The sequence below is a fragment of the Rhipicephalus sanguineus genome, chromosome 7, assembly GCF_013339695.2.
Source record: "Rhipicephalus sanguineus isolate Rsan-2018 chromosome 7, BIME_Rsan_1.4, whole genome shotgun sequence".
In the NCBI taxonomy this organism is placed as follows: domain Eukaryota; kingdom Metazoa; phylum Arthropoda; class Arachnida; order Ixodida; family Ixodidae; genus Rhipicephalus; species Rhipicephalus sanguineus.
The window spans coordinates 154,846,737-154,904,635 of record NC_051182.1 but is presented as its reverse complement, the minus strand read 5'-3'; the positions used below and the strand labels follow the sequence as shown (position 1 = coordinate 154,904,635).

The following is a 57,899-nucleotide window of genomic DNA, read 5'->3' as shown; positions in this document are numbered from 1 at the left end:
TTTGCCTTCTTTAGAAGTAATCGATTACTTAGCTGGAATAGATGGAAAGTTATTCCATCCTAGTGTGGCGAATTACTTGTTTTGCATGCGTACTTACGTAAGATCCATGCTTACAGCAGTGCTCAACGTGTTAATTATTCTGTGATTTATGTGTTACATGCCGCTAGTGTGCTTAGTCATTGCGGACTTTTTATTTATAACTCTGTAAATGTTATGTTTAAAATATGTATTATACATGCTTAGCTCAAGATGAGGCGGTAGCACGTTTGTTCCTTAGTTTTATCTCTATAAAGTGCCAGATATTGTGTTACGTACATAAGCTACTTATAATGTAAAAAACTAAAATCAATAATGCGCACGATTGAGGATGTTCGCTACAAGGGAAATTCACTTATAGTGGTGTAAAGTCACCGTTGAGGCTGAGTTGGTAGTGGGGCTTTCACGCGGCTTACATCTAATTTATTTAACGTTGGAAGCAAGTAAAACATTCCGGAGCCCTTGCCCGAGCAAGGCCGTGCGTTTTTGATGGATGCATAACATTTCTTGTGACATAAATAATTCAAATCTTTTAAAACTAACTAAGCCGCACTGCTTCACCATAGCACCAAGATGGAAGAAGTATTGCTCAGTACATTTCAGCATATAGAACTCTGATCCTAGCGTGATCTGACGAAGGCGGCTGTCGAAACTAAAATGCGACACGTTAAGATCGATGAATGCATAAAAAATCTTTTTATGAGTTACAGATTTCGGTGGCAGCACCGGCGTCGTACGCGAATGGCTTGGCGACAGCGAGTGTACATAAGTGCGGTCCTCAAAGATGCACCGGCCTCGCGCACATATGTATGCGCTGTTTTACAATAACTTATGCTCTCTCGATCGTGAGCTTGTAGGCGATCAGCCGTTTCTGATATGTAAATCCGAGTTGTTATCGAGGAGACTTGTCATTTAACGTTGCCACATTATAGTGTTGCCTGGATATGAAAGGGAAGGCACAGCGCAACTGAGACAATGGACAAGAACACGCAACATACACGAGTGCTGCATGTTGTTGTCCATCGTGTGAGTTGCGCTGTGCCTTCCCATTGCTATGCACCAACTCGCCCAGATCAGTCTTACTAGATATGAACGCATGCCCGCCGTTGTCGCCTGTAGCAGCTGAACCTTTGCTCTGATAAGCATTTGGATAAATGTCCGATTCCCGCATGTAGGAATGCAAACGTGAGGAGATATTACGAAGGTGAAAGCATTAGATGCCTTATCGAACGCGAAAATGGACTGTCGGCGTGGGCGTCTCTCGGCGCCGGCGTAAACACGAGTTACGCAGGCGCTCATCCTAACGTGATGACATCTCCCAATGACGTTATCATGACTTCACTGGCTAAACCAAAACCGAAGCGTAGATGAACGCAACTGCAGACGACCCAAATGACGTCACTGTTTACGACAACAATTGCAATGATGTCATTTCTTAGGCATTCGTTAACGCATATTTGGCATGCACTCTATAGTCTCAAGAACAGCCCAAACAGCTTCGAAGCGAAGTAAATTGATCGTTGCTAGAACGATGGACATGAAAGTTGCTTGAATTTCATTATTCCGTCATAATTACCAGAGACCGCTTTTCGGAAATCTCAAACGGGCAGTGTGCAAATCGCAAGACGGAGTACAATGCTCCTGTATGACCAGACCGCCTGTCTGGAATAAGAAAAGAGTTAATTAATTTAACTTCGTTAATTGCTACCGTAATAAATATCTCTAGTCATCTGAACGTGTTTGGTGCTACAGAAAGAGTAATTCTGAAGGTAGCGAGCAAGTATTGCATTACTCTTATTTTTGGGGATTGATGGACACATTTCTGGAAACTCCTTGTATAGGCGCCTTGAGAACTTATCGCCGTCACTTGCTCTTTCCCTTCCCGAGTGGACAGTACATGCCAGAACAAGCTATAGCTCAGGCCGACTTCTCAGCCTTTCAAGAAATAAATATCTCTCGCTGTGCGTTTTTTACAGCGAAAGCTGTTATGAAATCATTTCACCGGCCGTTTTTGGCGCCGTAGTTGTCCGCCGCCGCCGCCACCGCCGCCGGTGTCCGTAACCAGTATCGCTCGAAATAAGAAAAAAAACGAAATAAGAAAAAAATTCCAGGATGGAACGAGGTTCGAACCTGGGCCCTCTGCGTGGGAGCCCAGTATTCAACCTCTGAGCCATGCCGGTGCTTGAAACTGCTTTGCAAAAAGGTCCTATACAGGCTTCATGTCGGGAAGGAACCGCATTATCATATGCAATATAGCGTGGTAGAAGAGTAAAATAAGCACCAAGCGTCGCACAACGCGAATTCTGTAACCAGGCATCACACAATGCGAATTTCGCAACGAGTATGTTGTTGAATGCTTCCAACCAAGGAGGTTTAAACCTCCTTGCTTCCAACCCATTACAGGGCTCTGCCATAATTCTTCGTCGTCATCAGGCACAGCATCAACAAAGCCTTACATCAACATATCAACATAATGCCTTACATGCGTTTAGCAGGTACCGCGGCTCTCCGTAGAATGACGAAAAATGGCACAGTGCCTCCTGCCTACTTCTCAAAAATTACAATAATTTATAGCGTAGTGGGTTCCTCGCAAGTGCACTTGTATTGGTTGCCAAGGAAGCCCATAAGCGCATGATCCATTTCCTCGGGGTCTCAGTAAAATTACAATGATTTAGAGCGTAGTGGGTTCCTCGCAAATGCACTTGTATTGGTTGCCAAGGAAGCCCATAAGCGCATGATCCATTTCTCGGTGTCTCAGTAAAATTACAATGATTTATAGCGTAGTGGGTTCCTCGCAAGTGCACTTGTATAGGTTGCCAAGGAAGCCCATAAGCGCATGATCCATTTCCTCGGGGTCTCAGTAAAGTTCTTCGCCCCCCCCCCCGTCTCTCTCCCACGTCAACGTATGTTATACAGCATGACGGGAGAGGGAAACAGCGACCGGGCGTCACCCAATGCAAATTACATAACTGGTGGGCTGTTTAATGCTTCCAACCCATTACAAAGGGCTGAGCCATAATTCTTCATCGTCATCAGTCGTCGCGTCAACAAAGTGCACATAATGCCTAACAGATGTGTAGCTGGTGCCTCGCTTCTCCGCAGAATGACAAATAATGGCTTAGTAGGTGCTTCCCAACTTCACAAAAATTGTGATTTATGGCGTAGTGGGTACCTTTCTAGTGTACTTGTATTGTAGCCCCAAGAGAGCTTACAATGGGCTCTAGAAACGCCGCTCTTCCAGCTTTCGCTGTGTCTGTGCTGCGGTTTCAGCGCAGGCCTGGCGTCTTTTTTCGCATACGCCCATATTTTATTAAAGCGTGAGTCAATTCGAGATGGTAGAACTCTACTTCATATGCTGAAGGCTGTCTCGTAGCACCCGTCAATACCACCAAAAATCCCCATAAAGAGCGGCTGGAAGTCATTGCCATATTTCGATTTTTGGATCACTTACTCAAAAATTGATCGCATCTCTGCAATTGCTGCACCAGAGCAAGGCTAAATATACCATGATTACAAATACAAAATTCGGCGAAAATGTCAATTACCAAGACAACATAGCAGATCAAATACGGTGAAACAAAACAGCATAATGGAAGCGTATAAGGGACACCAAGTCAGATAGTAATACCCTGTTTTAGCTCTCGCTAATTGATCTGACAAATCCTCCCCTTCTCCAATTCCCCAAAGCTCCGCCTTTTTCAACAATGATCGTGATGTATCTGCTGAGTAATCGCAATGACGCACACCGTATGGTATTTTTTAGCAATATTTCTGGGAACGTGTTGCTCGGTTAAATTAGCAACGCATATTCAAGTGACGTACCAGTTAAGATCAAAATCAACTTCCCCATATTTTCTTTATTGGAATACCGCCGTGACTCATACAGCGAATATTGTTGTCCTCATCTGCTACATCTTTTCGCTGCTCCGTTTTAACTTTAGCTGCCATATCTGAGCAATTCCATGATTTATTTAAGCATTGCCCTTGAAATAAACCGTAGCCGAACAAAATCATGCATACTTTGACTTTATATTGCTATCGCTGTTATTATTCTTATTGCACGACATTTTCTCATCAATCATGGACGTACGAGGTCGTCAGAGACATTTATCGCTGATGTTGTAACTCAGCTTTAACCTCAATGACAATGCCGCTTTTGTTGTTTTTGTCGCTTTCTAATGCAGAAATTTCCTTTTATGGCGTCTGTAGTAATGCTTATGCGTCGTAAAGTGAAGTTGGTGCTGTCCAGTTGACCATTTTGTAAAAATACAAATCTGCTGCCACCTCCTTTTTATTATTAGTGATCATAATATATATAGTTATTACATTATGTAGTTCTATGGGTATACGAAAATAAAGATAAGGGGCTCATTATTGTATCCTTAATATTTTACTTTAGTGATGCAAGTTATAGGAACCAGTAAAAGTCCAGGATATACTAGAAAGTAACAGTAACACGGCACATTATTAACGTTCTTTGCAGGTTGGTATAACACACAAAATTACTTTTAATTTTTTCTTTATAGGCATTTTAATTGTTTAGTTGCGACCCTATATATGCTTTTCGGGTTACCGTGACGCTGAAACTAAATGGCACATAACAGGCTGGACAATATGTGGCATGGCATCACATAAATGAATACAGAAATACACTCAGAAAAATGAAACACAAAGGTGAATTTTGAGAATGATTGCACCATCATGGTGATTACTACATGCGTAACACAAGGACTCATGTGCGAGGACTTCTAAATTAGTGTTTTTTGAACGTCAGGAATGACTAGTCTAGAAAATAAAGAATTTACAGAAGATAGACATGTACAACATTACAAAAATCATGCACGATGACAAATTATAAGCCTGTTTGTTTATTTCCCCTTCCCGATTGCGTATAGCGTATCAGACAAGGAAAACTTTCTCAGTGTCAAGAACGTCTGTAAACAAGAAAAAAACAAGATGCTTTTTGTCCATGTTTTTCTTCAAATGTGGTACGCACTGAAAGATGTTCTCCTTGTCATTTATATATTAACAACCAGCCCAAGCACCCACCATATTCCAGTAACGGTTTCGATATGTCTGCTTAACAAAGGGCATCACGTGTGCACTGAGGAATTTTTGTGCACCGCATTATCGTGGTGCTATATCTGAGCTTCGTTTGACAAAGAGTTAAAGCAGCAGCACATATTCAATCAAACTGATAATTACACTAAAATTCAACTGTGTCTTCACAGCTATATTAGAATACGGCAAGGACTCATATTGTCAATATTCCTGTCTTCTATTCCGGCAGTCACGACTACGTTCCTTCAGTCGCGGCCATTGTGAGCAACTGTATGATTTATTGAAGCAGCGTACTTGAAATACCCAGAATCAAAATACAGTATTGCATATGTGCTTTTCACCATCCGTTGTCTAATCGCGTTTTTCTCCCTTCATATCTCAACGTATTTTCTAATCAATTATGTTGTTCATGAAGTCAAGTGAGATTGGAAATGATGGTATTTGATATTGGCTGTTGCGGTGCATTAATACCCCTTTTTTGAGCTGATATAGATCGACTTTAGTAGCAATTAATATAGTGGATGGCGCTGCTTTTTGGACAAGTTCCCTGCATTAGAGATTAGGTTTATTGTTTCGAGCACATACACTTGACGTTGAAAAGTGAACTAGGTGCAATTGCGTTCTGGAAGATAGGGTGACCATAATCCTCTTGCAAACTCTTGTCTACTGAATTCGAAATATTAACTTGCTGGATCACTAATAAGATCAAACAGTTCTCTGTCGTTGAACTGTGTTGTTCATAAAATGTCACATGGTCATTTTGGCATTCGCTTACGATTCAGAAGCGAAAGTTATCCTGTATAGTTGTTTTACTGTGCTGTTTATATCACGCGAGCGCCGCTATGCATTCGCCTAAAACGACTCGAAGGTGGAAGACATCCGGAGTGGGTTACATTACCGTGCAAGTTAGACCTACGCGAACGCCGCTTTTTAATAATTTTGTATGCACGTGAACGCCGTAATGCCGAAGTTCTCGCGCCTCAATGCACGCATGCTCAATGTCACGTTCAGACGAGACATACCAGGCTTTCACCTTAATAATTGATTGTATACTCAAATTCATCTACTTTGCATTTTGAGTTTCCCAGAATACATTTTCCGTTCCCATTCGATGCGTATGTAAAGGGGCATCTGAAGGAAAAAATTGTAGCGCACAGCAACACACGGACAGGAATTTTTTGCTTCGGAAGTCATGAACCAACTAGCCTAACAAAACGTATTGCTAAGTAAAGGGGCAACATATTGTCTAAATTTATGAATTTAAAGAAAAGTGTAACCAAGTGGACGCCCTAAATTGCAAGCATACAAGAGCGCAGCAGTGCCCCATTCATCACGCCTTCTCTCTTGAGCTGTTAGAAGGCATCACATTCTTAGTGCTCTGTTCTCAATTGTATTCCTGTAATTTTAACCTTGCGACGCTTCCGTCGTACGAAGGGCATTTACTAGCCCGACACAATACCCTGTTACAATATTCTCGGCCGTGGAACATAAGCCATGTAATCGTGAGCAACAGCATGATTTATCGAGATTGTGCGCGTGAAATAACCCGGAACAATAATGCTGTTCTGCGTAGGCAGCTTTTATTTTAACGCATTTGGCTAGCTGCAGTTGTCATTTATGCCACAAGAGCTTTTCTTATCAGATATAGTATGCGTGAAGTGAAGATTGAAAATGTAACATTCCACATTGGTTGGTGTGGCACGTTTCTTCGTTGGTGACATTCGTGTCTCCTGCATTAGAGCCGCATTTGTCGCACCTAATATTGACGATAGTGATTGTTCTTTCGGTAAATTTCCTGTATTCGGGCCTTCTGTTGCAGGTCAAGTGCAAGTATTTGTTGTAAAGTGATCTAGCTGTCGGTGAATTATGTAGAAGTAAAACTTTTTAACTCTCTGATCTATCTTGAATGACTCCCTCCCTTGGGCCTGCTACAAGCTCACTTACGCGATGCAGACATAAGCATCATTCATAGCCTCAAACCCCTATGCAATCGGAGGACCTCGATGCTCGGGCATGTGGATTCGCCAACCAAAATATGTATTGCCGTGCTTAATAGCCTTAGGGATTTTCTCGTTTGTTTTCTTTCTCTATACCCGGCACTACGGTACACACGTGTGCGGCGTCGGGACGTGGCGGAACTCGCTGGACAGCTGCGGTACCTATAGACCCTTTGACTGTAGAGGAAAAACTAGTCCTTTCTGGACTGTGCCACTGGTTTAAAAAGGCTGACGTCACTGCCTCGGCAGTGCGTTTCTGGTGGATCGCGCCTATTTACCACAGCCCCAGAGAGGAATATGGCGGCGCCAAGGGCGCCTTCTATGAAAAAACAGCAGTTGTTCCGTGTACGAATACAACCGATGAACGAAGCTCCTTAGAAATGGGACGCAAACGACTATGCGCCTGATCTCGCTACTGGCTTTCATGAAGGCGGTAGGGTGGGAAGCGGGTGGGGAGAGTGTCTGCTGTGCTCGGTAGCGGGAACAACTGAGCGAGTGAGTGCGGCGCACGCAGCGCAGGAGAGAGAGAGACAGGTGGGAGAGGGGTGCAAGCGCCGATGCGGCGGGGACCTTCGACGGCGGCGTCGGAACGCCGCGAGCGGCGTTTGGCGCGCGCTGCGTTTTATTGACTTTTTGCGCCGGCGCCGGGTGGGGAGACCGTCTGCTACTACCTTCGACAAAGCGCCCGTAGTGCGCTGGAATGAAGGTTGTCATTTCACAATGCGCGTTAAAGGCGGTGAAAGTGAAGACGACCATTATAACCAGTTGTGCAGAGAGCTTATTTCTTTTAACCTCAAATTTCTGGTGCGCTAGAACCAAACCGCTCAAGGCCTAAGCATTTCCTCTTAGATCACCGGCCTCTGACACCTGAAGCGATGCTTAAAAAGACGGGAGCACTCCTCCGCACCATGACGGCGCGGAGGAGTGCGGGCCTAAGGAGCTTCGCTCCTAAAAAGTGTATAGCACGTAGCACACAGCCTGAAGAATTTTCTGCTGGTGCGCGTCTGCTTGCTGCGCAATTAGGCCGACAAGGCCAAGGCCAACGCAAACTTTGGGTGGTACTTTGGAAAAACTTCGGGATTACATGTTGCAATAATTTGTGACCCACATATCGACAGCCACATTTACTACTCATCGGTAAACTTTGAAGAATATGTCCAAGGATTCTTGCTGGGGTCTCTCAAAATTGCAAAGATGAAAAAGATTATATCAGGTTAAACTTCTGTAAAAAAGACAAGTGCCTGCTGAAACAATGCTTCCTCAGCAAGAGAAAACAAGCAACCCATATGCGATTTCAGCTTTTATACCCTAGGGTTGTTTTACGAGAGCAAATCTTTGCAACTTTGGTAACGACATAAACTAGGCGTTAACGTATTTGAGCAACGACGAAGTATATGTATGATAAAGAATGCGGCGACTTTTTATTCCGCATTTTTTTATCTTCGGAGGCTGAAGTTTAGGCGAGGTATTTCTTCGTCATGCATGATTGGCCTTGCCGGCTTCTCCTTGTTCCTCTTGAGGAAAGTTAGTACAGTCAGGATAGCAAGTACCACTTTGGCTAGCAGTGGCAGAAACGGTACGAATGGCTTGCCCAAACACTGAAAAGCATAAATTCCTGAACCTTTTCATTCGAAAACTTTCAAAAAACGTAGGGAAGAAATAGGAAAAAAAGCGCTGCAGAATACTCGGCACCGTGTTTTTTTTTCGTGCTCAATTGTATGCCAGCTGGCATCGAGATAGCCAAAGTCAAATCACCTACATCGTTTTGCAGAATAAACGATGACCAATAAATTTAGCGCCCAGCTCGTATTGCTTTGATTTAGATTTGAATACTTGTTTTTGATGTATAAATCTATATGTAACTTCATCAATGGCGATATATAATTTTAAAAGCGTCTAAAAATGGTGATCGCTTTAAACACACTAACATTTATGAGGTTAATAACCGATAGAAAGGGGAAGAGTGATTACTGGAAAAGAAAACTTCATTATAGCTAAAAGTATTAAAAATAGCAGCATAATATATTAGTGTTAGCCAAGGTGAAGATTGGGACTTTTGTTATAGGAGAAGCATAGCAAATATAAAAATATTCGTTGGTCACACTTTATTAATAGCCCTGAGAGGCACAACAAGCGCGCATTGGTGTCAGGATTATTTACCTGACGTTAAATATTCAGTGCACAAGCAAGCCCAGCACTTTGAAGGTTTTTTCTGTTCTTCACTCACCAGTTGTACACGTTTGTAAAGGCCAACCCGCCACGCTGGCCTAGTAGTTATGGTGGTCAACTGCTGACCCGCAGGTCACGGGATCGAATCCCGGCCGCGGCGGCCGCATTTTCGATGGAGGCGAAAATTCTCGAGGCCGTGTATTTACGTGCATGTTAAAGAACCCCAGGGGGTCGAAATATCCAGAGCCCTCCGCTACGGCGTCTCTCATAACCATATCGTGGTTTTGAGACGTTAAATCTCATTATTTAATATTCCGTACAGATTACACTGAAAGTTCATCTTGGGGTGCAGCTCTATGGACGAGCTGATCACTAACGTTAAATCGATACAACTCGGAAAACTCTCACAATAGACGGATAAAGATGAGACTCTTACTATCGCCTGAGAATCTTTGCAGACATATAAACTATTGTTACAAAACTTTGATATACAGGGACAACAACAATGAAGTATTGTAGTGTCACGTGGTAGTGACGGCGAAGCACAGAAAACTCAAACTGGAAAAACTGGAACCCTTTATTGGCCGAACCGGCACAAAAAAAAAAAAAGAAGTAACTCTTGGTAGAAGAAACACTCGCTGTACACTGGCAGCGCCGAGCACAATCGTCGGTAGTTGGTAATCTTGTCGGCCGTGAAACGCACCGGCGTTTATATAAGCCTGATAGACCCTTAAGGTGTTATCGTTAGTGCTCTCGTTAGCTCTAGAATAGACACTACTCGCGCCCTCCGCGCAATCTTAACAGAACAGTCTTAAACATTCGCGAAATTTCTCCAACATTGCAGTGCCGCCTCCGCCGAGCGGTGCTAATGGCTTTAACGCTGTAGCGTTGAAGAGCTCGTTTCGCAGAAATTCCACCGTCGGTGTCGGTGCCGGCTTTGTCAGTTGTGAGCAGAAAATCAGCGCTGTCCGTGAGTGAAAAATCGAGAAAGATGCAAATAGAATAAATAATAAAATATTCGGCTCAAGAGAGAGTCAACCCAGGCCTTCTGCATGCGTTCTACCACGCAGCCACACCCTACCTTGTAACTGCTTCGAAAGAAAACACTATATGGATGTCATATATTGGAAGGAGTCTTTTTAACACATGTAATATTGCGTGGCAGAAGCGTAGAATAGTGCCAGGCGTCAATACATATGAGTTGTGCAAAGAGTGGGTGTTTTAAAGGCCCTCCTACTGCAAAGCGCTGAGACATACTTAACCATCTTCATCAGCAAGGGCGTCAACAAAAAGAGCAACTGCGTAGGCTCGTGTGTTGGCTTACGGACGCGCAGAGGGCCCTTCGCTGATTTGGAAAAGGAAGAATTGTGACGTAGTGGGCCCTTCACAACTGTACTTGCAATAGCCCTTCTAGGATAGTTTGAAACGGTCAATGTTATGCGCACAGACGTTCGTTTTCTTGCGGCACGGTTAAGGCATTCAGCGAGGACCGAAGCGAGGGTGGCAATTGTGAAGACGACGCGAAAGGGGCCCGATCACGCTAACGCGTTTCACTCTTGAAGTCGAACCTCAAGCGTCCTCCTGGTATATAAGGGTGACGGCCGATCACATCAAAAAACAAACGCGTGTTGTATTATGATAGCCCTCACTACATGTGTCTCAACGCGTGCACCAGAAAAACTGTCACATGGTCCTTTACGCACTTTCCTAATACCTGTGTCACACTGCAACCTTTGATTGGGATCGGACCTGATCCGGATCAAACTTCTCGATCCTGATTGGCTCATTTACGCGAGCTGCAGAAGAACGATAATCACTGTTCGGATTTGAACCTAGTCGGGCTTAATCGCGATCAGCAGTGCACCGTGTGGTATTAGACGGCTCGAAGGCGAAAGCTGTCTTCCTTTTCTTGTTTTTTTTTCATTCCCCCATGAAAGCCTGCTACTCCTAACGTGATTTTGCATTTCCTCCGGGATCTGAGGCAATTTCTGCACCTCACGTAGTTTTGCACAACATTCATAATCCGCCCCGGTTCGGCCAAGTGACGATTTCATGCGATAACGTCTTCAGGCTTCGTCATGATGTGCCTCAATAAAGACGACACGATGGCATCACAAATTCTGAAGATATGTGACGCTATTGATTGTTTAATGTTACACAGAAGTCATGGGATTTTTGGTATGCCGACTGCCCTCAACCATTTGAGTATTGCGTACTTTTGACTGACTTTTATTCTTTCCTTTTTTGCATCATTCGTGTTGACGCCGACGCCGGTCTCGGTATGTATCGTCAGGTCTCGCGAAATCTCAAAACCTTCGTGGCTCATCAGATATATAAGGCTTTCGTCTTTGCAAAAAGCGAACAATTGTTCGCAGAAACATTGTCCGCAGTGACCCAAAACTAGGCAGCTTCATGCAAATATGTCTTGCTCCGTTGGCACCAGTTACGACAGCAAGCCTTTCCCAGCTTGGTAACGACGTAAGCTAGACATTTATTTATATATTACTTTGCGATAGCAATTACTTGGACACACTCGGCTAGTTGTTGCCGTCGCCGTCATGTCCACACACACACACACACACATATATATATATATATATATATATATATATATATATATATATATATATATATATATATATATATATATATATATATATATATATATATATATATATATAAGTATGAGAGGTGGCACTTCAAGGAAACTTCATTTATTACGTCGACGTTTCGGTCAGAGCCTGACCTCGTCTTGAGAAAGATAAGGCTCTCACCGAAACGTCGATGCAATTATCTCGTGTTGGGGGTGGCCTGTTCGTCTTGCACTTTCACCGCAATGTTTGCTTTGAGGTAATAGAACGCATGGAGGTCACTTCATTCGCTGTAGCGGCCGCGTTTAAAAAAACGCGCTGTTGAAAGCGCGCTGCTCAAGCACATTGAAGAATTTGACAGGTGTTCGTCTGCGCTCGACCTGTGTATACCTGTGCGCTGTTTTCGTGCGTCCTTCTTTGTGTTTGATTATTAAACTGCTCAGCGCAAAAATTTTACACGGTACACATACAAACGACGAGGACAAGCGCACGTGTACCATGTAAAATTTTTCCGCTGAGCAGTTTAATAATGGAATACCAACTAGCCCAATCCCCCACTTTACTTTGTGTTTGAGCAGCGCGCTTTTAAGTGTTGTCAGCTCTCGCTCGTCCTGTGTGTTCTTTCATGCGTACTTTGTGCTTCACCAGCGTGCTGCGCGTTTCGAGCTGCTTGTCGTTCTTCGCGTGACATTTTATTTAGTTGCTATCGCATTCACTGCTTCGCCCTTGCGGCGAAACACGATGTTTTGAGCAAGGACAAAGCACATTCATCTTAGAGAAGGCATGGAGTTTTTATTCCGCGTTTCTTTTTCATTTTCGTACCACACTAATACGGCGAGCTCCCTATGGTGATGCTTCGCCGACTGCGCCTCCGTCTTGCTATGCCTGTTGCGGCAGCTCTTGCTGCACCGGTAGCTGTGCCTCTTGTTGTACTTCTGGCTGTGCCACTTGGTTATTTTGAGAATAATCAGGATACTGACGTTGATACTGAGGGCCGGTGAGGCTAGCAGCCGTTTGAATAGTACCAATGGCGGTGCCCAAACTTTGCAAGACAGGAGCTGCGGAACCTGTTCATTGAAAAGTCGTGGATAAGTGCGGCAAGTTGTGCAGGTTGGTAACGAACTTCGACTGGGTAGCGCACAAAACATGGATGCAAAAGATAGTCTCTATATTTTGTGTCCGTGTTTTATGCGCTACCCAGTCAAAGTTATGAACAGTCATTTTTTTTTGTTTTCACTTACGAACAATAGGCAAAAATCAAAGGAGCATTTTACAACACCGGGTACATTTCAATGCTTCTTGTTTACTTGCATATCAACTACCATATATATCGCCAAAGTCCTCACTCACATTATAATGCTCATACCGTATAATGTCCAACAAATGCGAGCCATATTCAATGTTTATTGCGTTAGAATTCTTCGAAGTATTCACGTTGTAAAACAAATTGTGAAACATCTTAAGAGCTCCATTTTAAAACATTTAAAATTGTAAGCGCTTAATACTGACATTCAATAGTTAAAGGGCGTTTGAAAAAAGAAATATGACTATTAGGACTTATAAAACTTCGCTTCATATGCATGTGCACTGAAAATAAGCAAAGCGAACTATGATAACAATAATGGAGGAGCGCTTAGCGTACTAATAGCCCATAAGAAGTAATAGATTTGTAGAAACAGATGTAAGGATGCGCTAATATATGTCAATTATGTGTCCAAATCTTTTTCAGTTGTTTTGGTTATGAATAACTCACCACATTTTTCATGTATTTGTCTAAACAATTTAGGTCTATCCGAGTAATTATTCGGACGAGTGGATGATAAACGTCTATTCTTAACAACAACGCAGTCAACACACCCAAGACACACGAAACTTTTACTATCAAGTATGGTTCCTTGTAGATTCCTTGTAGAAATCCAGGAGATGATGAAAGCATTGGAAAATCATAGATGATTTAGGTTGAATTATTGTATGAGAGTACCTATACCATGTGCGTCGTAGAGCACGTGAAAGAAATGTAATTCATTTGCTGCCTGTGAAGGATTCATTCCTGGCAGTGAGAAGGCAGTGGACCGTACCCCGACGCAACTAGGACGTATACAAGAAATTTCGGCATCAATTTTTTTCAACGTTAGCTGAGATAAGCGTTCAAAATAGATGCGTTCATATGCTATTGCTACATGGAAGACGAAAATTTAAATTACGACATACAATTATGCTAAGACGTGGAAACGGATATGGTACCTTACGTTATTTTTTTGTTTTTTTATTGTACTAGTCGACGTAATATTGTATGTGCGCATATTTGAGAGATGTCGTAAGCTCGTCGTAAGCTTTGCATTTTGTATGTATTTAGCAGCTACCCTCCCGTCCTGTCATGAAAACATGTAAGTAAAAACAACTGCCTTTCCTAAATCCGCGTGGCAGGCGCTCAGGCGCAGGCATCTCACAGAATATCTAATGCCGAAAGGGCAGGAGGTTGATACTTATTAGTCATAGTATTTATTTTATGCCACCCATATTTTAATATATGTGTGTCATAAAACTGACTCGTTCGTTGCCAAGTCAGCAAGTGAACAACGCAATGGCGTTTTTCACTTGTTAACATTTGTTGTATCTCGCCTTCACACGAGAAAAAAATGGGCGTGGCAGGCTATGTGCTTCAGTCTACATATTTCGGAGGGCTGTAAACTGAAAAAAAAATATTGTAGCAGAGCTAGTCCTTGTATGTTATGTTTCTTGTGTACGCGAAATTTTTTGGGCTAGTTGCTTGTAGTTAGAGTATCAACGTAAATTGTCGTTAGCAACAAAGATTTGCTTCACGGATGAATTTACGTAGATAGTTTTTAAGGTATGTTCTACGATCAAGAAGCCGCGATACTCTGTGCGAAGTTCCCGGTAAAAAACATTTAGCAAGCTAGGTGTACTTGAGAGGCAGCAATTTTACAAATCGCTTGTGAACATAGCCTTGTTCGGATATATCCGTGAAAGATTTTAGCCTCTAGCTGCGTCTCTATGACCCTCCCTGTATTGTTGATGGCTGGGAAAACGTGCTATTATTAGAATGATGAACAAAAAATGCGTTATACTAGGAGTCATATACGAACCTCCAACCGATCCAGGCATTCCAGGCATTCCATACATTCCAGGCATTCCATGCATTCCAGGCATTCGATGCAATCCAGTCATTCCAGGAGTTACAGCAGACAGAGGAGCTACAGGACCTACAGGTGGTACAGAAGATGCAGGAGTTCCGGGGGCTCCTGCAGCTCCAGGAGTTACAGAATCTTCAGCAGATCCAGACGATGCGTGTGATGAAGGGGGAGCGGTAGATTTTGGAGACGTAGCCTTGATATTCTTAGGTGACCTAGTATTAGCTGCCGGCTTCGGTCTAGGTCGAGGTCGAGGTCTAGGTCTAGGTCTATCTACCACGGAAGCAACAGGTTCGGCCTTCGCACCAAACGTATTTTCGTCGAGTACCATGGACAAAACAACCGCACATGCGGCCGCGAGGAGAATGATGCCGAAGCTCGAAACCTTCACCATCGTTAATGATCGTCAAAGGCTGCTGGTTCTGTCTAATAACGTGACGCCCTTATATACACATTTGAGGCGGTGGCACATCAACAGGAACATTGTCACATTGTTCTAAAATTGATCTCGCTCCTCACGCTCCTATTTCTGCATTGAAGGTGACGTGCAACTATATTTTCTGCCTACTTGAATGTGCGTAAAAGGCGACAGGCGAATGTGTTTTACGGTCCTGCTATATTACTGCATAGAACTAAAATCGTTAACGAATGTCATCTGTGTAGCGCGCAATAAATACTAAACTCGCACATAACTATCCAACTTCGTCAAAGAGGGTGAGTAGGAACAGTGATGTCTGTGTTACTTACATGCAATCAATTTTACACGTCATTCTAGTTACATTATACTTGCCTGGTGCATTCTGCTCGCAGAAGGTTCGTGACAGCAAGAGTGCTTTACGTGTAAAACAATTGATCAGATTGTATTGCGCGTAGGCAGTACGTCCGTGCAATGCGCTCCATATATGTTTAACCTATTTGTATTGCTCTCTGTAACAATGCACCTTGCGCACGGCCATTTCGAGCCTCCCTACTATGGCTGGATAGCAGAATAATGGAATATGAGCAAAGCAGGCAATATTGCCCTGGAATAGGCCCTTTTTGTGGTGTATAGATAGCTTCACTTGTTGAATATAGAATAGCGTTGGCACAGTGCAGACCGGCGCTAAACAGATTGCTAAATCTGGCTATGCGATGCGCACATATTCAGTTTGTTTCTCGCCGGCAATGTTCTGTCTCTGTTTTGTCAGTTAATCCTTCTTCCATGTGCAGGTAAAACGTGCGATTTTTTAGAGAGAAATAAATTATCTTAGGGTCCTTTCCTTTCCACCGACATAAAAATTGAGAACTATGTGCCAGCTGTAAAAAAATTTCTTATCTATAATTGAGAACCTACTGACAACAATGACAAGGAATCTATAGGAGATGTAATTTGTAGTATTAGAATGTAAACGTGGCGAAATTAACGTGGACGAAAAAATAACTTGCCACGGGCAGGGACCGAACCTGCGACCTTCGAATTATGCGTCCGATGCTCTACCACTGTGCTACGGTGGCTGTCATCTTCTCCTGAACTTTATGGGGCATATATTTGTACTTAAACCTAGGAGTGTTAGTCAGCGCCGACTAGTACCAGTACGCCACTAAAGACGAATAATTTTTCGCGCGCAGAAACGTATGCTCCACAGATGTGGGCAAACCCTACTCACCTCTGGTCCACTGAAATGTTGCAAAACGGTGAATGCGGCAAAAAAAACGCCTACTGTTCAAATGGCTTTTAAAAGTAAGTGCACGAAACTGAAAGCGCGTGCGGCAAGCCAGAGAAGATGAATGTCGCGGAAAAAAGACACACTCTCCTGAAATGGAACACTTTACAGAAGAATAAACTGCATTCAAAAGGAATATTATGTACCTAGCTGTACCTCTTTGGACCTTTCATGAATACGCTGTGCCTTTCTATACGTTTCATCAAAATTCAGTCTCACCTCTGGGCCGTTCGTTGCAGGGCTTCGCTGATAATACAGTTTATCAGAGTGGAGTGGCTCCGTGATAAATCAAGTGAAAAACACCAGGCCACTCTTGTCTGCTTCGCTCGTCAACCATCTTCTCAAGGTGCAAAGGCGGAGTTTTTTAATCCCTTGGATGAGGGACGGCAATGAATGAGGGTCGAATAATTTCGTGTCGCATCATGCGTTCAAAATTCCAATAAGCGATGGCTGAACAAACGGCATTGACAGGAGGAAACTTGGTGTCGCTGTGTAATGATTTGGTGAGTAGCCATGTGGTTAAACGAATTGTTCAAGCTCCAACGTTTTATGAGGTGGGGGAAAACTAGCCAGCACCGCCTGGTAAAGGACACGACGGCACGAGAGCGCGAATTGCCGTGTAGCAATCGACTTTCTACGAAGTGAGTGTTCGACATACGAGTATAGTGTCATCGATGAGTAATGCTTACGTGAAGGTTGCAAGTGGGGAGGAAATCCGAACCGATGAAGGCATAGAAGATTTCATCGATGACGAATATTGTCACGTGGTTGCGATGGCGAAGAAAGCAAAACGTAGGCGGTAAAGATGAACCGCTTTATTAGGTAAACTTGAACCTAGTAAAAGAAGCAACACTCACAGTCCATCTAACGCGGCAAGCACGGACGTCGGTCGTTGGTAATCTGATCAGTGGTAAGGCGGGTCCGCATTTACACATGTTTCATCGAAGGCTCCAGCGTTATCGTTGGTCCGCGTTAGTTAAGAATAAACACAACTATTTGCGATGTGCGCGCAATCTGATGGGAAGATACCGGCACAACCGGACATACCGGCACAACCTGTGCAAGGCAGGGGTTGCGCGAGTAACGGGCCAGTTACATCACAATAAAAAGAGAAGCCCGCGTGGTAATATCTAGCGCAACGTGTGACGTAACCTAGGGTCGATGATAAGTGTATTAATAACGTAGGTCGCTAAGTTGGAGGCGTTAGCGGCGCGAAGAAGCTTTCCGCGGGGCTTCGAGTGACGATCCATTCGGGATGGTAGCCCTGGGCACTGTTCGTGCATTGGGACAATTTGTTCGGGGAATAGGGGAGGGGGGATGAGGGCACCTGAGCGCCCGAGTCTATAGAGAAATGTGTACCCACATTATTGTTAAAAAATGGTTGATCCACCTTTCATAGGAATCCCTATAAGAGGAAAGTAAAGCGCATCCTTGTAGAAGTAGTTGAATGCTTACTGTACACTGATATAAAAGAGCTTGCTCGATGTATATTGGTGTTTGGCAGCTATAGCACCATTTAACGTCGGTGCACTCAAGTTGACGCTTAGTGGTACCCTCCATCCCGGCGGCTAACGTTCATGATCAACGATTAAAGAAACCTTTGTGGTAGCAGTAGGAATTAACGGTGAGAGCCTAATAAGAGAAAGCGGTCGGACAGCCAGAAAAGCGTCGGCTGAGGCCCCATCCCACAGCATGTTAAAAAGCAAACAACATCACGGCCGTACTAGAGGGAAACGCAACACGCGTCGCGTCTCCCCTCTAGCCAAGCCGGGATTTCTCTCTAGGTTAGCGTAAGCGGGCAGCGCGGTGTTGCAGAGGCAGGCGCGCGTTGCCGAGCTATTTTTAATATGGGTCGATGCTATGAGCTAGGCCAAGGCTTGGGCTAAGGTCGCCACCTCGCGGTGTGTTAAGGCACTGACAAAATTCCACTTCTATAGGAAACGCGCCGAATGGGACGGACGCGCAGCAACGAAGCTTTCCAGGAGCTAATCACTAAGGTCACGGTCATGATGCATTACTTTACAGCTCCCAGAGGGCGACACCACACCGCCGACCAAAAGCACTCTGAGCAGAAAAAGTGACATATAAAATGCGCGTTTGTAAGGGCTCCAGAGTGTGTGACGGTGGCGCAATGGATAGCATGCCCGGCATCTGTTGTCGCGTGACGAGAGGTCGTGGGTTCGACTCTCGTTGAGGTAATTTTTTTCTTGAAGTTTTATTTGCCATCTTTAAGTGTGCATAGCATAGCAATGCAATGAAAAATAGCAATAAAATGAAAGCCGAGGCACAAATGGCCCGACATAAATTCATTTTAGCCCATCATGGACGCGAGTGGCCATCTAGCGTGAAGGAACACAAGTATGACGAGTATATTCTTAATTGGTTCCGTGTGGGACTATTTTTTGCTGATGACGAGTAAAGTCGCCATCGGTTATTTCGTTACAAAATCTCATGGCGAGTATACTCATAAACGGCAGCAAAACGGTTAAAAGAAGCGTTTTGTAACTCAGAACATTGCTAGAGCCTGCTTTCTAAGTAGCAATAGGGCATTGCGCTAAGGGCATTGTGGGTACATGTCCGGAGCGAAGCGGCTAAACTTTCCTCTCGACGATAAAGATCCCGTATGTAACATTCTAAGTGACAAATATTCTCTTTACAACGAAATCGAAATTGCGAGAGCCGCCGCGATATATGCTGTTACGAAGGAATATTGAATTCGGCTGGGCTCCAAACTTGATAGATGCTTAGAGCGCAAACTAAATACTGAAAGGCAATTCACAACCACATTTTTAAGGGGTATTTTTGACATTATAAACTTGCGCGTTTAAAAATTGGTTAAAATAAAAAAAATCTCTGTGAATGTACGCCTGTGTTGAACATTGTTCTGAGCGTTGTAATTTCGCCTGCTCGTGTTCCGGTCTATTAGTCTTAAATCCCTCGAGGAGACATTACCTTCTTTACAGGGTTATAGTTGCGCCAGCCAAAACGCGATTTGTTAGAGTCGATCTTTATCGCTACTGTTATAAAGAATATTGAATCTAAGGAAGTAGCTTGGGGCCCAATGCCACTTCGTTGTAACAGTCTTCAATTCTTGATTTCCTGCGCAAAACTTCGCCCAATAATAAGCTTCGCCTTTAGCAGGCGGACTACCGACACCTTCACCGTCACAACCACGTGGTATCTCGTGGAAGGAGGAGGTGCTAAAGCTCGCTAAACCTCGTTGAACTTTGATAAACTTTGCTAAACCTGGCTGCGTGCCACGCGCATGACTTCACTAGACTTCTTGTCGGTAGTTTTCTCCCTATATTGTCTGCTAGTTACTCATAATTTCAACGCTGGTAAGAACATCGGTATTTTGGAGATAAATAATTACTTTTTAATACGCAGTGAAAGTAAGATCGGCGAAGTGCGATTGAAATGAAGAAAAATATCTTGTCTGCTACTTGGATGCTGCTATAGCTGAATCTAACTAAACCTGAAAAGCGAGAAAAGCACATCGACGAGGTCGAAGTAGCTTACGGCTTTTACAAAGTGCTAGGTCGGGGAAACCAGGAAAAAGGCAAATGTTTGCAAACGTCGGATATAATACAGCTTAGGTAGCGCTCTTATCAACTGAAGCCATGTGTAATATGCAGCCCACGTTACAGCGCGTTCTTCAATGGACGGAAGTACTCATAGAAGAACATCAGATTTTGTTTAACTGGTTAATGTCGCATCAAAAACACGAGGAATAGGAGGAGAAATGATGCACTATAAAGGGCTCAGGTGCAGCAATATAAAATGAGCGTTTCGCTGAAGAGATTGCCTTACCGGAGCCTCTGCGGATGGTTCCCATGAAAGTGTCGAGAATGCTTCACTTTTGCAAAAAATTGACTTATAAACGAAACACGAATAAACATGCCACATGAAAAGAGATGCTAATTTGGAGTAGTTACCGACAACACCTGCGAGGTTAACCATAAGTGTAGCAACATCAAATTTATCAGCATCAAAGTACAAGAAAACTTCGGGGCCACATAGTTCAAGATAATTCCTGCCGAAGCGGCATAGTCCACCCTCCTGGACATCTCCTCTGAACCTATTGCACAACGAAGGACGGCCGGTACGTGTCGTTTTCGTTTGAACCACGATTGTTGCCTACCTTCGCACTCTTTCACTCGCACATAGAGAATATACCGCACGGGACGATGTTATCAGTTTAGTCTTTATACGGTACCTCACGACGACGGCGACGACAAAACTGCACTTGGCGTGTTCATACATTTGCTATCGCAAAAAGCTCAAAGGGTGCGTTCTACATTCTCCTAAGAGAACTTGAAAGCGAATGTCACACGGAACTTTACGCATTCGCCTAAGACGGCTAAAAGGCGAAAGCCATTTCCCTTTCCTTCTTCAATTTTTTTCATTCCCCATGAAAGCCTGCTGCACCTAACGTGGTTTTGCCCTGCTTACGGGATCTGAGGCAATTTGCGCGCCTCACATTGTTTTACACAGCCTCCGTGATTAGCCCGCCTTCGACCAAGCGACGATTTCGTGAGACGAAGTCTTCATGTGACGTCATGCTGTGACTCGATAAAGACATCACGATGACGTAGGTGAATTCTGGATATTTGTAACGTCATTGATGGTGTCATATTAGATTGAGGTGACGTGACTTTTGGTATGCCGACTGCGCACAGCAATTTACTTGGATATCGCGCGACTTCTGACCGGCTTTTATCACTTACTTTTTTTTGCAATATTCGTGTTGACGTGGACGCCGTTCTCGCAATTTATCATCAGGTCTCGCGAAATCTCAAAAGCGCGTTGACTAATGTGGATTTATAAAAGTGTTACCTTAATAAAAAGCAAACAAATTCGCGCGTTAGCACTTTGTCCGCTGAGACGGAGCACGGCTCATTCATGCATTTATAACGCTTGCACCGTAGGCTCTCCTTAAGAGAGCAGACCTCTGCATCATTGGTAACGACATAGACGAGAGACAATCTTTTATTTCTTTGAGCAAAGACAAAGTACATGTATCACAAAGAAGGAGTGCGGGTTTTATTTTGCATTTTTTATACTCGTAGCACACGACTTTGACAAGCTGTCTATGATGATGCTGCGCTGCCTGTGCCTCCATCTTGCTGCACCTGTGGCTGTGCCTCTTGCTGTACCTGTGGCTGTGCCTCTTGCTGTACCTGTGGCTGTGCCTCTTGCTGTACCTGTGGCTGTGTCTCTTGTTGTACCTGTGGCTGTGCCGCTTGCGGTGCCTGTTGTTGTGCCACTTGCTGTGCCTCTTGCTGTACATCTGGCTGTACCGCTTGGTTATTTTGAGGATAAGTGGGATATGCAGGTTGATACTGAGGGCGGGAGCGGCTAGCCACCGATTGAATAGTACCAATGGCGGAGCCCAAGCTATTCAAGACAGGAGCTGCGGAACCTGTTAATATAACAGCCATTAGTGCCTTGTTTTCACTATAGGAACAATGTGAAAAAATAAAACAAGCGTTGTACAATACTGGGTAGCTTTCATTTGTTCCCGTTGGTTTTTTAGGTCACCTCGCATAGAGATCGCCAAAGTCCCCACTTACATTAGATGTATGGCGCATACCACATAACGTCCAATAAATGTGAGCCATATTAAATGTTTCTTCCATAAGAATTTATTGAAGTATGCATGCGGTTGTAAAAAATTGTGCAACAGTTAACAGCTTCATTTTAAAGCATCTAAAAGTTGTAAGTGAATATTTCTGACATTTAATATTTAATAGGCGTTGGAGAAGGGTAATATGAATATTAGGTGCTATAAACATGTACGCTGAAAATAAGCAAATTGAACTGTAATAACGTTAATGAAGGAGGGCTTAGGTTACTCTTAGCCTGTAAGGAGATATATATTAGTAGAAGCAGATGTAAGGATGCACTTTTATATGTCAATTATGTGGGCACATTTGATTCAGGCTTCTTGGTTATGAAGAAATCACCACGTTCATGATGTATTTATCTAAACATGATAAGTTTCCTAAAGTAATTATTTGGACGAGTGGATGATGAACGTCTAATCTTAACAACCACATAGTCCACACAACCAAAACAGCAATATACACGAAACTTACTATCAAGTAAGGTTTCTTGTAGAAATGCAGAAGATTATGAAAACATTGGCAAATCATAGACGATTCAACTTTCATTATTGTGTGACAGTACTTATATCATGCGCGTCGCAGAGCACGAGAAAAAAATTTAATTCATTTGCTGACAGTGGAGAATTCATTGCTGGCAGTGGGTAGGTAGTGAACCGCACGCTGACGCAATTAAGACGTAAACAAAACATTCCGCTGCCTCAATTATTTTTGTATGTTAACTGGCATAAGCGTTCAGATTATATCCGTTTATATCCTATTGCTAGCATGGAAGATAGAAATCTAATACACCACATAAAATTTTGCTAACAAGTCCAAACGCGTATATGATAGCTTACGTTGTCTTTTTTATTGTTGGCTAGTCAGCGTATTATTGTATGAGAGCATTTTTGAGACGTGTGGCATAAACATTAAACAAAGGGCACGCGTCCACGTTTATTTGTGATGTTTAAAAATAACGTCTCGTCGCAAGCTTTGCATTTTGTATGTGATTAGCAGCTCCTCTGCGATCCTGTCATGAAAAACATGAAAGTCGAAATGACCGCCTTTCCGAATTCCGCGAGGCATGAGCTCGGCCGCACGCATATCACAGAATATATGACGTCGAAAGGGCAGAAGGTTGATAAATATTACTCTTAATATCTATTTTATGACACCCACATTTCAAACAACGAGAAAAGTTAGTTGGTTTCCAAATAAACAAGTGAGCAACGCATTGTTGATTTGTTAACATTTGTTGTTTATCACCTTAACACGAGAAAAAGTGGGCGTGGCGGGCTATGTGCTTCAGTCTACATATTTCGGAGGGGCGTCAACGGAAAACGCGATTGGTAGTACCGCTAGTCCCTGTATTTTAGGTTTCTTTCGAGTGTATGTGAAATTTCTCACGCTAAGTACTTACTGTAAGAGTATAACTGTAAGGTATCGTGAGCGACAAAACTTTTCTCGAGGATGAAGAAACCACGATAGCTTTTAAGAGATTTCCTACGATCAAGAAGCCACAATATCCTGTCCTAAGTTCCCGCTGAAACATATGTTTAGCAAGCTAGATGTACATCCACGGCTACGTCTGTGTAGAGCGCGCGAGCAGCCGGTTTTCTGCTCTGCAGGGTGACACCTTCAGGCAGTTTCGGGCTCTGACTTGATGTAGCAGGGAGCATGCGTGGCCTAGTAGTCAGGCTGACCACATCAGAGCCCGAAACTGCCTCAAGGGGTCGCCCCGCAGAGAAAAACGCGCGCTCTACATAGACATGGCCGCAGCAGTACTTGAGAGGCAGCAATTTCGATCGCATGTGAACATAGCCTTGTTCGGAGATACAGAGCTTTGTTGGCCTAGTCCTGTCCGGAGATACGGCTGTGAAAGATGTTAGCCTCTAGCTGCACCTGTATGCCCCTTCATGCATTGTCGGTGGCTGCGCTAAACATGCTATTATTTTAATTATGAACAAAAAATGCATTATACCAGGATTCGTATACGAACCTGCAAGAGATCCAAGAAATCCAGCCGATCCTGGCATTCCGGCCATTCCCATCATTCCAGGCATTCCAGCCATTCCAGCCATTCCATACATTCCAGGCATTCCAGGCATTCCATTAATTCCAGTCATTCCAGGAGTTACAGCAGAGAGAGGAGCTACAGGGCCTACAAGTGGTACGGAAGATGCAGGCGATCCGGGAGCTCCTGTAGCTCCAGGAGTTACAGGATCTTCTGGAGTTCCAGACGATCTGTCTGTTGAAGGGGCAGCAGTAGGTTTTGAAGACGTAGTCTTGGTACTCTTAGATAGTTTCTTTTTAGCGGCCGGTTTCGGTCTAGGTGCAGGTCGAGGTCTAGGTCTATGTACCACGGCAGGAACAGGTTCGGCCTTCGCTCCAAACGTATTTTCGTCGAGTATAATGGACAAAACAACGGCACATGCGGCCGCAACGAAAATGATACCGAAACTCGAAGCCTTCACCATCGTTAATGATTGTCAGAGGCTGCTGGTTCTGTCAAATAACGTGACGCCCTTATATACATATAGGAGGAGGTGGCACGTCAACAGGAATATTGTTACATTGTTCTAAAAATTGATCTCGCTCCACACGCTCCTATGCAACTATATTTTCTTCCTTATTCGATGAGCGTAAAAGGCAACAGGCGAATGTGTTTTAAATTCCTGCTATATTACTGCTTACAACTAAGATCGTTAACGAATGTCATCTGTGTAGCGCGCAATAAATACTAAACTCGCACATAACTATCCAACTTCGTCAAAGAGGGTGAGTAGGAACCGTGATGTCTGCGTTACTTACATGCAATCAATTTTTACACGTCATTCTAGTTACATTATACTTGCCTGGTGCATTCTACTCGCAGAAGGTTTGTGACGGAAAGATTGCTCTACGTGTCGAGTAATTGTTCAGATTGTGTTGCGCGTAGGCACGACGTCCATGCAATGCGCTCCATGTATGCTTAACCTAGTTGAATTCAACTCTGTAACAATGCACCTTGTGCACGGCCATTTCGCGCATCCTTACAATGACTGGTATGCAAAATACTGGAATTTCAGCAAAGCAGGCATTACTGCTCTGGGATAGGCACTTTTTGCTGTGTATACATACCTGTACTTGTTGAATATCAAAACCAGTCAGCACAGGGCAGACCGGCGCTAAACCGATTCTCTAAACCTGGCTGCGCGACGCGCACATGATTCAGTTTGTTTCTCTCTGGCAATGTTCGGTCTCTGTTTTGTCAGTTCATCCTCGTTTCATATGCTGGTAAAACGTGTGATTTTATACGGAGAAGTAAATTATATTATGGTTTTTTTTCCTACTCCGCGACATAAATTTTGCGACATATGTGCCCGCTGTAGAAAAATTTCTTGTCAGAGAATTAACAGACAACAATGCCAAGGAAAGTATAGGGGATGTAAATCGTAATAATTAGGATATAAATGCGAATAAAGTAACGTGGACGGAAAGATAACTTACCGCCGGCAGCGACCGAAGCTGTGAACTTCGAATAACGCGTCCGATGCTCTATCACTGAGTTACGGCGGCGGTCATCCTCCCGTCAACTTTATGGGGTATATATGTGCATTTAAACCTGGGAGTGTTAGTCATCGCCGACTAGCACCACTGCTCCACTAAAACTAATCATTTTTCGCGCGGAGAAACGTATACTCTACAGAAGTGGGCAAACCCTACTCACCTCTGGTCTACTGAAGTGTCGCAAAACGGTGAATGCGGCAAAAATACGCATTCTGTTCAAATGGATTCTCAAAATCGTGCACAAAACGAAACGCGCATGCGGCATGCCAAACAACTATCATCCTCATGAACGGGTACGTGCCACAAAACTCACCACTGGTCCACTAAAAATCAAGAAGGCAACAGTTAGCCCAGCGAATGGCTGCGAAACGACGGCGGCCTCTAAGCGATGGAAGGCCTACGACAATGACGACGTGGCCGTATATTTGAGACGTGCGAATGCTTGCTTTCAGCGCGAAGTTCTGTCTGCAGTTTGGACATCCGTGTCGTGCATGCGACTGTCTGGGGTTTCAACTCGAACCTCTCTGCGCAGAGAATCAACGTAGAAACTACATAGCAATACTTAGCTAAAGCCTAGCGACGACCTAGAAGCAATCTAGAAACAACCTGCATCACCTAGCGGTTGCGAGAAGACCCTGAAGCGATGGAAGGCCTACGCCAACGACAAGGGGCCCGTAGATCTTTGAGACGTGCGAATTAGGGGCGTAGCCAGAAATTCTTTTTTTTGGGGGGGGGTTCAACCATACTTTATGTATGTTCGTGCGTGCGTTTGTATGTGTGCGTGCCTATATACGCAAGCAAAACTGAAAAATTTCAGGGGGGGTTTGAACCCCTCCACCCCCCCCCCCCCCCCTTGGCTACGCCCCTGGTGCGAACGCTTGGTTTAAGCGCGAGGTTCTGTCTCTGCAGCTTGGACATCGGTGTCGTGTATGTGACTGCGTTTGGTTTAAGTCTAACCGCTCTGCGCTGAGAATCAACGTAGAAACTACCCAGCATCACCAAAGTAATACCTAGCAACGACCTACAAGCAACCTTGAAATAACCTGCATCACCCACCAAAGGCCTCGAAACAACCTAGAAGCATAATAAATTAGTCTTTAGAATCATCGAGTTTCGCTGTTTCAAGCCATGCGCGGCTTTGTGCAAGCTTTGCCAATATTTATGTACCTTGCTGTATCTTTTTGGACCTTTCATGATTACGCTGTGCCTTTATGTACCTTTCAGTAAAATTCAAGGTCACCTCTGGGCCTTTCGCTACAGGGCTTCGCTGATAATCCACTTTCACAGAGTGGAGTGGATCCGTGATAAATCAAGTGAAAAGCACCGGGCTACCCTTTTCGGCTTCGCTGGTCAACCATCTTTTCAAGGTGTAAAGGCGGTGTTCTTTAATGGTTCGGATGAGGGATGGCAATGATTGAGGGACAATAATTCCGTGCCGCATTATGATTTGGTGAGTAGCCGTGCGGTTAAAGTATTTGTTGAAGCTCCAACTTTTTATAGGTAGGGTTTAACAATGTGCTTGATTGGGCTTTACTTGCATATCAGCTGGCATAGAGATTGTCAAAGTCAAGTCACCTACATTGTTTTGCGTGCTCAGCGATGACAAAGAATGTCAATCACAAACACTGCTTACTACATTGAAACAGTGTTGAATTATGATATCGATATATAAATCAATATGCCACTTGTGCATATTGATTTATTTTTAAAAACGTCTACATATTTTTAAAGGCGTCTACAAATGGTGGGGGCTTCGAAGACGAGCAAAAGTAGAGTAGATTATAAGAAATTCGTTGCATCTACGAAAAACAGACCTGAAATATTGTATTACTAAACCACATCACATGCCCATAACATGAGCACATAAAAATAGGCTACATTCATATTCCTATAGCACAATCGAAAGCACGCTGCCATAATTAAACCTCATCGAGCCATTCTCATTGCCTTGATTATTTTCCACGTAATTGTAGGTGCCTTTTCCAGATTAGGCCTGTTTTTGTGCTTGTGTTAACGTGGACCATCATAACACAATGTACTACATTATATCTTGCTAACAAACCACAAAGCATATGGTGATTTTGCGTTGATTTTTATGTGTAGTCAGGGTCAACTTTTATTGTATATGCGTATTCGGCTTGTCTAGCATAAACTTCAAACTAAGGGCATGTTTCTATGTCTATTTATAATACGTAAGAACACCTTTTTGTAAGTTTGGCACATACTATGTAAGCTGCTCTCCTAATATTGTTATCACCAACATAAAAGTCAGAAAGACCATCTTTCCAAAAGCCGCATGGTAAATAGTCGGAGGCACGTTAATCACATAGGCTCTGACGCAGAAATGTGGCAAGGTTGCTTATGATTAATAAATATTATTTTGAGTGACCAAACCTTCAAGAAATACAACGAACTCGTCGGTCGCCTTGAGCGGCTAGTGGTTTCCGTCAGTCATAAGCACACCTAGTACATGTATTCGGACAAAAAAGGAGACAAAGCTCAGACCTTGAGTCTGTGCTTCAAGGCGGAGCGCTGTCTCTTAAATAAATAGGGCATGTAAGCGACGCGAGGTCACCAGGTTTGCCAACTATGCCTGACCCACAAAATCTAGTATAGTGCGGCACCTATCCGCACTGCCGTGAGTTTCATCAGAGAGATATATAAACATTCCGGGCGTGTGACAACGCGCTCAAGAAACAGCGTTCGTCGGCGTGTTGTTGCGACGTCGAAACATTCACCCACGATTACGTTACTGCCTAATGCAAATTCTGACCGCAGCTTCGTGTTTGGGCAAAGCCAACTGTGTTTGAAGTTTTGGCTATGCGCAGTTGTAGCAATGTAGCATTCGTTACACATTGCTACAGAAACTTCCAGCGCTCGAGCGCTACGAGAGCCATTCTGTACATTGCAGGCTTCACGAACAAAGCGAAACGCCGACAGCGCTCGAGTACCACGCACACCACTCTGTGCATTGCAGACGTCACGAACCAAGCGAAACGCCGACAGCCACGTTACGACAAGCGAAGCCAGGCGCAGTACAAGTGCCAGCCCTGCATGCGCACGAGCTCCGACCGAGGGGCAGCGCGCGTGACTGAGGAAGAAAGCGAGGTTAGAGGCAAGTGGCTCGTGATATCAACAGACTCCGCGTTCACTCTTTTTTGTTCTCGTTCGCTCGATCGATTACGCTGACGCCAGCAAACAACAGCGATATCTCTCAACGCAGGAACGGGCGCCTAAGAGCTGCGCTCTAAAACACCAGGTTGTGTCACACTTTTAGTTAGGCGTACGCAGAAGTTTCGTACGCTGTGCACAATATGTTGCGTACGCTGCAAACGAAGCGTGCTACAACACTTTTAGTTTAACGTACCCTCATGCGTTTCACTCATATAGATTAGTCGTATGCGAGATGTGTTTTGGCATGCTTATCAGCGCCACCGACGTCAGAAATATGCTAGGTCCCAGGAGTAACGTGGCCTCTGCGATCTGCACGCCGTACCTCCCGATGGCCTGGGTAATGGCCACTAGCATACAAGTGAGGCCACGGCGTTCGCTGTGTGCATGTTTAGGGTCGCTCCCGGCTGCATTGGTTGCGCGCGTTGACCTTTGTCGTAAACGTTGAACATTGCTATGTGCACACAGCTTTGAAGCATTCTTGGGCTTTTTCAGGACGACGGGCTTCTGCGAACGCCTCTGAATTGTGGTTCAATCCCGCACGCTGCAGTGCGTTATCTGCCTCCCTTCTTCCTTTTTTTTTCTCTCCTTCCCTTCCCACCTCTCTATTTTAAATGCGAAGCATTTCTTAGCGAACTTCTGCGACTTTGAGCGTATCTATCTATCTATCTATCTATCTATCTATCTATCTATCTATCTATCTATCTATCTATCTATCTATCTATCTATCTATCTATCTATCTATCTATCTATCTATCGATCTATATCTATCTATCTATCTATCTAGCCGCCTACGACTTTGTGCTCTCCTGGTCACTTGGTTAAGGGAATGTACACCAAAATTGGTATGGCGTAACATGACTGTATGACAAACATAAATGACACGTCATAACATGAAAATCATGACATGCATGTCATGTACAGCATGATTTACGTGCCACGCGCATGGTGCGCTGGCGGCCGTTTCGCTAGCTTGATATACACCAAAATTGGTATCTTGCGACGTGACTGTGTCACAAACATAAATGACACGAGTTAACATGAAAATCATGACACGCATGTCATGTACATCATGACTTACGGCCACGCTCATGATGCGCTGGCGGCCGTTTCGCTAGCTTTATATACACCAAAACTGGTATCTCGTGACGTGACTGTGTAACGAACATAAATAACACGAGTTAACATGAAAATCATGGCACGCATGTCATGTACAGCATGACTTACTTGCCACGCTCATGGTGCGCTGGCGGCCGTTTCGCTAGCTTGATACACCAAAATGGTATCTTGCGACGTGACTGTGTGACAAACATAAAATGACACGAGTTAACATGAAATCGTGACACGCATGTCATGTGCAGCATGACTTACGTGCCACGCTCATGGTGCGCTGGCGGCCGTTTCGCTAGCTTGATCTACCCCGAAGTTGCTATTGCGCGACGTTACTGTGTGACGAACATAAATATTAGGAGTTAACATGAAAACCATGACACGCATTTCCTCAATGACATACAAGACGATGTATGCAGCTCTTTGCTGGCTGCTTCGCATTACATCGATTCCCACAATGCGTGGGATCTGCTGGCTTTTTTATCTGTGTATTCCCCTTCCCCGATCCCCCAGTGTAGGGTAGCCAACGGGAAATTTTTCTGGTTAATCTACCTGCCTTCTCCTCTGTTTCCTTCCTTCCCTACTAGATAGCAAACACTCCATCCACAGCTGACGCTGTACCGACATTACGCCCGCATATGGTCTTTTTCCAAAATAACTTTAGACCTCTATGGTAGAATACCTGACTGCCACGAAGAGTGCATTAGGTTCGATTCCTGCCGGGATCCTTAACGCTCTCTCATTTAAAGCACCAATGTATGTTCTCGCTGTTCCTAGGTAGATATAAACTGGCAAATACTTGTGGGGCATACCCGTGAACCGCGGCCCGTGGTTAATGGGTGTATGCCACACGTGTCTGGAGGAAAGGATTTGAGGACGCACGCAACAAGATTTTTTCAGGTCATTCTTGTCATGACCGGGCAGTCATGTTAGTCAAATCCTCTTATCGTCACATGCTAGTTTTGGTATACACTAACTTAAGGAGCCATCACAAAAACACAGCGCTAATTTAAACATCATCCATCATAAAAAGCGCTGTGTTTTTATGATGGATCCGTGCCAACGAGCTCGCATCCAAACTCCTTTAAGTGAAGGTAATGAGGCAATGACGAGAACACCTAGACGTAGGCGGCTAGAAAGGTAGGTGGATATGTAGATAGAAACACGCTGCATATTGGGTTCGCTAAGAAATGCTTCGCAATAAAAAAAGAACTTCCGATGCAGCGCAGTACGGAAACAGGAGAATGTTCGCGTTGTTATAGACGGGCGGGGGGAGTTTCGCTCCTCCGCCTCGGTAAGGGTGGCCACCCCGGGTATAGCGGAGCAAATCGCGGTAGCGCTGGCTTCGTCTGACCCAGAGCGTTCCTACATTTACACCGACTCGAGGGAGGTAATCAGGGCTTTCGAATCGGGTAACCTCGCTCGAGAGGCGGCCTCCATTCTAGAGAAGAGGGCTTGTCCCGGCTCTCATTTTTAGATGCGAAGTATCTTATGGCGGAGTTCAATCCGATGGTGGTGGTGGTGTGCGGCGTGACCACCCTTACTGCGCATGCGCATACCCTCTCCACTCACCCTCTCCCCTCCCCCTCTCCACTTCCCATTTCCCCTTCTCCCCTTCCCATTCCCCCTCTCCACTTTCCCTGCCCTCTTCCTCTCTCCCCTCCCCTTTCCCCCCTCCACTTCCCTCTTCCATCCCCCTCTCCACTTCACCTCTGCCCTCACCCTTTCCACTCTTGCTCTGAAACGCGGGCTAGATATGCCGAAATTCTCTCCTGCGCAACTCCGCGATGAGCAGCAGCGCATGCGCGTCCGCTCCCCCTCACTCTCCTCTCCTACGCTGCCCCCCTCTCGCACGCCTGCCGACCGCGGTCCCCGCTCGCCCTGTGGGAATTAACGGCCAGGCTAGAGGTAAGACAAGACGCGCGTAGCGTTCCTCTTCGCGTTCCACGGTAGCATGCCCAAAGAACGCCAAGGGAACGCGATCGTGCAAGTGCTCCAGCTTCGCATCGCCTCATGGTCCCCTTTAGCGGGAAATGGTGTATATCACTTGGTTCCCCGCACACATGGGGAAGAACGTTCTCGAGGGCTTCCCAAACCTCAACGAGCTGGCGCACGATCGTGCGCGAGAACTCACGCGCCGCGACGGTCTGGAGGCTCCGGAGGGGCAGGAAGGGACTCAGCAGAACGATCCACTTCTGACATTTAATGAAGTCACAAAGCATTACCAACTTGGCAGGAGCGTCTATCCTCTTCCTCACCCGAAGCTCAGCAGAGCTCAGTCAGCTACTCTGAGAATGTTGCAGACGAGGTCTTTCCCGTCGCGGGGCATCTTCAGTAAGATGTACTCGGACGTTGACCCTGGTTGCCCAGACTGCAGTGAAACCTTTTGTTCCATGGCTCACATGCTCTAGCGATGTCCCGCGTTGCCTGAAACCCTTCTCTACAGCGAAGCCGAATGGGAGGAGGCCATCAGAAGCACGGCACTCCGAAAGCAAGCCCAGGCTATCCAGAGGGCCCAGGAAAGGGCGGAGCGTCACGGCGTTCTGTCCTCTACGTGGGCGCGGCCAGCGGTTACAAGGGCCTCCCTTTAGGGGGTCCTGTCAGTAACTCCTCAGGATCCAATAAAGTTCGTTGCCTGTCTGTCTGTGTGTCTGTCTGTCCTGTCGCAGGAACATAGTTCAAGAAAGTTACCGCCGATGCGCCGCTGGCCACCCTCCGGTACACCCCCCCCCCTCTCTTTGTATATCGCGCAACGAAGGACGGCCGGCACGTTTCGTTTTCGTTTCAGCCCCGATCATCGGCTGCCTTCGAATTCTTTCACTCGTACATAGAATATATGAAGCACCGGGAGATATGATTGATTTGGGCTTTATACGGTACCTCACGGCGACGGTGACAAAAGTGTACCTGGCGTGTTCATACATTTGCTATCGCAAAAAACTCACAGGGTGCCTTATAGACTCCCCTAAGACGACTTGAAAGCGAATGTCACACACGGTCCTTTGCTCATTTGCTTAAGGCGACTGGTTGGTTGGTTGGTTGGACCGTGTCAACCTGGCGCAACCCACTGTGGGGGATCGGCCATGAAACGGGCGGCACCTTATTTTTGAGATAAAATTGTTTTACATTTCAAATATGTTTATAATAAGGATATGTAAGGAAAAACTCACACTAATATTCAAGGCTAGAAAAACACAAAAAGAAAAGAAAAGGCGACTGGAAGGCAAAAAACGTCTTCTTTTTCTCCTTACCTTTCGTTCTCATGAAAGCCTGCAGCACCTAAAATAGTTTTGCGTTGCCTCCGAGATCTGAGGCAATTTTTGTACCACATGTGGTTTTGCACTACCTTCGTAATCGGCCCGCCTTCAACCAAGTGACGATTTCGTGCAAGAATGTCTTCATGTGACGTCATGCTGTGACTCCGATAAAGACGAGAAATTTTGGAGATTTGTGACATCATTGATGGCGTCGTGTTAGATTGAGGTGATGTGACTTTCGGTTGCCGACTGCACACGGCCATTTACTTGATTATCACGCGATTTTTGGACGACTTTTGTCACTTACTTTATTGCAGTATGTGTTGGCGCCGACGCCTTTCTCGCGATTTATCACAATGCCTCGCTTAACCTTAAACTCGTCTCGACTAATGAGACTGTATAATGCTTTTCGCCGTAATAAAAAGCAAAGCAAGATTCGCGCGGGAACACTTTGTCAGCTTAGACACAGAACACAGCACCTTCATGCAATATAATGCTCCTGCCGTAGGCTCTTCCTGAAGAGAGCGACCTCTGCCACATTGGTAACGACATAGACGAAATATTTCTTTATTTATTTGAGCAAAGACAGAGTATACATGTGTCACAAAGAAGGCGGGGAGGTTTTATTTTGCATTTTTATCGTCGTAGCGCAAAACTTCAAGAATCTGTCTGTGATGATGCTGCGCTGACTGTGCCTCCATCTTGCTGTACCCGTTGCTGCACCTCTTGCTGTGCCTCTTGCTGTACCTGTGGCTGTCCCTCTTGCTGTACCTGTGCTGTGCCTCTTGCTGTACCTGTGGCTGTGCATCTTGCTGTACCTGTGGCTGTGCCGCTTCCTGCACCTGTTGCTGTACCACTTGCTGTACCTCTTGCTGTACATCTGGCTGTACCGCTTTGTCATTTTGAGGATTCTCAGCATATGAAGATTGATGCTGAGGGAGGGCGCCGCGGCTAGCAGCCGATTGAATAGTACCGATGGCGGTGCCCACACTTGGCATGACAGGAACTGCGGAACCTGTTCGTTTAGCAGTCATTAGTGCTCTGTTTTCACTTTAAGAAACAATGGAAAAGAATAAAAGAAGCATCGTGCAATACTTTGACACTTATATTTCTTCAGGTTGACTTGTATGTCAACTAGCATACAGATAGCCAAAGTCGTCACCTACATTATAGTGCGGCCCCGCCACGGTGGTCTAGTGGTTATGGCACTCGACTGCTGACCCGAAGGTCGCGGGATCGAATCCCGGCCGCGGCGGCTGCATTTTCGATGGAGGCGAAAATGTTCGAGGCCCCGTGTACTTAGATTTAGGTGCACGTTAAAGAACCCCAGGTTGTCGAAATTTCCGGAGCCCTCCACTACGGCGTCTCTCATAATCATATCGTGGTTTTGGGACGTTAAACCCCAGATATTATTATTGTTACATTATAGTGCGCATACCGCATGTTGTCCAATTAATATGAGCCATATTCTGTGTTTATTAGATGCGAAGCATCTTACGGCGGAGTCCAAACCGGTGGTGTGCGGCGTGACCACCAGTGCTGCGCATGCGCGACCCCTCTCCACACGCCTCCTCTCCACTCTCCCTCTCACCCTCTCCACTTACTCTCTACTCTTCCCCTCTCCCCTCCCGCTCACTCCCCTCCCCCTCTCCACTCCCCCTCGGGAACGCGGGCTTGACATGCCGAAACGCTGCTTCGCATCGCCTCATGGTGTCCTTTAGTGGGAGATGGTGTGATTTTTTTGGTTAAGAATACTTTGAAGTGTTCACGTAGTTGTAAAAAATTATGTGACATGCCACTGCAGCTTCATTTTAAAGCATTCGAAAATTGTAAGCGTATATTTCTGGCATTCAGTATTTAATAGGCGTAGGAAAATGATAGGTGTAACCTTAAGAGACAGGAAGAGAGCAGAGCGGGTCAGGGAACAAACGGGGGTTAAGGATGTCATAGTTGAAATCAAGAAGAAGAAGAAATGGACATGGGCGGGGCACGCCGCATGTCGGCAGCATAACCGGTGGTCATTAAGGTTAACTGGCTGGATTCCAAGAGATGGCAAACGCGCGAGGGGGAGACAGAAAATTAGGTGAGTAGATGAGATTAAGAAGTTTGTAGGTATAACGTGGCAGCAGAAAGCACATGACCGGGTTGATTGGCGCAACATGGGAGAGGCCTTTGCCCTGCAGTGGGCGTAGACAGGCTGATAATGATGATGAGGCGCAGGAAAAAGGACATATTTATATTAATCGTCAATAATCTTCGCTTCATTAACACGCGCACTGAAAAATAAGCAAAACGAACTATGATAACGTAATGAGGAGCGCTTAGCTTACTCTTAACCTCGCAAGAAGTCATATATTTGCACAAAAAGGTGTAGTGTGCACTTATATATGTCGATTATGTGTACAAATTTTTTGCAGTCTTCTTGGTTAGGAATAAATCACCACTTTCTAGATGTATCTGTCTAAACATTATAAGTTTTACTGTGTAATTCTTTGCTCGAGTGGATAAGAAACATCGAATCCTAAGAACAACGCAGTCACACGCCCAAGATACCAAGACGCGCGAAACTCTTACTATCAACTAATGTTTCTTGTAGTACTTCAAGTGATTATGAAAACATTAGAAAATCATAGATGGTTTCAACCTGAAATATTGTATGACAGTATTTATGTCATGTTCGTCGCAGAGCACGAGAAAGAAATGCAATGCATTTGCTAGCAGTGGAAAGGCAGTGAATCGCACGCTCACGCATTTAAAAAGTAAACAATAAATTTTAGCTACTTCGATGATTTTCTGTGTCAACACAGATAAGCGGTTGGATTAGATCCGTTTATATCCTATTGCTAGCATGGAAGATGAAAATATAAGTTCAACATAAAATTTTCCTAACAAGTGGAAACAGATGTGATAGCTGACATTGTTTTTCTCATTGGCTACTCAACGTATTATTGCATGTGCGCATTTTCGAGAGGTGTGACAAACTTTAAACTAAGGGCAGGCGTCCTAGTCTATTTGTGAGGTTTGAAAAGATTCTACCGAGATCGCGATACTGCATAATGGGAAATTCTGAACGCAGCTTCGTGTCGGGGCAAAGCCAACTGTGTTTGAAGTTTTGGCTTTTCGCAAGGTATTGAATAGCCATAAATCATAATTTTTGTGAAGTAGCTAAGCACCCACTACTCCATTATTCGTCTTTCTGTGGATAAACGTAGTATCTGCTACGCATCAGTAAGGCGCACGTTATTGATGCTACATGTAGCTGATCACGATGAAAATTATGGCTGAGCACTGTCCAGTGGGTGGGAAGCATCCAACGACTCACTCGTTTCGCAATTACCTTTTTGTGATGACTCGTTGTTATTTTACTCTCCTGCCACGCTACATTACGTATGTTAACGCGATTCCTTGCCCGATATGACACCTGTATTGGGTCTCTTTTTGCAAAAGAGTTTCAAGCGCCAGCGTGGCTCGTGGTAGAATACTCGAGTGCCACGCAGAGGGCCCGGGTTCAAATTACATAAATTCTAGGAAATTTTTTCTCATTTTTTTTCATGTCTATCGGTTACTTTTTCATTTCTATCGGTTACGCCACCGATGGCTACGGTGACAGCGACGCCGCTCAACGCAGGAATGGGTGCCTAAGTGCTGCGCTCTAATAACGTCTCGTCGTATCTTTACATTTTGTATGTAATTAGCAGCTGCCCTTCCATCCTGTCATGAAAAACATGCAAGTCTAAATGACGGATTTTCCTAAATCCGCGTGGCATGAGATCGGGCACAGGCATATCACAGATTCTGTGACGCCGAAAGGGCAGGATGTTGATACTTATTAGTCCCAATAATTATTTCATGCAGCCCATATTTTAATCAACACAAAAAGTTTCTTGCTTGTCAAGTAACAAACTGACCAACTCAGCGGCCTTGTTTCACTAGTTAACATTTCTTGTTTATCACCCTCCCACGAGAAAAGCGGCCGTGGCGGGCTATGTGTTTCAGTCTACATAGTTCGGAGGGGCATGACTGAAGAAAACAATCGGTAGTAGCACTAGTTCTTGTAGGTTGTGTTCCTTCTTGTGTACATGAAATTTGCTGCGCTAGTTATTTGTGGTAAGAGTATCAGCGTAAAGTGTCATGAGCGACAAAGGTTTTCCTCAAGAGTGAAGGAACCACGATAGATTTCTTAAGATTTCTAAGATCAAGAGGCAATGATAGCCTGTCCTAAATTCCCGATAAAGATATTGTTTAGCAAGCTAGATGTACTTTATAGGCCGCAGTTTTGGAAATCGCATGTGAACAAAGCCCGGTTCGGAGATACATGGCTTTTTTTGCCTAGTCCTGTCCGGGGATACATAGATCTGTTAAATATTTTAGCTTCTAGCTGCACCTCTAAGCTCCTACATGCATTGTCAATGGCTGCGCTAAACATGTTGTTATTAGAATTACGGACAAAAAATTCATCATAAAGGATTCATATACGAACCTCCAAGACCTCCAAGCAATCCGGCCGATCCAGACATTCCAGACATTCCAGCCAACGCAGCCATTCCAGCCATTCCAGCCAATCCAGGCGTTACAGGAGACAGAGGAGCTACGGGTGCTGCAGGAGGTGCAGGATCTCCGGCGGCTCCTGTAGCTCCAGGGGGTACAGGATCTTCAGGAGATCCAGACGATCCATCTGATGAAGGGGCAGTAGGTTTTGTAGATGTAGTCTTCGCGTTCTTAGGCAGCTTCTTATTAACAAATGGTTGAGGTCTAGGTCTAGTTCGAGGTGGAGGTCTACGCCCCACGGTACCAGCATATTCGGCCTTGGCCCCAAACGTCTTTTCGTCGAGCATCATGGACAAAACAATGGCACATGCGGCCACAACGAGTATTATTCGGAATCTCGAAACATTCACCATCGTTAATGAGCGTCAAAGGCTGCTTGTCTCGCTAATGACGTGACACTCTTATATACACAACTGTGGAGGTTGCACATGAACATGAACAACGACAAGTTTCATTGTTCTAATATTGATCTTGCTCCTAACGTTCCTATTTCCGCGGTGAAGATGACGTGCGACTATATTTCTTTCCTATTTCGATGAGCGTAAAAGGCAACAAGCGAGTTTGTTTGATCGTCCTGCTATATTGCTACAAAAAACTAATATTGTTAACGAATGTCATCTGAAGAGCGCACAATAAATAATAAAGTCATGCATAACTGTGCAACATCATCAGATAGGCTGAGTTGAAACACTGACATTTCCGTTACAGACAGCTAATCAATTTTACACGTCATTCCAATGACATTATACTTGCCTGGTGCATTCTGCTCGCAGCAGATTCGTGACAGGAAGAGTGCTCCACGTGTAAAACACTGTTCAGAAATGTGTTGCGTGTAGGCACTGATCCATGCAATGTGATCCATGTATGGTTTAACCTGGTTGATTTCATCTCTGTAACAATGCACCTTCTGCAAGACCATTTCGCGCCTTATTAGTGCGGCTGGTCCGCAAAATACTGGAATTTCAGCAAAGCAAGCATATTGCTCTGGAATAGGCACTTTTTGCCGTTTTATACCGTACCTGCGCCTCTTAAATACCAAATTACGGTTAGCGCAGTGCAGACTGACGCTAAACGGATTCGCTAAATCTGGCCTGCGCGACGCGCACATGATTCAGTTTCTTCTCTCCGGCAATGTTCTGGTCTCTGTCTTGTCAGTTCATCCTCATTCCATATGCTTGTAAGAGGTCTGATTTTTTACAGAGAAATAAATTATATTATGATTCTTTTTTGCGGCGACATAATAATTGCGAAATATGAGCCAGTTGTAGAAAATGTCCTAGCAATGATTGGTATGTTACTATATAGCTCAATTCGAAAGGTAAAGGAAATATACTTCGAACGAGGTAGAAGTCACTTCCCTTAGTGCAGCATAGACAGCGCACAGAGGAGTTTGTATGTGCAGCTATAGGCTAAAATCTTCACGCATGTATCATGGGACAGATCTAGGCGAACAAGGCCATGTATCCCCGAACGCTATGTACTGCTTATAGGCAAATAATCGTAAAAGAAGCAAGGTGACCAATGGACCAAATTGTTTTTTAATACCCCTTGGTTACCGTGCGTGATAGTTGAAACCACGCGTAATACGTAGGGCACGTTACAGGCCTAATCTCAATAGACGAGCGCGCTCATGGAACGCCACATGCTATGAAACGGTTTAATCTCAGATGAAAAACATAGATGCGAGGAGAAAGGAGGTACTATATAAGGGCGCATGTAGAAGAATATAAAATGAGTGTTTTCATACAAGTCCGCTGAGCAGATTGCTTCACTGCAAGTTGGCGGATGAACGGCGGGGTGAAGAAAGCGAAACGCAGGCGGTATAGATGAAAACGCTTTATTAACTGAACTTTTGCCTAGTAAAAGAAACCAACAATCACAGAGCGGCAGAAGCGGCAAGCAACGGACGTCGGTCGGTGGTAATCTGATCAGCGGTAAGGCGGGTTGGCATTTATAATGTTTCATCGACGACTCCAGCGTTATCGTTGGTGGCTGCGTTAGTTCCAGAAGAAACTCTCCTGTTTCCGTTGTGTGCGCAGTCTGATAGGAAGATTCCAAAATACATGGGAATGTTCTGAGACATTCCGGTGCAACCTGCTGAAGGCACTGGGCAGACGTGTAACGGGACACTTACATAAACCTAGAAATATAAGCGCGTGTGCCAATATCCGGCGCAACCTATGACATAACGCGAGGTCGATGGTAAGTGTAGCGATCACGTACGTCGCCATGGTAGGGACGTTAGCGGCGCGAAGAAGCTTTTCGCGGAGCTTCGAATGACGATCCGTTCTGGAGGCACTGCACGCCGATGTCAATAAAGGAATGTGTGCCTGCATTCTTGTTAAAAATAGTTAGTGTAAGCAGGCAGCTCGAATTAAGGGGCACGTGTGGCTGTCACTGACCACTCCTGTCGTCTCCTGATCCGGCATGGGGGGGAGGGGGGGGGGATTCCGAGCCCGATGTGATAACAACGGTTTCGCTAGAGCTGTGGGGTCCATAACGGCGTGTCGCGAGAAGACGACGAAGCACGCGGACTTGCACGCAGGCGCCGTCTAGGCTTATGTAATGAAACAATGGTAGCACTAAGGTCATCCATGCTTGCTTTTCAGTAGGCGAGCGCTGACAGCTCAGTCAAATTCTGTTTTCTTTGATCACATTGCATCGCCACGGTTAAGTTTTTCGTGGCTCCGGAACAGTGGAAACAAGTTGGACGGCCACGGCATGCGACCCTCAGATGACACGACATGCGACCTCAGATATTATTGACGGCTGTGTTATGCTTACTGCTTACTGCAGCTGTGTCGACAAGACGAACAGCAAACGGCAGCTTCCGTCAGTACACGACACGAAATAGGAGATTCTGTGCTAATCATAACTATTCGGATATTACGTCACAAAACCACGATGTTATTATGAGGGATGCCGTAGTGGAGGACTCCGGAAGTGTTGACCATCTTGTGTTTTTTCGCGTGCAGGTAAATATATATACAACGGGCCTCTAGCATTTCGCGTCCGTAGAAATACGGCCGCCTGAGGCCGGGATTCCATCCGGCGACCATTGGTTGAGCAGTCGAGCCCCATAACCACCAACTACCAAACTACCATGGCAGGTGTTAGATTGCCTGCTGCAATATCATTTCGCTGTCATATTGAGAACAGCCTTGTCATATTGAGCGTCGGTAGCGTTTTCTGACAATGTTCAGGAAGTGTTCCAGGAGTGCCGTAACGTAGAGTATGTACGCATTTCCTCTGCAGTAGCACAAAACCAGTAATTGTCATCCATACACTTGCGTTTACACTGTGGGCTTCCGTTACGAAACCAGAACATTGCAAAATTGTTAATGACACAGAGTAGATTTTATTTATTTGATCACATGTATCATACTCAAGGAATAGTTATTCCAAACTTCTCATGTCCAGATTGCATAGTAGTGGCAAGGCGCTTTTGTCATGCTTGGTCAGCCGTGTCTTCTTCTCCTGGTACGTCCTGGTGTTGAGAATATTCAGTATGTTGAGAGCCACCTTGGCCAGCAGCTGTAGAAACGGTACCAATGGCGGTGCCAAAACTTTGGGCGGCTTGAACTCCGGAACCTGTTCATTTATAAACCGTTAGTGTTTTCGTTTCACTTTGGGAAAGATTGCGAAAACGTTTAAAAAAACATTGCACATTACTGGGCCGATTGCATTTCTCCTTCTTAACATGCGTATCAGCTGGCATAGATACAGCCAAAATCAAGTCATCTACATTCTTTTGCATGCTCAACGGCGACAAAAAATGTAAATCGCACACACTGCCTACTACATTGAAACAGTGTTTAATATTCTTTCGATATATAAATCAACATGCCACTTGTGTGAACGGCAGAACGTACTTTTCAAAGCGTCTACGAATGGTGACGGCTTCGAAGACGAGCGGTTATAAGAGATCGAAACAGGTAGAGCGGCGATAGGAAATTATTCAACCTTGCTATAGAGACAGGTGTGCCTAAATCTAGCAACATAAGTTAGGCCTCTTAATCAAGGTGAATTTTAGTAGTCATTATTCCACAAACATGCCGTCTGAAACAGCAGTCACATATTTATACATGGCGATGGTACGCCGTCAGAAAACGTATCAGAGGCACGAGTTGCACCAGCGAATTGATAATCTACCTGTCTTGAACTTTGCAATTGTAATGTAATTATAAGATCCACTGTCATCCTGTCATTAAGAATATGAAAGTCAAAAAGACCGCCCTTCCAAGTTCAGCATGCTCGGTGCTTGATCAAGTGTATCGCAGATACTCTGATGTCGAATAGGTTCAAGGTTTGCTATTATGATTGCAATAATTATATCAGAGAACCGAAGTTTTATAAACACAAGAAATTCATTGTTCGCCTATACCAATAAATAATTTGCCTCAGTCATCTTGCACTAAGTACGTGTGAACGGGAAAAAAACGCAAATATGCGTGGCTTTCACTAGCTTAACGTCGTAAATTTAAATGTGCAGCGCAGCTGAGCGGCCAGCTTCACTGACATAACGTCGCGAAGGTTGATCACGTCATCACTAAATCACACCAGCTGAGCTCAGCGCGGCTGCACATTGCCTTCTCCCACGCACGACTCCGCCCTACCACTTTCGCCGCCGCTCCCCTTCCCCCTCACCTCCTCCTCTCCGCTTCGCCCCCGACATGTCGCTAACCCTTTACTCTTCTCCCTTCTCCACCTGTCTCCGCTATGCTGTGCTATGCCCTCCCACCTCCTCACCCTGACACCGCTCTTCTCTGTCACTTATTTCCTAGCCCTTGCTACACTATAATATACGTGACTATGCAATATTTTACCCTCTCTCCTCCGTATTTCCCTTGTCCTCCTCTCCCATCTCCTTACCCTCACAGCACTCCTCCTCAACCTTACTTTCCTTTCCCACCTCTTGCAATACTATACGACACAAGGTAATGCTATACCCTCTCCCCTCCTTCTTTCCATCCTCCTTGCCCTCACGTCAGTGCTCCTCACCCTTACTTCATTTTCCCGCCACCTTTCTATACAATACTATACATGGCTATGCAATACTATACAATAGCGGCTTGGCACATATCACCTAGGCTGCCTATAGACAGCTGCTGCGTACGACACGGATGAGGAAGGTGCAAGCTCAGCTTTCACAGCTCTACTGTAAAAAGGATAAGCGTTGCGTGAGCAAGCGTTACAATGGGAACCGACGCCTTTCGTATATAGAGGCGGTTCGCACGTGATCTGAGCCTATCGAACTTGCCGGCTGTGTCTGACCCCAAATGATGGTGTGATGCGCCATCGGCACTTGCCTGTGGGCACCACCGTCAGCTACGTCACAAAGAACATGAACACGCCTGGCGTGCGTGGACGCCCATAGTAACTAGAGTTCGTCGGCGTGTTCTGGAGGGTCCTGACAACGCCAAGCTGTAAGAGTGGTGAATACCATGGCATTGTGTCCTACATCAGGGTTGTAGCCAGGCCCGTAGCCAGGGGAGGGGGCGGGCCCCCCCCCCCCCGAAATTTTTATGATACATGGTGTTTTTCCGAAAATAAATAATGAAAATAGGCGTTTTTCCCACATAGTCAAGGCTTTCAGCAAGTTGCCCTCCCCCCCACTCCCCCGGAAAATATTCCTGGCTACGGGCCCGGTTGCAGCATTGAGTATAGCCAGACAATATGGGAGTCGCAACACGCGCGAATACTTGCGCACCCACCGCGTGCGATAAAGTAGGCGCCAAGCATCGAATTTGACAGCTGGCACGCGATCGTGCTCATTATTTCCCCCTGATATGTGGTTTCCGGCCAAAGATAAGAATCTAGGATGATCAAGTATCGATTGCACCGTGAATGTCGCAGCGTCATATTTCTCGAATAACAAAAAGCTTTCCTTACAAGAAAAATCCCGAACGCTTTTCAGGAGCATGTGCGCCTGTACCCTCATTTCCACATAAAAATACCCGATTAACAAGCTCGATGTAGGTGATAGTAATAACTTTGCTAATTCTATGGAAAGGGGGCGCATAATGTTGTTGGGAAATACATTAGTAAATATTCGAACTCCTACACTTTTATGCTCATTCTTGCTTTTCAAATGGCTGCAATAAGCATGCTCTATAATTTCGTGGTGAAGTAAGAAGAAAAATTGCGTTATACAAGGATCAATACCTGAAGAAACACCAAAAGATTGTGGATATCCCGAAAATCCTGCCTGTGCAGGAGATACAGGACCTCCAAAAGATGAAGGACCTCCTGGACTTGCAGGAGCGTCGGGTGTTGCAGGGGCACCAGGAGTCGCAGTCAATCCAGAAGTACCAGGAATCGCAGGATATCCAGCCGATTCTGGAGATGCAGGGGAAGCAGGGGAAGCAGGAGCTTTAGATGGTACAGGCTTAGTTTTCTTGGGTGGCATGTGAGCAGGACTGGATCCAGGTCTTGGTCGAGGTCGAGGTCGAGGTCTAGGCCTAGGTCTAGCTAGAGGTGCAGGTTCTGCACTGGCTCCAAACGTGCTATCGTCTAGCATCACGGACAAGACAATAGCGCATGCGGCTACAACGAGAATAATACGGAAACTCGAAACGCTGGCCATCGTTTATGCTCCTCAAGGCAACATAGTCCTGGCTAACAGGTAGACACTCTTATATACATCTTCGAGCGCAGTGAACACGAACAAAAGCAGCGCCAATTTTCATTGTTCTGATATCATGTCTCATCTCACGCACCTCCTCTTGCTGGGAAGATGTCGTGTGAGCATGTATTTTTTGTCCTGATGCGAGCAGCGTAAAGAGCAACGAGTGATAGCGCTGCGTGGTTAAATTGCATTAGTGCAAAGAGCTAAATCAATTAGCGAGCGCAACTTTGAGTGCGCGCTAAAAATACACTCTAAAAAAAAGGGAGCGAGAATGGAGCAACGGGCTCCGTTCCTCCTTCGGAGCCGCGACTTTCTCCTTTGCGGACGATTTACTCGTCGCGCCCTCTTGCGGCAAGCGCCAAGGGAGAAACTTTTCTCCTTTTCTCCTCAACCACGTGACTTGCGCGCGCGCGCATGCGCACGCCGAGTTCAATCGTGATTCCGTGCTGCGGAGAGCGGCTGCCCTTTCGCGGTCACTCGGCAGCCTCAGACCGGACTATCCAGTGCTACCGATCTCGGCCAGTCGCGTGCAATTACTTGTACCTAGGATTGATGCGAGTAACACACGAGTAACGTTCATTGTTTTTGTTCTATGTGTTGAGTAACGTGTGTGGAGTTTTTTTTTTTTTTTTTATAGGCTCGGCGTGTGCGCGATGCGCCGCATACTTCCGTGTGTCTCGTGCTGTCTGTATACGCTTGCGCACGATCTGCTTGTCATAAATACAATAAGTCCCGCTTCACAAAACAGTCTTGTTTTAATGAACACCTTCGACGGTACACCAATAACTCAACTTTTTTCGGCGTTAACATACTTGGCTAGAGCACGCGTTTTTAGTTTTACACAGCACTTATAGCACTTATCAATGCAACAAGCAATATAAAGAAGCATGAAGGTTAATTTTTACAACATTTTAGCAAACGTGATACCACTGGACAGTGCATGCGTGAAAGTACGATAAGATATGATTGCTGGAGTTTGACGTGTCGAAACCACCGTATGATTATGAGGCACGCCGTAGTGTAGGACTACGGATTAATTTCGATCAACTGGGGTTCTTTAACGTGCACCCGAACATAAGCACATGGGTGTTCTTTGCCTTTCGCCCCCATTGAAATGTGGCCGCCGTGGCTGCATTTTAACGTTAACCTGCATAATAACTGCACATATCTGAAAAATAAGTCAATGACTTCTGTCAATTAAGCCAAAATTCTCAATCACATGCGTTTTGGAATACGCATGCCATCACTGAGAATTAGGACCGACTTATGCACGCGTGCAGTATGTATCTCTCGTTCTCAGGATTTTGCTTTGGCGTGCGAAACTCAACACAAAATGCGCTTCTAATGACAGCTGTGCACAGTGGGTAATCACTAACACTCTCACTCACCTTTGTGAAAAGTGTATTCCAAATTTAACGCAAGACAAACCACCGCCACAACGACAACTACACAGTTGTCGCACAATGACCACAATTTCACACGCCAGGCGAATACCGTGACGTAACAGTAGCAGAGCAGCATGTAGGTACAGCGTACTGAAATATTACAGAACACGTAGTGTGGGTAGCGTTCTTTTCCATAATTCGCGCGGTGTAGCGCCAGTTTCTCTACTCAAGTAATCGAGCTGCCGCGACGCCAAGAGCCACTGACATCGCTCTCGAAAGACCACCGTCCGGTGCGAGGCCATCTTGTCTTGTTTCTTCGCACGACCCGCGTTGTAACGTACGTATACACAAATGAGACGGCCGTACCGCATCAGAAGCATTGTCACTGAAGGGCTAGCAGTTGAAAGAATCCATGGCCCATCGTCATACTTGTGGTCAACGCATGAACAGAATGTGAACAGATGTTAACGCCAAACCACTCAACGAAGTCGACGCGACGAAGGCGACGGAATTTGAGATCTGAACTATGTTGCCGATGTTGCGCCCTCACACAGTAACTATTGAAAATAAAGAAATAAAAAGAGAAATTTCATCTGTGGCCGCTGTCGGAAGATGGCGCTACTTCAAAATGTCGCCGGAATGGTATGAACGGTTCACAATATGGTCGTTTTCGCACTAACTAATCAACTCTCTGAAATTATATTGTTCATTATCATGCGGCTTTAGATTAACTGGTGCGCTTGGCTAAGCCATAGCTAACATTTAATAATGTCGGCGTATATTGTGACGCAGCCATGAAATCGTAAAGAGTTGAAGAAAAATGACGCATCTTTGTGCCACCATGGTCCACTGTAATTCAGTGTCTATGTAAGGGCCAGCGCTTCTTAGACGGGTGTGTGTAAACGTCTATACGTATGCGTCTGTAGTGAATTGTTTGTGTTGTAGGTTTTATACATGCGAATGAATTGTGTATGTATTGAATTCAATGTGCGTACTATGTGTCTGCCTAGTGAACATGTGCGTATCAACTTTCCGGTGTCCTTGAGTAATCTATGAATGGGCCCACCTCCCCGAAATGCCGTGTGCAGTATTGACGTACGCCGCCTCAGTCAGAAACAACTTTTCTTTTAGTATTGTTTTCTCCCTCTAGATGGCGCCAGCTACCACCTACTTCGCGGCCGAGGCGCTCCCATAGCTCCACCTACTTATATGAAGTTGAACATCTATCTATCGAAACTATGCTCTGCTGCGCCAGGATTGTTTTGATGCGACAGAATGTACATTTTGGAGGCACAAACGCGTGGATAACGTCGCTACACCGTGTGACGCTTCGACAAATAAAGACAGCAAGCGTAACGTACAGTCTCCTGGTGAGAGCCCCTTTGCAGTATCCGTCTCTTTTAAAGTGAACGCCGTCTCGCTGGCCGAGCGAAACGTACGAGTTCCGTCGTTCCGTTTCGCGAGGTTTTCATCACTACAGGTTTGTCTGCTTGATTTTATTGTCATAGCGTTCGATATTAAGCTCAGCGGGACCGTTTTTTGTGACTGCCAGTGCCGCATACTCTTTATCAGTCGAGAATCGATGCGCTCGCTAGGCCTAAATCTATTGCTCGCTTCACTGGCTTGGCGTCAGCCATCTTGATTTTGACGGTTTCTCCATTGAAAAGGGAGGAACGGTTTCTCTATTTGAAGACGAACATTGGGGACATCGCCGTTTCTCCCTTAAAGGAGAGAGGGTCACTCCATTTTTTTTAAGAGTGTAGTGAAGTAACGTATAGCATCCGACAGGCTGGGGCGGGAGGCTGCCGTCTGAGCGGTAAACAAGTAATCAATTTTCCACGTAAGAAGTTAATAATAATTATATTGTCTTGCATTCTGGAGGCTTGTGCTCGCAGAAGTGCCGTGGAAAAGTACTGTGCAGCAAATGTTGTGTGTAGGCAGTACGCCCATGAAAGACGCACCATTTGTGTTTAACATCATTTTGTACCTTAACACTTCACTTAGAAAATTTCTAGCCTTGGAACTAAAGCCACGGCGTAAGCTGGAATAGTGGCCACCAAAGAGTTCGTCGCAAACTCTCTCAGGGCGGCTACTGCGAGTACAGTTGCGCGGTATGCATACAGACATGAATATTCATCATTGCAAGAAGTAGGGAATTACCCACTACGCCATATTTCAAACTTTCGCGAAGTAGCCAGATACCAACTACGCATCTGTAAGGCTATACGCGTATCTACATAGCTCCACACTTTTCTAATACTTTGGCTAATCAGTATAATTTATGGCTGAGCACTAACTCTTGATTGTTATGGCAGTTATGACTGAACTATAAATCATAACTCTTTTAACTATTAACAGTTATGGCTGAGCCATATCGCTGAGAGGGTGGGATGCCTTGAACCACCCACTCGTTACCTAATTTGATGGCGTGACGCCTGGTGTGGCGGTACTATTCTGCCGCACAATATTACATCTCTAGACGCGATTCCTCAACCTATAGGGTGTTTTTCTGAAATAGTTTCAAGCACTGGTTTGGTTCATTGGTAGAATACCCGACTGCCGCGCAGATTGTCTGTGTTCAATGCCGGCTGGAAAGCTATTTTATTTGAGTGTCCTTCTTTTTGCTCATTGCTTGTGATAACTCTGACGCACACCAGTGGCGGCGAAGAAGAGGGTTCGAACCTTGCCTTACACTGCAAAGGTTGCGGTTGTTACCCTCGGTTGACAAATACGGATGTGGTAGCTATAACGAGATATTTTACAGGCAGGTTCAATTTAACATTGTGGACCCGACTTGCGCGTGCGCATCGCTCCTGTTACTCTCCTAAACAAGAAAGTGCATTTCATGAGTAGCCACATTTAAGCGCCTTTTATTGCGATGGCAATTACTATATGAACACGCTCTGCTGGTTTTTGCCGTCGACGTGATTGATGTCCCTATATATATATATATATATATATATATATATATATATATATATATATATATATATTGTCACGTGGTCCTGACGTCGACGGAAGTAGCAGTCGGCGTTCTAAACATGAAACTTTTTATTTGGCCGAACTAGTGGTCGGGAAACGAAAAGTCAAACTGCAGCAGCAATACACACTGTATCCTGATATCGGCGAACAAAGCGTCGGCCGTCGATGAACTGCTCATGGCTGGGACGCGCCGTCTTTTCTACATCACGCATCGAACTTTCCAGTCTTATCACTAGTGGTCGCGCAAGCTCTGGAATAATCTAAACTCTTCGCATCATGAGCGCAATCTTAACAAAATGATCTACTACAATCTGGACGTTCTCAGACATTCTGGCGTGGCTTGCGCAAGGCAGTAGTAACACGTGTAACGGGGCGGTAACGCAAAACATAGAAAGAAATGAGCGCGTGTGGCATTGCCCCCCTCTGAAAAAGCATCGTCCCTATGCCTAAACAGAAGATGATATAAAGAAATAAAGTGCAATAATAACGCAAGAAGTACAGTCCTCAGGTTCGCTAACGTGCAAAAAACGGCTTAAGGCGCACGACATGGACTACTTCAGGTCGTGCACGGCGTCGTTGAGAGTTCGTAATGCCGTCAGGGATGACCTCGTAGTCAAGGGCGCCGAGACGTCGGAGCACCTTGTATGGCCCGAAGTACCGTCGAGGAAGCTTCTCGATAAGTCCCCGTCGACGTATCGGCGTCCAGACCCTCACGCGGTCACCGGGTTGGTACTCCATGTGGCGTCGTCGAAGATTATAGTGAAGGCTGTCGACCCTCTGCTAGTTCTTGATGCGCAGGCGGGCGAGCTGTCGAGTTTCTTCGGCGCGTTGCAAATACTCGGCGGCGTCGATATTGTCTTCGTCAGTGGCAGTTGGCAGCATTGCGTCGAATGGCGTTGCTGGGCTCCTTCCGTAGACCAACTTGTAAGGTGTCATCTGCGTCGTTTCTTGTATGGCTGTGCTGTATGTGAAGGTCACATACGGAAGGATGGCATCCCAAGGCTTGTGCTCGCCGTGGACGTACACGGCCAGCATGTCGGCGATGGCTTTATTTAGACGCTTGGTGAGGCCATTGGTCTGTGGGTGGTAGGCGGTGGTCCGGCGGTGACTTGTCTGGCTGTATCTTAAGATTGCCTGGGTTAGCTCCGCAGAAAAGGCCATACCTCTGTCTGTGATGAGCACCTCTGGGGCGCCGTGTCGCAGGACGATGTTCTCAACGAATACTTTGGCTACCTCAGCAGCACTGCCTTTAGGCAGGGCCTTTGTCTCTTGCGTAGTAGGTAAGGTAGTCGGTGGATACGACGATTTATTTGTTTCCAGAATTCGACGTTGAGAACGGCCCCAATAAGTCCATCCCGATTGCTTCAATGGTCGTCGAGGTGACTCGATAGGTTGCAAAAGTACGGCTGGTCTAGTCGGTGGTGTCTTGCGTCGCTGACGGCCTCGGCAGGTGTTCGGTGCTGAGGGCTTGAACTTGCGCGTAGCGGGTTAATTGTGAGCGGCGGTTGTACTGCCTTGTGCGCATCTCAAGCGCCTTTTCTATTGTTGCGGCATCTGTAAGGAATTCGTTGACACTGCTGGGCGGGTCGCGAACAAGGCCCGCAAACAGCTCTTGCTTGACTCCTTGCATTAGTAGCCGGAGCTTCTTCTCCTCAGACATGGCAGGGTCGGCGTGACAGAACAGGCGGGTCATTTCTTCCGTGCATATTCCGACGTTCTCGTTTGGGAGCTGTATAGGGCTTTCCAGCACGGTTTCGGTCCTTTCCTTATGCACGATACTTGCGAAGGTTCCAAGGGATGCGGCGCTAAATAGGTCCCAGGTTGTGAGGGTGGCCTCCCTCTTTTCGAACCAGGTCCTGGCGCTATCTTCAAGGGCGAAGTACACGTAGACAAGTTTCTCGTCACAGTCCCAGTTGTTGAATTGAGCAACTCGGTCGTATTTTTCCAACCAGCTTTCCGGTTCTTTACATAGTGATCAGCGGAAAGTCGGCGGCTCCCTGGGCTGATTCATGACGACTCGTTGAGGTGAGACAGCAGCCGTTATGGTCCCTGTCGTCGTCGTGGTCTTGTTCTTGTCGGGTAGTGGTCCGTATTCTGGTGGGAGACCCCGCTGCCTGCGGCTGGCTCGCTGGTCAGCGTTGGCGTCAATGTCCCCTTGACGGTGTGGGCTCGACTCACGGTATGAGGGGGGTGTTCGGTACATGGACCGGGAAGCACCTCCACCAGATGTCACGTGGTCTTGACGTAGACGAAGGTAGCAGTTGGCATTGTCAAGATCAGATCAGATCAATTAACTTTATTAATTGCCCTGCGAATTGGTGGGATGGGCCTGGATCCCGCCTAGGCTTCGGCCAAGGGTTGCTGGCCCTTGGCGGCTTCCTCGGCTCGCTGGACGGCCCAGAGTTGTTGCTCCAGGTCCGAGCTGAGCAACGCAGACTCCCAGCGCGCACAGGCTGTCGCTGTTTAAGGCTGCATCACAGCTATTGTTTATTATATCTGGACATCACCATAGTATGTGCTCTAAGGTGGCTCTAGAGTCACAATGTCTACACCTGTCTGTCGTAGAAACTTTTTATTTGGCCGTACTTGTGGCCGGGAAACGAAAAGTCAAACCACAGCTGCAATATACACTGTATCCTGGTAGCGGCGAACAAAGCGTCGGCCATCGATAAACTGCTCATGGCTGGGATGCGGAGTCTTTTATACATCACGCATCGAACTTCCCAGTCTTATCACCGGTGGTCGTGCAAGCTCTGGAATAATGTAGACTCTTCGCCTCATGCGCGAAATCTTAACAAAATGATGTACTACAATCTGGAACGTTGTCAGACATTCTGGCGCGGCTTGCGCAATGCAGTAGTAACACGTGTAAGGGAGCTGTAACGCAAAACATAGAAAAAATTGAATGCGTGTGGCAATATATATATATATATATATATATATATATATATATATATATATATATATATATATATATATATATATGTGACGTAAGCAGGCATGCAGTGATGGCTGGTAGAAGCCGACGAGGAAGAGGTGGCTCGTGCAATGGAATAAAAGTATGGCGTATGAGCCAGGGCCCGTCTCTCATTCATAGCGTCACATATATATATATACATATATATATATATATATATATATATATATATATATATATATATATATATAATGTGTGTGTGTGTGTGTGTGTGTCACAAATAAATATATTTCAACAAAATACGCTCCGACGTGCGGAATCGAATGTGCGACCCCTCGCTCCACAGCACGCGGCGTTGGACAGTTAGGCCGCGGAACGTACCTTGCCCAGCATAATAACGGCGAGCTATTTTATATACACCACTTACCGCTGGCTGTACGCAGATCTCGGGGGCATTTCAGCGTGTTCTCTGCATTACCAGCTAGATGGCACGACGGGCACGTTTAAAGGTCGTCGCCCCGCTCGCTGCTATGCGCGCGCTCCGCTAACAGCTGTACTTTGCCCTATACAGGGCGTAGTCGCCCGCGTGCGCATGTTTATCTCGGGATGGGAACGCTTTGTTCGTCTTGTGCTTCCGCCGGAAAGCTTGCATTGAAGTTGTAGCAGGGGGGCGGAAACTCCCTATACTTCCGATGAGATGCGCTCTCGCATGCTGATACGCTGCGGCAGCGCCGCTTCCACCACTGGCGGCTGCCGGGTGTCTACTAGGAATAATTCAGAAACAAAACATTTCTTTCATGACGTCACCGGTGAGGTTAGAAAATAGAGGGAAAGGGCGCGAAACTGAGGGGAGGGGGTTGCCGCGTAGGCCTTCTTGGGCCTTCCTTTCCCACTTCGCATGCAAGCGGAATGTGTTCGTGCTGCTTTACAGGTCTGCTGGCCGCTCGGGCGACGCGGCCATTCGTTAAATTTAGTTAACCATATTTCTAAATATTTTAAAAAGCGCGTCGATTTCTTAACAAGACAAAACTCAATCAACTGAAAAAAACCTAAACCTTTTTTTAGTCCCACGTTTCCCACTAAAAAACGGAGACATACACGTAGTGTAAAAACGCCAATCAGGAAAAGCAGCTTTACTTCATAACTGAAATATGCGCGTAATGAGCAAACATTGATCCCAGCATATCCGTACGAATGGGAAATTATTAACAATCACGAGCAGGCCACGTCGTACATGACTCAAACACCTGTGTTATGACGGCGCACATAATTGTTTTTACAGAACTTGAGTACCAAACGAGACGGAAGCTCAGGGGAAGACGGAGGCGGGAAGCGATGAGAAATCGTTGAACAGGGAATGCCGCTGGAAACAATGTTTCTGCAAGTTGATTTGTCTTCGTCTGGACAGCAGCACTGCCTTGCCGAAGAAAAGACAACTTGTCCAAACGTTGGCTCCAGCGACATTCCCTGTTAAACGATCTTTCAATGAGTCCATTACATGTATACTTCAGTGACAGTATTAGAAGTAAAGACCCACGGAGTTTCATACTGGCTACATGCATTTCCACGAACAGGAAGCAGACCATAAAAGATTAAAAAATTTTGTTAAAATTACAAATAAAATTCTATTAAACATATTTTGCCTGCAACAGGTAGGCTGTCGTCATTGCGAATTAGTCTAGCGACGATGCGCTTATGTCAGTCCAGTCAGCCTCGCCGAGAACTGGGTTTACTCATGTAGTCACGCAAAATGAATTCGTGCTCAAACAATGGACCCAAATACTTGTGCTCACCCGTTGTCACTAGGAAACCTGAAAAACCTTCGCGGAACTGGAAATCCCTGGGTCAACACACCACACAGCCGCGCAAAACATGTGATGCCCCAATTTAGCCATCTTCGTCTAATGCATGGTTGACCTGCTCGACGTGACTCACTGCGGCTTCCGTTCCGCGCACGCCTCATCAAATGTCTTATCTTTCCCGTACTTATACTTCGCACACCAACTGAGCGTGATAAGCGAGCGCAATCCAACTTATGATATCAGTGAGCGAGTGGAAGGGTGAACGGAGGTAAGCGCTACGAACGCAAATCAACCAGTTCCCGCGCTTCGCCCGATTTGAAATTCGCAAAATAAGAAATAAAAAGACAAGTAAACAAAATAGGAGTTCTTTACAGTTCAATGAAATCCCTTTTATTTGTAAAAGCTCGTGAAAGACAATAAATGCGAACATCCACATCAACCTCACTTCGTTCAACCAGATCCTAGGATGCCCGGCAACCGCTTCTAGCGCCCATGTTCCTTGACAACAAAAATCACAGCATATCCACGGAGTGAATGATGATGAGTGGGCGAAGCTGCGGAGGTTCATCAGTAAACCGTGAATCTTCCGTGAATTCTGCCCAGTACATCATCACCGACGTGAGATCGGGCGCGTTTATACTAAAGGTTCGATGACTTATGACGACTTGCAGCTCACTTTAATTTTACATGTACGCTGTGAATTTTCATTGTTTAGAAAACCATTGCTTTAGAAAAATCTGGCGTCTTTCGTTAAGCAGCTGGCGTGTTTTCGTTTTGCTTTAGAAACATCTGGCGTTCTTTCGTTTTGCTTTTACAAAACATCTGGCGTCTTTCGTTGGTTTATTTCATCAATCAACGGCGTTTTGAACAAAATTTTTATTGTTTAATCACGCACAGGAGAAATCTCACCAGGCACTACCTTGGAAGTAAACAATGGCTGCTAATGGGAATGAGAGACAGAAGAAGTCGGCTTTTAGCTAACACTTACACTTCTACTTCTACTAACGTTTCCTACTGGAACATGCCAATGGCTGCCAATGGGGAATGAGAGACAGAAGAATTCGGCTTTTAGTTAACGCGCACGCTGCGAATTTTTTATTGTTCAACAACGCACAGGAAAAATCTCCCACCGGCACCACCTTGGAGGTCAAAGCGTAAGACTGGTTACGCACTACGACTACTACGACTACGACTACGAGGGACGAACGGGTGCCGCCTTAAGGAGCTTCGCCCCTAAAATTCACCGGCGATTACGATACTACCTAAACGGAATTCTGATCGCAGCTTCTTCTTGGGGCAATGCCAACTGTGCTTGAAGTTTTGGCTATCCGCAGTTTTAATAATGTAGCATTCGTTACACATTGCCACAGAAACTTCCAGTGCTCGAGTGCTACGCACGCTGCTGTGTGCATTGCAGGCGCCGTGAACCAAGCGAAACGCCGACAGCGCTCGAGTAAAACGCACACCACTCTTTGCATTGCAGGCGTCGCGAACCACTGCATTTCGAACCAAGAGAAACGCCGACAGCCCCGTTACGACAAGCGAAGTGCAAGTGCCAGCCCTGCATGAGCACGAGCTCCGACCGAGGGGCCAGCGCGCGTGACGGAGGAAACAAGCGAGGTCAGAGGCCAGTGGCTCGTGATATCGACAAACACCGCGTTCGCTCTCTTTCGTTCTCGTTCGCTCTATCGATTAAGCCGACGCCGGCCAACAACAGTGGTGCCGCTCAACGCAGAAAATCACAGCATATCCACGGGGTGAATGATGATGAGTGGGGCGAAGCTACGGAGGGAATCATCTGTAAACCGTGAAACTCTTCCGTGAAATGCGCCCAGTACATAATATAAAGAGTGTGAAACATCGTGTATATATTAAACATCAAACTTTTATTGTACTGTTGGTTTACGTGGTCCCTTCATTATCAGTTGTGATCGGTTAAATGCAAGGAAGAAGTCCGCTCCCGAGCGAAAGAGCGCCAAGAGCGACCGCATTCCCCGCTCGCCCTGTGCGAATTAAAGGCAAGGCTAGAGGGAAGACAGGACGCGCGTTCCACGACGCGAGGTCGGTAGCATGCCCAACGAAAGCCAACGGAACGCGATCGTGCAAGTGCTCCGGCTTCGCATCGCCTCATGGTTCCATTTAGCGTCCCAAAACCAAACATATTGCTCAAGGTGTGCCTTGCGTTTTTCGTAGAAATAATTTCTTTATCATGTACATTAAGACGAAAAGTTGAAAGCTCACTAGAGTGTATCGCCCGCAAAGTATGTCTTTTAGTGTGATTTAACTCTCGTACGGCAGGGTCCTCGCGCCGTTGCCGGTCCACCTCGCCCGTTGACGATCGGGCGAGGTGGCTACATGCAACTACTACTACTACACTTTAAGAAAAACATCTGGCGTTCTTTCGTTCTGCTTTTACAAAACATCTGGCGTCTTTCGTTGGTTTATTTCATCAATCAACGGCGTTTTGAACAAAATTTTTATTGTTTAATCACGCACAGGAGAAATCTCACCAGGCACTACCTTGGAGGTAAACAATGGCTGCTAATGGCAATGAGAGACAGAAGAAGTCGGCTTTTAGCTAACACTTACACTTCTACTTCTACTAACGTTTACTACTGGAACATGCCAATGGCTGCTAATGGGGAATGAGAGACAGAAGAATTCGGCTTTTAGTTAACGCGCACGCTGCGAATTTTTTATTGTTCAACAACGCACAGGAGAAATCTCGCACCGGCACCACCTTGGAGGTCAAAGCGTAAGACTTGTTACTCACTACTACGACCACGACGACTACGAGGGACGAACGGGTGCCGCCTTAAGGAGCTTCGCCCCTAAAAAGAGCGCCTGAGAGCTGCACTCTAAAACGCCAGGTTGTGTGAGGGACCAGCAGCCTGGCACCACGTTGAAGAAGAGCTAAGCTCGAGAATGCCCTGAAGTGACAGGAGACATGATGCGCTCGCATATTCGAGCGCGCGTCATGTCGCCACAATGTTAGAACATGGCTTAAGATGAGACTGATCGCGGAAAACTTGCTTTGCGAGAAACTTCACTAATGGCAATGGGATGACGAGGGAAATCATTCAGGAAGTCGTCAGCAAACTGGAAAACGCGCGAGATGCCTGGTACGTTTGCGAGAGAGCGCAACCTGATCGTTTTTTCTTTGTATACCTTATTTCCCACTTCCCTTCAGCCGTCAATATCGTATAGAATTTGGGTTCGGTTATGTCACAGCTTAAGGCGAGCACACATTATCGGTAACCATGCTATACAAGAAGGTGGAACGTGGCCCGTCATACCACTTCATCAGTAGTGCCCGGCCACAGATGGAAATACTCGTCAACCTAATTTCGATTCCACATTGAATGTAGCAGCATTATATCTCCTCAATAATAAAGTGCTTTGCCCATAGATCAAGACTCCGAATTACATTACAAGCAGAAAATACCCTTGTATCTAATATGACCCTTAAAGATCTTTGATTGACAAGCCTGATGAAGAAGATAGGCCACAACCATAAAAGTGCCATAGAAACTGCACCGCATGACTCCGTTGAGACATAAATCTTTATAGGTTTGAGCGTCGAACTATACGCCTTTCCACGCATCTGCGCATTCCACGTGGGTGCACTAAACACGCCAATAAATTCGACCCATTACTTTATTGAAGATAAAGATTACTGGGACCAATACCTGAAGCGTATGAATGAGGCTGAGCATTTCCAGGAGCCACAAGAGCCGCAGTAGTCGCAGGAGATCCCGGAGATTCGGGAGATCCAGGAGAACCAGGTGGATTTGTTGTTGCAGGCTTCTTATTCTTAGGTTGCGTGTCACCACTGCTCGGTTTAGGTTTGGGTCTACGTCTAAATAAAGGTCTAATGGCTCATTCACACCGAAGGCGGGGCGGCCAAAGCGGCCAAGCGGTGAGGCGGAAAGCGGGAAAACCTCCTCTCCAGGCGGCGAAAGCGGGGCAGAAAACGAGGCGGCAGGTCCGATCGCTCTCGGACCAATTTTTTGCCGCTTGCCGCTACTCGCCGTTTTGCCGCAGCCAATCAGAACGCGCTGCGGCGGTGGTGCGGGTGTCTCTTTGGGAGAAGCTGTGCCACGTGACAGCGACACATGCGCTAACGCGCGAGAGGCCCCGCGTCCTCGGCCGCGCGGGCAGCCAAGAGAGCCATGCGGTCTGAACAGGTACCCGCGCTCGCCGCCTCGCCGCCTTGAAAAGCCCGTTTGGCCGCC

At 45.7% G+C, this 57,899-nt stretch overlaps 3 protein-coding genes across 13 annotated transcripts; all 3 read right to left on the bottom strand.

Moving 5' to 3' along the window:
- Window positions 1-12,633: 12,633 nt before the first annotated feature.
- On the bottom strand, window positions 12,634-15,430 carry LOC119400966 (macrophage receptor MARCO-like). Its single transcript, XM_037667844.2, has 2 exons — window positions 14,962-15,430; window positions 12,634-12,921 (listed from the first exon to the last, which is right to left on the bottom strand). The coding sequence occupies exons 1-2, from the start codon at window positions 15,398-15,400 to the stop codon at window positions 12,734-12,736; spliced, it is 627 nt and encodes a 208-aa protein (XP_037523772.1). The 5' UTR covers window positions 15,401-15,430; the 3' UTR covers window positions 12,634-12,733.
- Window positions 15,431-21,726: 6,296 nt separating this feature from the next.
- Window positions 21,727-38,333, bottom strand: LOC119400965 (collagen alpha-2(IV) chain-like). 10 transcript variants are annotated; one of them, XM_049418046.1, is made up of 4 exons: window positions 37,883-38,333; window positions 34,221-34,417; window positions 34,126-34,173; window positions 21,727-21,937 (listed from the first exon to the last, which is right to left on the bottom strand). In XM_049418046.1, exons 1-4 carry the CDS (start codon window positions 38,301-38,303, stop codon window positions 21,800-21,802), a joined length of 804 nt encoding a protein of 267 aa, XP_049274003.1. In that variant the 5' UTR covers window positions 38,304-38,333; the 3' UTR covers window positions 21,727-21,799. The 10 variants fall into 10 exon arrangements, with proteins under 10 accessions (XP_049274003.1, XP_049274005.1, XP_049274004.1 ...); XM_049418048.1 differs by having other exon boundaries at window positions 34,150-34,173; XM_049418047.1 differs by lacking the exon at window positions 34,126-34,173 and having other exon boundaries at window positions 34,197-34,417.
- Window positions 38,334-41,301: 2,968 nt separating this feature from the next.
- Window positions 41,302-44,626, bottom strand: LOC119400962 (uncharacterized). Of its 2 annotated transcripts, none has more exons than XM_037667841.2 (2): window positions 44,179-44,626; window positions 41,302-41,541 (listed from the first exon to the last, which is right to left on the bottom strand). In XM_037667841.2, exons 1-2 carry the CDS (start codon window positions 44,534-44,536, stop codon window positions 41,399-41,401), a joined length of 501 nt encoding a protein of 166 aa, XP_037523769.1. In that variant the 5' UTR covers window positions 44,537-44,626; the 3' UTR covers window positions 41,302-41,398. The 2 variants fall into 2 exon arrangements, with proteins under 2 accessions (XP_037523769.1, XP_037523768.1); XM_037667840.2 differs by having other exon boundaries at window positions 44,116-44,602.
- Window positions 44,627-57,899: the final 13,273 nt, after the last annotated feature.

Excerpts from the sequence above, each read along its gene's own strand:
- LOC119400962 (XM_037667840.2), bottom strand. The coding sequence starts at position 44,536 with ATGGCCAGCGTTTCGAGTTTCCGTATTATTCTCGTTGTAGCCGCATGC. Across the intron at positions 41,542-44,115 it reads ATCTTTTGGTGTTTCTTCAG|GTTCCGGAGTTCAAGCCGCC; the intron begins GTATTGATCCTT and ends ATAAATGAACAG.
- LOC119400966 (XM_037667844.2), bottom strand. The coding sequence starts at position 15,400 with ATGGTGAAGGTTTCGAGCTTCGGCATCATTCTCCTCGCGGCCGCATGT. Across the intron at positions 12,922-14,961 it reads AATGCCTGGATCGGTTGGAG|GTTCCGCAGCTCCTGTCTTG; the intron begins GTTCGTATATGA and ends TTCAATGAACAG.
- LOC119400965 (XM_037667843.2), bottom strand. The coding sequence starts at position 24,792 with ATGGTGAAGGCTTCGAGTTTCGGTATCATTTTCGTTGCGGCCGCATGT. Across the intron at positions 22,132-24,314 it reads ATTTCTTGGATCTCTTGCAG|GTTCCGCAGCTCCTGTCTTG; the intron begins GTTCGTATACGA and ends TTATATTAACAG.